Below are 72,089 nucleotides of genomic sequence, written 5' to 3'. Positions count from 1 at the left end.
ATGACACCAGGTCCAGCCAACTTTCATCCACAAGGGTCTAGATTTGCCCACAGCTATGTCTCCCAACCGTCCCTGGTTTCTGTTCTCAGTTCTGTTCTCTGTGTCCTCAGCTGCAACTTGTTCCTGGAACTGTTCCCAGTTTTAGGAACTAGCCAGGAGAAGCTGACCCACAAGACAGAGACTTCCCCAACTTTCTCCAGCTGTCTCTGGACCCATGGGGCTGTTGTGGTAGGCGGCAGGGGCATGTCAATCCCCAGCAATGTTCTTTCACTCTCATATGGGTGTTGGCCTCTTCATTCTTTACAATTACCCCATGAAGTAGGTAATCTTTTTATAGGAAAGGAAACTGAGGTTTCCAGAGGTTAAATCACATGTCCGCAGTGGCACAGCTAGTGAGAGTCAGAGCCAGGATTTGTACTCATATATGCCTGACTCCAGCAATCATGCTGCTAATCACTATAGGCCACTGCATCCTAGCCACCCTAACATTGAAACAGTAGACATGACATGCAGGATTCCCAGCTAAGACAAGTGAAATGCAATCAAAATGACTATCCCATTATATTTTATTTATTTGAAATTTAAAGCCTCTTGAGTTTAACATATAAAAGTACAGTTGAGTAGTTATATACCAGGTACTGGTTCAAGTACTTCACACGTATTTTCTCATTTAAGTCTCACAATCACCGTATAAAAAAGGTAGGCACTGGTATTCTTTGCATTGAAAAAACTTGAAAACAGAGGTACAGCATTGGGTTTACATAATTCACCCCAATTTAGAGATCTGGGAAGAGCTGAGAGTTGAACTAGGTATCTCTTATCCACTGTACTTTACTGGCTTTGATAGAATTTCACTGCTTCCCTTATAAGTGCTTTCTATGAATAGACATTGCACAAAGTGTTATTTATGCATTACGTGTAAGTCTTTGCATGTTCCCTGAGAGGTAGTACTATTATCCACTTCTTACAGCTGAAGAAATCAAGCATAAGAAACTTTCAGTAATACCTGGGTAGAAAGGAGTAGAACTAGGATTTGAACCTAGATTTGACTGATTTCAAAGTTAATGTTTATAGAAAAATTCAAAAAAAATAAACAATGGCCCCCAAATAAATTTGAAAATGACTAGAGAGGGGATATTTTTAACAAAAAATTCCTCCATTTCTCTGGCAAGCTTATTCATCCTACGTTTTGCTTGAGGTCTCTACATTACTTCTGTTCATGAGCAGCATTCTTTGGAAGATACAGTATTTGAATCATAAAAAAATATTTATTGGACTGGATTCTGCCAATTGGTCATAGTTAAATAGTTGTGGCATTAGCATTTTATTTTTACCTTCTATTTGAAGGATTAAATTATCCACTTCAATGCTTTGACTCTTAATTGCACATAGGTTGACTGTCACAGGCAGACCATTAAAATGTCTGTCACCCACCACCTACTCCATCTTCCTGGAGTCCAGAAAGCTTTCTATTGTGACTAGCTTCCAATCACCTGAGGCTATCTAATAGCTCTGGCTAATGCAATTCTCCTGGCTTTTCTGGAAGTGCCACCAGCTCATTTTCTGGTGTTATTAGAGTGGTCTCACATGGTCATTGACCTGATATGCCCCTCGGTCATCTTGTTACAACCTTCTCAGTTTCAAACTGTGCCTTGAAGAATATTTGTAAATATGTAAAGTTTGAATCTCCACACTTGGAAGTGGCAGATCCTGTTTGGGAATGAACAGTACTCTGATTTTTGTTACTTGCTTTTTTTTTTTTCTTCTCCCTTCAGGCCAGATTTTGGACAATTTCTCTGTTTCATATTATAATTCCCAGTTGTATCGGCATTCGTGTTTCCAAGTTGAATCTCATTTCATGATTTTCTGCCATATTTCTAGCTTCTCTTTTCCACGGTGCATTACATCCTCTATCATTACAATTTTTAAACAGCTGCCAATTTAGCACATTTATCATACTAGCAAGGGATACTATTTACCCCCTACCCTCTAACAGGCCACGAATAAAGATATTAAATTAACCTGGTTTTATTCCAATACCATAGAGAACTTACTGGACAACTTCCCCTGTCTGGGGATGACCATTTATCACTGCTTTTGGACGTGGTACTCTGGCGTGTTTTCAGCTCATGTGACAGCACTTCCATAAGAATAAATCTTATGGAACGTTCAAGGGAGATTTTTGTTTTGCAATATATTAGCTGTGCTATTCAAGGTTGGTTCTATTAGATCTACTGAATTTTTTCCTCCACACTAATTTTGGTAATTCCTTCAAAAGAGGGATTAAGTGTGCCTGGCATTATGCACACTGTATTTTGTTTAGAGTTGAATTATCCCAGATGTTCAGAATCAACAGCTGTGGGCATATTGAAGGAGAAAAATAAGATATTCCCAGGCACCCCATTATGTGCATAAATGCTGGAAGTTGATGACTATGAATATATATATACACACACATACATATAAATCTGCCTATATACATTCATAGATGTGCTTTGTTGGAATGAGCATATGGTGGTGTGTGAAGCTGAACTACTCAAGAGAGAAAGCACTAACCAGATTGTCTAGAGAGATGGCTTCTACTCCAGGCTCCGAGTCTATATAGCTGCTTGACCCACTTTAATAAAATTCATCTTGTGAAACCTTATATGTGAAATTTCAAGGTGGGCCAAAAGTATCTCTAGTGTGTAATGCAGCATCTAAATGTATGACTGCATATCTTTTCTCTTTTAATTTTCAATTTTTTTGTATCAGAATAAGCAATTTTTTTTTTAGATTGACCGGGTAAAGTCATGTGTTACATCCAACTCTGTGTCTTTTTTGCAGCACCAGATTAGGGCATTCAGGCTTCTTTTATACACACTCAGAAAATATTTGATTTTGGAACCAAACTATAGAGTAGGAAGAAGGAAGGAGTTGCCAATACAGAACAGAGGACCTGCATCACATACCCTGGGCTGGGAAATTCACCCTTAATTTTGCTTCTGGAGTTTCTGAATAAAAAAGAAACAGCAACATTCTTGCCTCTGCAGAACTCCTGCATTAGAGACTCACAGAGTCATGGACATTGAAGGATATCCAAAGGTCGTCTAGCTCAGTCTCTCATTTTAGGAAGCTTCAGTTTCTTTAACTTCCAATGCAGGACTCTTTCCTCTGCATAGAATGGTGGAAGGGTCAAGAGTTCATAGCATAAGTGTGGCCCTATCTTCAAATTCCACTCAGAACAGAGGCCAGGAACCTGCCTCACATAGCTGGGTAAGTAAAAGGAACAAAGAGAGGTCTCAGAGACCCTCCACAGCTTGGAGGAGCGGGGAAAAATGACAAGGCCAACCAACTTTTCTCTCTCTACACTCTCTCCAAAACCACAGCCAGGGATTTTGCCCTCTGCCCTTGTCCTTTGTCCTTCTGTTTTTACCAGTTATTAATTCACAATTTAAAGGCAGACAAAGGGCCATGACCACCCCTCCTGGTACTGCTTGCAGAGCTTAGAGTTCAGTGCAAACAAAGGTGAGGCAACATGAGAAACTGAGAGGACGTGTTCCCCCAAAGCACAAGAGAGTTGCAAAGTTGTTTATTCACAGAAGCACTAAAACCAAAGAAAAGTATGTGTTTTATTTAATCAAAGGCATGTCATTTGAAAGCCAAGTTTCCCAGGGTAAATTATGTCCATTCCTATTACCAATGAAATGTATCCACCCTTTAATTAAATCATCTGCAACACATGAAGTAATGAGACACTGAATCTTTCAAAAACTCTATAAATGTTTTTTGATCACTGGATCCTAAAAACAGCTTCATCAGCGATCAAATGCACTAAAAAAAGAGAAATAATCTTCCATTTTCATAAAAATTTATAACTGCATAGAAAGGTGACTGGGAGAAGAATATTTACCAAAATATAAAGGGTTTACCTCAGGGTTGTAAAATTTTGGCTGAGTTTTACTTTCTTTTTAAACTTCCTGGGTATGGCTTACATAGTCTAAGTAAAAGTTATCATTGTAATTAAAAAAAAAAAGCTAGTTTCATTCAGACATATTAATACAGAGCTACCTTTGAAGTATGCATAGAATCCTTGAGCTGGTGGTTCATGGCAAGTGCCTCCATCTCCCTGTCTATTTCAATCTTTTCTTAAACCTCCATTATCTGGTTTCTCTTCAATCCCACTCTGATGGGACTTTCTTGTGGATACTACCAATGTTTTTCCTTTTTAAATACCTGATGTTATTTTATGTGCCTTAACTTCTGAATTCCTATAGTTCAGAAACCAGCTGGCCATGTATTCCTTGAATATTTCTTCCCATGATTTTCAATCACACTGACATTTCTCTTTCTCCATCCTATGTGAACATTCCTTCTCTGTGCTATCACTGCATGGTAGCTGTATTTTTTTCCTTTCTCTTCACTCTCTTCTTTGGCGAGCCCATCAGCTTCCCTGTTTCTAACCACTCAAAATTCCACCACATGGAAATTGAGAGTCCTCTAGGTGCCAGGCCTTGTGTTCAGATGTGGATTCATCAGAGATAAGATACAGTATCCTCAGGGAACTCATAAAAAGAAAAGAATATTAAATTATGCAACTGGCTAAGTTTAAAGGCAGAGTCAAACAGAGAAATGCAATGAAAGAGTATCATTCAGCCTAGAAAGCAGGAAAAGACTTCCTCAAAGAATGGTCAGTGGTTTCAGACACAGTACAGTGTGAGCCTAGGCACAAAGACATGAGACAGCACATGGTGCATGGGGACCTGTGAGCAGCCTGGTGTTAATGGACAAGCCTGCAAGGAAGGAATGCTGTGATGGGTAATATTGAATATCAACTTGATTGGATTGAAAGATGCAAAGTATTGATCCTGTGTGTGTCTATGAGGGTGTTGCCCAAGGAGATTAACATTTGAGTCAGTGGACTGGGAGAGGCAGACCCACCCTCAGCTTGGGTGGGCACCATCTAATTAGCTGCCAGCATAAAAGCAGGCATTGAAAGAGCAAACTGGCTGAGTCTTCTGGCTTCCATCTTTCTCCCATGCTGATGCTTCCTGCCTTTGAACATCAGACTCCAAGTTCTTCGGCTTTTGAACTTTTGGACTTACATTTGGTTTGCCAGGGTCTCTCGAGCCTTCAGCCACAGACCAAAGGCTGCACAGCTGGTTTCCCTGTTTTTGAGGTTTTGGGACTTGAACTGGCTTCCTGGCTCCTCAGCTTCCAGACAGCCTATTGTGAGACTTCATCTGGTGATTGTGTGAGTCAATTCTCCTAACAAACTCCCCTTCACATATTCATCTATTCTATTAGTTCTGTCCCTTTAGAGAACCCTAATACAAATGCCCATAAAGGGCAAACAATGGAGGGCCTTGTAGAATGTGCCAGTGCTATGGACTGAATTGTGTCCCTCTGAGATTCATATGTTGAATCCCTAAGCCCCTAAGTGACTGTGTTTGGAGATGGGACCTTAATGGAAGCAATTAAGGTTAAATAAATGAGGTTGTAAGGGTAGGGCCCTGATCTGATGGGATTTGTATCCTTAGAAGAAGAGATAGTAGAGAGCTTGCTTTCTCTCTCTCTCTCTCTCTCTCTGCCATGTGAGCACACAAGGAGGAGGTGGCCATCTACAGGTCAGGAAGACAGTCCTCATCAGAACGTGACCATATTGGCATCTGATCTTATATTTCCAGCCTCCAGAACTGTGAGAAAATAAATTTCTGTTGCTTAAGGCACCCAGTCTGTGGTAATTTTTTCTGACAGCCTGAACTGACTAATCAAGCCAGGCAGTCTGGACTTGATCTTGCAGACCAGGGATTCTCCACAGGGAAGTACTGCTGCCATGAGCATTTTGGAAATTTGAGAGACGATTGTTGTTGTAGTTGTTTTGGCTGTCACAAAGATGTCCAGGTGCTATTGCCATTTACTGGGTAGAGGTCAATGGTGCTAGATGCCTTCCCCTTCATGGGGAATCCTCATGCAAAGAAGAAATGTTTCACCTTGGCCAGACATTTGTATAGGTGAAAAACCTGTTTATCATTAACTGGGTCCACAACAAAACTTTATTTTACCTAAAAAATGCCAAGTGTTTTTATATCATTTACTATACACTGAAGTTTTCAGGTATATCACTATTCTGTAAATTGAAGGAAAAGGTTTTTTTGATCTTGCTCTGTCGCCCAGGCTGGAGTGCCGTGGTGCAATCTCAGCTCACTGCAACCTTCTGCCTCCTGGGTTCAAGCAATTCTCCTGCCTCAGCCCCTTGCGCAGCTGGGATTACAGGCGCGTGCCACCACGCCCAGCTAATTTTTGTATTTTTAGTAGAGATAGAGTTTCACTGTGTTGGTCAGGCTGGTCTCAAACTCCTGACCTCATGATCTGCCCACCTCGGCCTCCTAAAGTGCTGGGATTACAGGCATGAGCCACTATGCCCAGCTGGAATGACTATTATTTAAAGGAAAAATGTGTGGAATGTTTTCTGTAAGATTAGCATACAGTTCTTAATATATCTATTTTTTCAGTTTTTTCCATTATGGTCAAATACCCATAACATAAACATTACCAACTTAATTTTCAAGTATACATTAGTAACATTCAATACAGTACATTCACAATGTGGAGCAACCATCATTAACATCTGTCACCACAACTGTTTTCATCTTGCGAAAATGAAACTCCATACCCACTAAATAGTAACTCCTCATTCTCCCTTTCTTTCAGCCTTTAGCAACCACCATTCCACTTTGTTTCTATGATTTTGAGTACTCTAAGTATCTCACATAGGTTAAATCATACAAATTTGTCTTTTTGTAATTGGCATATTTATTTTAGTATAATGTCCTCCATGTTCACCTACATTGTAGCATATGTCAGAAATTTCTTTCTTAAGGCTGAATAATATTCCGTTGTATGTGTATATCACATTTTGCTTATCCATTCATCCATCAATGGACCATGGCTTGGTTCACATTTTAGCTATTGTGAATAATGCTGCTATGAACATGGGCATACACATATTCCTTTAAGACTCTGCTTTCAGTGCTTTTGGTATATACCCAGAAGTGAAATTGCTAGATCATATAGTAATTCTATTTTTAATTTTTTGAGGAATCACTATGCTGTTTTCCATAGAGGCTCAACTATTTCACATTTTCACCAACAGTGCACAAAGATTCCTATTTCTCCATATCCTTGCCAACATGTGTTATTTTCCTTTTTCTTTCTTCTTCTTCTTTTTTTTTTTTTTGGAGACAGAGTCTCTCTCTGTTTCCCAGGCTAGAGTGCAGTGGCATGATCTCTGCTCACTGCAACCTCTGCCTTCCAGGTTTAAGTAATTCTGAGTAGCTCCTGAGTAGCTGGGATTACAGGCGTGCACCACCACACCCAGCTAAATTTTGTATTTTTAGTAGAGACGAGGTTTCACCATGTTGGCTAGGCTGGTCTCGAACTCCTGTCCTCAGTGATCTGACTGCCTCGGCCTCCCAGGGTGTGGGATTACAGGCGGGAGCCTCTTTTTTTTTTTTTTTTTTTCATAGTGGTCTTCCTAATGAGTATGAGGTGGTATCCCATTGTAATTTTGATTTGCATTTCCCCAGTGATTGGTAGGATGTTAAGCAAATTTTCATATGCTTATTGGTCAATTGTATATCTTCCTTGAAGAAATGTCCATTAAAAACCTTTGCCCATTTTTGAATTGAGTGTTTTATTGTACTTCTTGAGTTTTAGGAGTTTATTATATATTCTGGATATTAGTCTTTTATAAAATATATCATTTGCAAATATTCTCTCCCATTCTATGGTTGCCTTTTTACTCTGTTGATACTGTCTTTTGATTCACAAAGGGTTTTACTTTTCATGAAATTCAATTGGTCTATTTTTTCTATTGTTGCCTTTGCCTTTGGCAGTCTTCTCCAAGACATCATTGTCAAATCTATGTCATGAAGATTTTGCCCTATGTTTCCTTCAATGAGTTTTATAGTTTGGGGTATTATATTTAGATATTTGATTTGTTTTGATTTAATTTTTGTACATGATGTTAAGTAACTTTACTCTTTTGTGTGTGGATTGCCAGTTTTCCTAGCACCATATGTTGAAAAGACTGTTTTTTCCCCATTAAATGGTCTTGTTATTTTTGCTCAAAATAATTTGATCACATATGCAAGAGTTTATTTCTGGGCTTATTATTTTATTCCATTGGTCTATATATCTGTCTTTATACTAGTACCACCCTGATTTGATTAATGTAGCTTTGTAGTAAGTTTTTGAAACCAGGAAGTGTGAGTCCTCCAGCTTTGTTGTTCTTTTTCAAGATTGTTTTGGCTATTCAGGGTCCAGTGAGATTCTGTGTGAATTTTAGGATGGGTTTTTCTATTTCTGCAAATAAAGTCCTTGGGAGTTTGATAGGCATTGCATTGAATCTGTACATTGCTTTGGGTAGTATTGGCATCTTAACAATGTCTTCCAATGAGATATGTTTCCATTTATTTATTTACTTTGTTTTCTCTCTCTCTCCTCTTTCTTTGTTTTTGAGACAGGGTTTTGTTTTGTCACCCAGGCTGGAGTGCAGTGGTGCAATCATGGCTCACCACAGCCTCAACTTTCCAGGCTCAAGCAATCCTGCTTCAGCCTCTCAAGTAGCTGGGACTGCAGCTGTGGGCCACCACCACACGTCTGGCTAATTTTTAATATATATATTTTTTTTTTGTAGAGATGTGATCTTCCTAAGTTTCCCAGCTGGTTTCAAACTCCTAGGCTCAAGTGATCCTCCCACCTTGGCCTTCCAAAGTACAGGGATAACAAAGGCCACCACACCTGGCCTGTTTCCATTTATTTATGTCTTTAATTTATTTCAGCAATATTTTGTAGTTTGCATTTTACACATCCTTCACTCCTTGATCAAATTAATTCCTAAGTATTTATGCTATTGTAAATGGAATTTTCATAATTCTCTTTTCTTATCATTCATTATTAGTGTATAGAAATCCAACCAATGTTTACATCTTGACTTTGCGTCCTGCTGCTTTGCTAAATTCATTTATCAACTCCAACAAGACTATATTTGTGTATGAAATCTTTAGGATCATCTGTGATCAAAAATATTTTTTTAGTGTCCAAACATTATTTACAATTTCAGAAAATCATGTTGCCACAATTAAACCACTCTTGGTTTTTGTTCTTCCAATATGTATGCCTCTATCAGTCAGCATATGTAACTGTCACATACATAGTGACTCAACCTACGGGTGTAAGAATCTGTTTGCTTATTATGTCTTCTATTGCTTTTGTGTCTAGGCATTTACTAATGAAAAATATATAATTTTACTATGGTACTTTTATTTTTCTTTCATAATCCAGCTAGAAAAAATTCTAGTTTTTCATTTTGTTTTGTTTTATTTTAAATATATGTAGGCAGATTACACTTATGAATTTTATCTCAGGATAATAAAAAGAGCACTATTAATAAATATTTTCTATAAAGATGGGAGTATTGAGAACTACTGCTGTAGAATATGGAATCTAGTGAAGCATTTTAAGCCCAAGATTTGTCTAAATAAGTTCAGAGTGTCCTTAACATTTTCCTTCCTTTCAAAGAGCTCAGAGTGGGCAAGAAACAAGAGTCCCCCTTTTCACCTTCCTCCCACCCCTGGGTACTGTCACCACAGGAAATCTTTCCAAGATTCCTTTCCATTCTTAATCCAGTGAAAACCACTGGATTAAGGCTTTAGGCTTGATGGCTAATGGCATATTCTAAACTTAGGGAGAAATCTCCACCCATGTCAATACTACTTTAGACAATCACATCAAAACTCTGCTCCCTGCTGCTGCCAATCTCAGGGGGAGATCTTGGTAACCTGAGGAACCTCTGTTGCTTCTCTTGAGGGTGTATTTACTTCAGGATAAACAAAGCTCTGGGATCATAGGAGCCAGGAGCATGTGTAGCCATCTTGGTTTTGTGTTTGGCAAGGATAACAAAGTGATCAGAGTATCTTTCAGCCACACTAAGTAATTTCCCTAATTCCCAACCTCTTGGGTTAATTCGTGGGGTGCCATTCAGAGATTTTTTTTTATTTCATCTAATTTTTTAAAGGTGATAAATGGTTTTGCAGACATGCGTTGTTTAGTATGAGTACACTCCAACACCGTGTGTGGTGGAAGCTGTGATGCATCGCCCAGATTCCCCTTCAGGAATGAAGGATTTATTAAGCATGGCTGCTGGGTATACTACTAAAAACAGCCTTCAGCTGTCAGCCTCCTTCAGGGTTTTTTCAACTGAAGACAGCAGCCTAGTCCAGTGCCATACCTCCTTTCTGGGGTTGCCACCATTCACTGCAGGGGAGCTGTAAAGGCCTACCTAGCTTCTTCTCCCCAACTTAGGATGTTTCTAAAGGATTATTCCCTATTCAGAATAACCAAGAGGATCACCTGAGGCTTCTGTTGAAATGTATTGCAAATCGACTTCTTCCTCTGACTGATCTTGCTCCTTCCCTTTCCTTCCTGCTCTTGATCTCAAGAGCACTACCTAATAACATCCTATATGCTAATCTTGGTATCAGAGTCTGCTCTACAGAGAAAACAAACCTTAGTAGTTGATGCCAGGAGTACTCTGAGAAAGCAGATGCTGGGATGTAATTTTGGAGCTGGGTGACCCACTATTGTTCTGTTGACAATGGGATACCTCCCAAAAGAGCTACAGGATTTAGCCACTGCATGGTGGCATGAACCAGGACAGTACGCATTGGTTTGAATTTTTAGGGTATTGATCAAGGGAAGAGTAGAATAAGGTTGGAAAAGGGAGAGGTTATCAATTTGGGATTACATTCTTAGGATACAATGTTTAACACCCTGGGAATTGTACACACTAGTTACTAGAATGACCCCTAAAAGCATGAGAAAAGTGGTGGCTCACTCTAAGTGAGAAAATTACCATTGCTGATACTGAAAGAAGATGTTGAAAGGCTCAGAGAAGTGGGCATGTTGGAGTAAATATACTATAAGGCAGAAAGCCCACCAGAAGACTATGTTCCACAGGAAGGGGTGGGAATGCACTACTAATTTAAGCAAAAGATGTAAATGGAACAAGCACTCAGAAGCTCAGTTGGTGATGCCTCTCTGTAGGTCAGAAGGATCATAGGAGATACCATCAGAACCAGGCTCAACATAAAGTGAATGACAAGACCCTGGGACAATGTAGAGCAGGTGGCACCATTTGCCAAGAGAATACAAGCAGATGCAATGATTGTAATGAGTAGCAAGAAGAGAAGAGGAGAGGTACTATCCAGCAGACAGTTATAGCTACGGTTTAAAAAGCATGGTGTTCCCAATGGCAAAAGAAATCAAGGATGGGTAATCAAGAGATTGGACAGTTACTTGATTTTCAGATCTGAAGCTGTTCTTAGACCCAGAATACACAGACTGAAGACAAGGTCAAATTTCTAGAAGGAAGGATTTGCAACAGCATAACAAATGTAGGCAACAATAATTCTATAGTCCTTCCCCCCAAACTCAGCCATTTACTAAGGTAAAGGTACTCTGGGAAAGGAAAATTCAAAGATATTTTGAGAAGTTTTGGATACAGGGTCTGAGCTGACATTGATATCTGGTGACCTGAAGTGCCTTTATGGACCCTGGCTAGAGTAGGGGCAGGTAGGCCACAGGTAATAAAGGGAGATCTGGCTCCCAGTGGGCTTACTGAATCCATGGACTATCCTTTGGTCATTTCCCTGGTCTCAAATGCATAACTAAAATAAACAAATTGGGCCAGGTGTGGTGGATCAGGCCTATAATACCAGCACTTTGGGAGGCCAAGGCAGGCAGATCACCGGAGTTTAGGAGTTCAGGACCAGCCTGGCTAACATGGTGAAAACCCGTTTCTACTAAAAGAACAAAAATTAGCCAGGCATGGTGGCGTGTGCCTGTAATCCCAGCTACTTGGGAGGCTGAGGTGGAAGAATCGCTTGAAACTGGGAGGTGGCAGTTGCAGTGAGCTGAGATCGTGCCACTGTACTCCAGGCTGGGTGACAGAGCAAGACTCCATCTCAAAATAAATAAATAAATAAAAATTTCAAAATGAACAAATTGGTAGTTGGCACAAGCCATATTGGTTCCCTGGCCCATGGAGTAAGAGTGATCATAGTGAGAAAGGCTAAGTAGAAGCCTCTGAAAGTATCGCCCCTCAAACCAAAAGAGTAAATCAAAAGCAATATCAAATATGGGGGTTATCACAGAAATCAGTTTTCTTAGTCTGCTCTCTGTTGCTATAGCAGAATCTCATGCTGGGTAATCTATAAGGAAAAGTTTATTTAGCTCATGGTTCTGGAGGCTATGAAGTCCCAGATCAGGGCACCAGCATCTGGTGAGGGGCTTCTAGCTATGTCATAACATGGCAGAGGGTATCATATGGTAACAGATCAAGAGTGTGCATGTCAGCTCAGATCTCTCTTCTCCTTATAAAGACACCAGTCTCATCATGAGGGCCCACCCAGATGACCTTATCTAATTCTAATTACCTTCCAAAGACCAACCTTCATTCAACACATGCTTTTGGGGATTAAGTTTCCAACACATAAAATCTGGGAAACACACTCAAACCATAGTACCAATGCTACCCCTAAAAGCTTAAAAGACGCAATGGTTATGGTTCCTGTCATAAGCCTGTTTAATTCAAGAGTCTGATCCTCCAAAAATAAGACAGATCCTGGAGGATAAGAGTAGACTACTATGAAACCTGCAAAACAGTAGTCCCCATTGAAATTATTGTGCCAAGTTATAGTATTTTTACCAGAGCAGATTAACACAAACCAAGGAACAGGTTAATTTGCCATTGATTTGGTGAATGCATTATTTTTCATCCCTATCAGAAAAGAAGTTCAGAATAAGTTTGAATTCATTTGGAAAAAGCCACAATTTATATCTTTTGTCTTGTCTCAGGACTAGATCAACTCTTCTGCATGGTCCAGAGACCTGGGTTTACTGGATGTCCTGCAGAACATCACATCAGTGATGTCATGCTAATTGTACCAAATGAGCACAAAGTGGGAGTATATCAGAGATGTTCATAAGATACATGCACTCTGGAGGGAGGGTGAAAAAGCATATAAAAATTCAGAAACACACCACTATTTTAGATATCTAATAGTCTGGGGCATGCTGGAACATCCTCTTCAAAAACACAAAATTAATAGACACATAATTGCTTATTTCACCCTCCTCCCCCAAAAAGGAATGTCTAGTACACATCTTTGCATTTTAAAGGTAGAACACCACTCTTATTAACACAGCTTCAACTAACACATTGAATGAAAACACAGACTGCTAGATTTAAGAGGGGGTCTAGAACAGGAAAAGGCTCTTCATCAGTTCCCAGTTGCAAAATAAGCAGATCTACTGCTCTGATCATAAGATCTGTAAGACATTATGTTATTAGAAATACAGCTGGTGGGAAAATACACTGTCTGGATTTTATGGCAATCTTGAATGGAGTAATCATCATGTAGATCTGTTGGGTTCTGGAGCAAAGCCATGCCATATGCAGTGTGAAATTATATACCTTTCACAGACAGCTTCAGGTGTGCAATGGGGCCCTGGTAGAGATAAAGCACCAGACCATGTCACCAGAACTACTCTCATGAGTATTGTCAAACCCATCAAACCCTCAAGTCAAGTAGGCCCAAAACCAATCTTAATATTGTGGTGTCTCCACAATATTAGTATGAGTGGTGCCTCCCAGATAAAGGACAAGTAGGACCAATAAGAGAAATGCAAGCATCGTGAGCAAGTAGCCCAGATCCCCATGTCATCTACTGCTGTTGCACCTGTGCCTACCTCCATTTATACCTATAGGGGAATCGCTTGTGACCAGGAAATGAAGGAAAATAAAAAGCTTAAACTTAGTCAGATTAGGAATGTGAGTATAAGTCAAACACAGGTGGTGACTATACTACAGCCTCAAAAGAGAAATTTTTATAATGGACAAAGCTTCTAGCAGTAGACCTGGTTATCAAATTTGAGTGGAAAGATAAGTAGCCTGAGATGAGAATATATGCCATACACATGGAGATACTTACAGTGCGAGATGGTTTGGTTCAGTCCTCAGGAGCCTGGAAATAAGGAAGTTTTAAGCTGGAGACAAGTGGACATATAGAAGTGGATATAAAGTATCTCATGTTAGTGTCTAGCAGGAAGCATCTCTCACTGAAGAGGCACTAAATTATCAGGTAATCAAAATGACTTGGCAGTAGGTATCAGCCAGATTCTGTCATGAGCCACCCCAATGCAGTCATAATGGACAAGTGAATAGAGTAGCCATGTTGGTAATGATGAGAGCTATGTAAAAGCCCAATGGCATGAGCTCTCAAGGCTGAACTAACTACTCCTGTTAGCAAGAGAGACCATCCTGGATCTCCAATGGATTGTGAGATGTATGGGTCTGGAGCCTAGAGAAGGAGGGTAGATTTGTTGTACAGACTTGGTACTTACTGATGCAGGGTTAGTATGCTTTTGGCATATGAGCAAGGGAAGAAAAGACGACCATGCCTAGGGAATAACAATAGCTAAAGGGAAGGCAAAGGAGGAGTAGTTCTAAAGGGAGGCTAAGAAGATGCAGTTAGATAGAAAAAAAAAATAATTGATACCTTAAAACTTAAAGTATAATAATAATAATAATAAAAGAAAAAACATAACTGAAGAGTTGGGGTAGGACAGCTACAGGAAGAATACAAAAATGCAGTAAGATGGGGATTTGAAAATATTCATTCATTTTAGCAGCAAAGAGCACATTAAAAATTTTATCTAGAGCAATTTCAAAGAGTACTAAAGCACGGGGGAGTTGAAATATGATTGAGAATTAAAGAAGGCAATATAAAGAGCATAAATTGAGTTTTAAAGCATCATACTTGTCTGGGAAAAGAACAGATAGGGTGGTGCATAAAGAAGAAAATAATGAAGGTTTGAAATACCTGCTTTGGAAAAATGAGAAAGAGAGCCAACCACGTGCACAAAGATCATCAAGAAGTGCTGAATGCCGAAGCCAAGTCAAGGTTGAAGTCCCCAAATTTGCATTGGCACTACTAGTCAATATGATTTATGTGCATTTTCTTTGGCGGTGATTGACTTTCAGGGGGACAGGGTTGATAGTACACACCATTGGGCTGGCCTAAAAACTGATAAAAAAGTAAAGGTTTTCAGAGTACGTGTAGAGGAAAAAATGGGGCAAGAATGTTCAGGGTCCTGGCAAGTCAGATTATAGTGTGATTCATTACAGTGGAAAGGAAGGAAGGAAAACAATGAGGAGGTGACTGTCTGGGAAGAAAAATGAGGTTCCAGATACCTAAGACCAAGTGCTTTGGGACCTAGAGAGTAAGAGAGATGGAGGGATGAGAAGTTATAGACAGATATTGATATGCCAGAGTTTACACTTTCATAGGTCATTCGGTTCCAGCTGAGGGCAATGCCTACCTTGATGCAATAGTATATAGTGGAGTAGAGCCTTTTATGGATCACCAGTCTGAGTACTCAGTGCTGAAGTGCAGCAAATTTGAAAACTGTTACAACTAAGGAAGGCAAGAGATGTTGAACAAGTCTCAGCATAGATGCTGATGACACCAAGAGTGATGATAGTAATTGAGCTTTTTAAGCATCCTGGCAGCTAAGGTATAATAAGAAATCCATCTGGTATTTAGCCCTACCTTATTAAAGAAAGAATCATACACATGTGAAGAGAAGTTGAATTCTAGAAGGAATATATTTGCTGAATAACTTTAAGCCTGACTCAGATGAAGGGGTTGGCATTGCTCCAGAGCAGCACATGAGCTCTGTAACAGACCAAAACAGTACCACTGCTTCCTGCTACTCCAAGCCACCAGGAATGTGCTGATCTCCTTTTCTAACTAGTCGAAGTGCAAAATTGCCATTTTTCCTTAAGTCTCCCAAAGACAGCAGTAGCAGTGTGCCAATGGTAGGTCAATCAGTGTGACTCAGATGTCAGTGGAAGGCCCCGTGCTGCTTGAGCCTTCCACATTCCATAGTCTGTGGAATTCAAAGCCTTTTTAAGTGTGTCTAATTCCCAAGTGGTTTTGGTTTCCTCAGCCTTCCTTACCTCTGAGATTTCCTACTCATCACCATTCTCCTACACCATTTTGACCCCAGAGCGAAATTCAGTCCTTCTTGCAGTTTTTACTATTAAGATGACCACAAAAAAATTCCTCAAACCATTCTTTCTAAAGACTCAAAACTTATATCTTACATCATGTTATGGATGGAAAATCAAGACATAGCAAGTAGAATGTCTTTCCAAGAGAACCAAGCAAGAGCCTTAATAAAGCTTTACTTCATCAACCTTAGAGCCTCATGCTTCTAAACTCTAAAATTGTATCATGGTCATAATGATATCCAAACTTGTCAATATTTCCTTAATCACTTGGTAATTGTATTAGTCTGTTTTCACACTGCTGATAAAGACATACCTGTGGGTAATTTACAAAGAAAAAGAGGTTTAATGGACTCACAGTTCCACACGGCCGGGAAGGCTTCACAATCATGGTGAAAGGAAAAGGCACGTCTTAACATGGTGGCAACAAGAGAGAATGAGAGTCAAGCAAAAAGGCAACCCCTTATAAAACCATCAGATCTCATGAGACTTATTCACTACCATGAGAACAGTGTGGTGGAAACTGCCACCACGATTCAATTATCTCCCACCAGGTCCCTCCCATGTGGCAATTATGGGAGCTGCAATTCAAGATGAGATTTGGGTGGGGACACAGCCAAACCATATCAGTAATGCAAGCAAGAACTTCCTTCTCTGTATGCAGGAATTTTGTAAAATTGAAGTAATTTTGTTGAAAAACCAATAGATACAAAATTTCTACTTACATACATATAGAATTTTGTTACTAAGAGGACAATTTGCAGGCCAGACACTTTCAGTCTTCTCTTGTCTGACCTGAGCAAATGGGAGAAAGGTGGACCGATGGTGCTAGATGTTGGCATGATAAAAATTACTACGGGGCCAAAAGGACTTCCCTACATAAAATAATTATAAGTATTATCCTAAGAGAATTAAGCAGGGGGGCAAATGAAAAGCTGTCACAACCTGCTTCTTCCAGTTCTACAGCAGGAATTTTAGGACTTTGTGTTGCAGCAATGCTCCAATAGAGTTTGCCTGGTGGCACACTGAGCTTCAAGAACAGTGGGTGTCTCCTACTATCAAGCAGAATGGATATGGATATAAAGGATGCTATGATGAAGAGTAAATCTATTAGCGAAGTGCACATTATTTTCAACTCCTGTCCTAATCAGATTCCCCCCAAACTAATCTGTGGTGCTTTTATTAATTTACGTAGTGGGTACTATTTGGCATATTATGAAATAGTTTGTTGTACTTTTTAAACAGTCAATAACACTACATCTGATTCTTTTTAACAAAAAGTTTCTTCCCTTGAATATTTTCATTACTTTTGCCTGTGGATTATAACCAGTTGTTATTTCCATTGAAAAACCCAGTCTTTCTAGTTTCTGGTTCCACATAGCTGGAGCCCAGTAGACTTAATTACATTTAAAGATGACTGAAGTTAAGTAGCTGAACTTTGCCTTAGCTTAAAGCTGCAAGTTTAACTCTTCCTTGATATGCATTAGCTACTAGTCAATCACTCAGTTGGCTACATATCATACTGTAGGAGAGTTTTGGTGTTCACATAAAAAAATAATAATTGGACTAGGCCCAGAAGAATACCCAATGGATTCTCAAATTATTAATTTTTGGATTAGGCTTTTACTTTGGCAACGTATATACAAATAAGCAGAATGACTGAAGTTAATTTATTGCATTCAAGAGACATCTGTAATTCTGAAGTTACTTGGTGAGAAAGAATTAAACAATTTCATCTTTGACCATTTCCCTTTTCATTCCAGCTAAACAAACCTCGCCTTGCTAAATTACTCAGATCCTCTCTTCCAGCTGATAGGAAAACAAAGGGCCTCATGAGTGAGGCTTTATATTTATAAATTTTAATTCATATAAAAACACAAGGATCACATTAAAGTGTCATGAAAGGGCAAATTAAAGATAAAAGTTTAAAGACAAATTAAAGACTAATGCTTCCCACTTCAAGCAGATCATGGGGGTCTGTGCCAAAGTATTGCAGCACATGCCATGTGAGAGATCAGGAATTGAGCTCATCTCCCTACAGTTCTGAAATATGAAGGCTGGACTACAAGCCACCTCTGAACAACTCATGAATCCTGGGGAGCTAAATTCAATAGGACTTTATTCTGGATTTTTTTTTTCTCTTTTATTTTCATTTCTTTTCTTTTTTTTTTTTTTAAAGGAAAACTGTGACTACAGAAATGAGAAAGATGCAACCCATGTAATTGACCTAGTACCCTCTGTCTCATTAGAACACTTTCAGCAAAGCTGCAGGGTTGGCTGGTGGATGGATGCATCAGCTTCCTCAAAGTAACCAAAGGCCAGAGGGACTCAGAAAAAAATAAGGATAAATGACAGTCCTGCTCCAACGATTGACCAGCTGAATGTTCAGGGGTATTTACCATAGACTCAGAAAGCAGAGTCTTGAGATTTCTGCTAAGGCCAATAAATGTTTTATTCCCAAGTGAGTAACTGAGAAAATGTTCCCAGGTCCCAGTTATGTGCTACTGGAAAGCCTAAAGGAAGATAGGAAAGGAGGAGAAAGGAAAAAGATAAACCCAGTTGGTAGGACAGTGGAGGAGGAGGGGAAGGGAGCCATTTCATAATGATGGTGATATTGACAGAAATAGCACATAGCTTCAGAAGTCTCAGAGAATGCAGAGACTATGGGCCTGGGTGGGAGTTTTCATCCTCAGGTTTTACTGTCATTCATTTACTCTGGTTGGGGTTGGTGGTGTGAAGATGGAAAGACATTTAAAATTCATTCTTTTCTTTCTACAAAAGAAACTTTTTTCTACCTGGTATTGCCTTTAGAGTTTTGTGGAAGTAAATTCAATGGAATAGGTTCTATTTATTTAATACCTTCTATTTACTTGTCCTTGCAACCCCCACAAAGGGTCTTACTATCTGGATAAGGAAACTAAATCTCCAAGAAGTTAATAAGTTAAGAGATTTGCTCAAGTCAGACATGTAATAGAAGAACTGGACTTCAACTTGGGTCTGGCTTAAAGTCTGACTACCTTACACTGCACCCTCTGATGTAAAAACTTAGTCTAACCACAAAATTAAAATCCCTGAATATTTAACTGCTCAAAGAAATTATGCTTCATTAAGTAAAATTCAACATTTAATTATATGAAAATGCCATTTTCTTCCTGATGTGCTTTAAAACCAAGTGGTTTCTATTCCCTAGAATGTTGTTTTCTAGATACATTTAGGACTTGGCTGACAACAAAATGATGTAAAAGACAGACACAGGGACAGAAAACAAATACTGTGATGTCTATTGGACATTGTTTTGGATAATATCATAATTATTTGTACTTTTATTTTACCTTCTATTTAGCTTACATAGTTAAAAATATGAAGTTACATTGACTTATGGAGGAAAAAAAATTACAGCCCATTTAGTTCTAGAAAGGATTCCAGGTGACTTGAATCATAGTTAGCTAAGCATTTCTATACTCCTTCATCTCTCCTAACTACACTATCTAATCCTCAGGGCTGGAGGCTATCCCAACCATCTTTATTTCTCCAGCAGCACCCAGCAGTTCTTGATGTGGTAGGCAACCAACATTTGTTGAATACATTTCTACTGAGATGACTTGACAGATGGAGTATCCAAAAAGTGGGGCTTCTACAGAAAAGAACTGTATAGATTATCTCTCAAAATAAATAGAATATTTCAGAATCAAGGCTAGATGGAATGATTCTTTAATGCTTCTGTGGATTCATGGATAACCCTTTTAAATCTTTAAATATCAATAAGACATGTTGATCTAAACATTCTATATTTTAAATTCCAAATTTTATACATGTTTTCTTGGGCCAGAAATGGTCATTGTTGCATTCTTACACCATAGCAGATATTATTATTTCTGCCCTCTGCCTGCAAAACAGGCAGGTGCACTGAGAAGCAGGAGCATGGGCTGTTTTAATCTCTGAGTTCTTATTTAACCTATCAGTAATTTAGTGGGTGTTATTTGTTGCCTTTAGTTTCTGTTATTTTTACTCCTTTGTTGGCAGCTCTTTTTTTTTTTTTTCGATTTTCTAAAAATAAAATTCTATTTTCATTTATTTTTATTGTGGCAGCTCTTGTTTATACTTTGAGAAAATAAAAAGGTTACTTCACATACTGGGGTTTTACCTTATTCTTGTATTATTTTTCACTTGCACAGCATGAGTGCAATCAATAAGATGGAATTTAAAATGCAGTACTAAATTACATATACTTAAAGCTATGTTCTCTGTGACAGTGTAAGGCACATAGATAATCAATAAATAATGAGGAATTAAGAGACTGTCTTTAGAACTATTATTTGAAGCTGTAGTTCTGCAACTCACTTACTGCGTGACTTTAGACATCTTATATCACCGCTCCAGGTTTCACTTTTAGCATCCGAAAAATGAAGAGATTAAAGTAAATGATATATAAGGACCATTGAAACTTTTGCATTCTGTGATCAACTGGATGGTATAGATTAGTTCACTACCTCTGTTTTTCCCCTATGAGAATCAAGTTAGTTGCATTTCTATGGAGTAGATGAATTTAAAATACAGCTTTACCTTTTCTGTTTTTCTTAACTGGAGCCCAAGTGCAGGGTAAATTATGTTAAGATGTTTCGTGTAGCATCATGAATGCTCTTCCTTCTTCAACCACTTAGGATAGGTCTGGGGAGGGTTCAAGCGATTCTCCTGCCTCAGCCTCCTGAGTAGCTGGAATTACAGGCACCTGCCACCATGCCCGGCTAATTTTTGTATTTTTACTAGAGATGGGGTTTCACCATATTGGTTGGCCAGGCTGGTCTAGAACTCCTGACCTCAGGCGATCTGCTTGCCTTGGCCTTCCAAGGTTTTTGGGATTACAGGCGTGAGCCACCATGCCCGGCCCATATTATTTTCTTAATGGGGTAAAGTGTTTCAGAAAAGTCACTACTCCCAGCCACTATAAAATTTTTTATTTTGCTTTCCTAAAACTGTCCAAAAAGGAGACGAAATACCCAGCATCAATCCAACTTTAGGTGAAAGTTAGGTTAGTTGCATGTACCAATCCAAACACAAGTTAACTTAGAAGAAATTCACAGTGAATGTCTAGACAGGGTCTGCTAAAGAGGTTTCTGCTTTTCAGAAGGTTGTTGGGTGGAGAAGCTACCTAGCTACAAATTATTCAATAAGAGGTTGTGAGCCTGCAAATTATTTATCAAAGACTATTGGTGATATTCTTTCATTATACAGAACAAATTTCCAGCAAGAGAATTATCAGGGTTGAAGTCTGGCATCAAGCAAATTAAGATCTAAGAAAAAGAAGAGAAAACTTATAAGTGCCAAAAATAAAATGCTCATCATTTCCCCCTTCTTTATAAGATGAATAATTTAGACATGATTTCTTTTACTTTTTTCTTTCCTGAGCTTTATTTTTCTGACTCTAGTACTAGGTAATCAACAATGTAAGATGGAATTGAATTGCAAAAGCCACACAGAACTTTATCTTAATAGCTCAGACAACTCAGAGGATCAGAAAAGTATACCTTGAGTTTATAGAGATTCTGGGATAAACTTGGCTTATGCTGTTGGAAATGAATAGCTAACACTTTACATACACTACTAATATACACTAACAATTTCATTGACTTACAAAAATTTTTCTCGGTAGCCACTTGAATACCTGCTTGCACTAGAATGCTTATTGTTGCTTCCCTCAGTTAGCAATAAAATAGTTGCTAATCATTAGTAGATGATGCTAATCAATCCTGTGAAATATGTTTTAAATTTATTTGAGTAAATCAATATTGAAAATAAATTTCAATGTGTCTTGCCTGCATTTATACTCACCTTCTCACCTTGAGTCAAAGTGTTAAGTACTTAAGTTTAGAATTAGTGTTTGAGTATATGTTTTGTATTAATATTTAGATTTTTAAATAAAAATCTGCAGATAGTTTAAATACCAATGTCTAATAAGTGCATAAAGGAATGGCTGTTATATCTTGTTAAAAAATAGTTCTGCCATAGTCTTATAATCTGCCCCAGTATTACGTACTGCTGGAGAAAAGGGGACTGCAAATATTCTAAGATGTTGCCTTTCCTGGACACCCTGACTTTGCAGATTTTTATTCTCACATGTTAGGTACAATTCTGGCAGTTTATCCTGTGAAAAGATTAGGGCTTTTGCAGTCTCCCAAAAGCATACAAAGTAAAGACCACTTTTTTTCTTTCTTTCTTTTTTTTTTTTGGTAGAGTCTCTCTCACTCTGCTGCCTAGGCTGGAGTGCAGTGGTGTGATCTCGGCTCACTGCAACCTCCGCCTCCCAGGTTCAAGCTGTTCTCCTGCCTCAGCCTCCTTAATAGCTGGGACTACAGGTGTGTGCCATGCCCAGCTAATTTTTGTATTTTTAGTATTTTGTAATTTTGTATTTTTAGTAGAGACGGGGTTTCACCACGTTGGCCAGGCTGATCTCAAACTCCTGACCTCAAGTGATCCGCCCGCCTTGGCCTACCAAAGTGTTGGGATAAGACGCGTGAGCCACTGCGCCTGGCCAAGACCACTTTCTAAACTGTGGTCATAGAGAGATTTATAGCCGCTCGAATCTGAAGAGCAGTTTGAATTGATGTGCCATTGATGAGCAGACTCTTCTTACTCTGAAGCACTCCATTCTGACTTTGACTCAAAGAGCAGAGGGACGACTTGCGTTTATATTAGAATTTGGATGCCGATGGATAATTACAGTGTGCAAAACACTGGAGCATGGTAAATAGAGAAAGATGGGTAGATATTTAAGTAGGGAGATTCCTAAATAGACAGTTTCCAGAGATTATTTTTGTGACATTGGTTAAATTAACTACAATGAGAAGTAATTATTTTTAAAAACACCTTCTCCAGGCAATCTGTAGTTTTAGATTTTAGTAGAAATAATAGGTGCCTGGGATTCTCCCAGGCCCTCATCGGTGTCAGATATTAAGAGAATTTTATACCTGAGTAAATTTGGCAGGAGGTCTGCTCCAGAGATTCTGCATGTCGTGCAGAAAATGGCCCAGGTTTGGCTGATGCTTGTAATACTGTCATTAAATTGAATTTGACTTGTAAGTGCTGGTTTGATCTAAGGAATGGCTTTTCCTATTTGTAGTGGTCTTATTGGGGGTATATACAAGAAAATCACGATTGAAGTTATGTTGCATGCATATGCTTTGTATTAATGCTTTATTTCACTTAGAAAAAGTTCAAGTGTTCCAGAGACCACAGTTTTTGACTATTATAGACAGATAAATGATGCATTGGAATTTCAACAGATAATAAGGAAGTGTTTAGTTTTTCAGGAATCATTGAAAAATGTCCTTCTTATTGACATAAGATGTGGTTATCTTAGAGGGCACACTTTGTTTGCTTTCTCCTCACTTTGAGCCAACATACACATCATTCTGATTTCCTGGAGTTTTTCCTCTCCTTCTTCTGCCAAATTATATCCCACCCTCCTTTCAAAACTATGTGTAGAACACACATCCTTCAGGGGCCTTTCTGCACTGACCCCACCAGCCTCCAGCCACTCTCATAATATTCCTGTTGGGTTTTACTTTTAGTTTTTAAGGTTCAATCATTACTTCATTGATTCATTTGACATACCTGCTAACCATATGCTAGGCATAGTTCTAGACACTTGAGATATATTAAGGAACAAAATAAATATTTTTTTTTCTCAAAGAGCTTATATTTTGGTAAAGAGAATGTGATGGCTAATTTTATGTGTCACTTTGGGTAGGCCATGGTACACAGATATTTGGTCAAATGCCAGTCTAGATGTTGCCGTGAAGGTATTTTTTGGTGGGATGAACATTTAAATCAGTAGACTTAGAGTAAAGCAGATGACCTGTCATAATGAGAGTGGGCCCATCCAATCAGTTGAAGGCCTTCAGAGAAAAAGACTGAGGCCCCCTACAGAAGAGGGAATTTTTTTCTCCAAACTGCCTTCAGACTTAAGCTGAACATCAATTCTTCCTGTATCTCTGGACTGCCAGTCTGCCTTGCAGAATGTAAACTTGCCAGTCCCCATAATAATGTGAGGTAATTCCGTAAAATAAGTAAATGTGTATATATATATATATAAAAAATATATAAATATATATACACATATATAAATAAATATATACAAATACCTACATATAAAAAATAAATATACATATAAATAAATATAAATATGTATACATATATAAGTAAATATACATATATATGCACACACACGTATTTATTTTATATAAGTGTGTGTATGTGTGTGTGTATATATACACACAAAAACACATATTTATTTAAAATAAATATATATTTGTGTGTGTGTGTGTGTGTGTGTGTGTGTGTGCATGTGTGTGTATATATAGTCAGGGTTCTCCAGAGAAATGAAACCAATAGCAACAGGATGTGTGTGTGTGTGTGTGTATACATATATATATGTGTGTAGATATACACACATATATGCACACATATATATGCACACATATATATACACACATATACGTATACACACATATATACATATACACACACACACACACATATCCTATTGCTGTTGGTTTTATTTCTCTGGAGAACCCTGACTCATGCAGAGAAATATACAATAAATAATAAACATAAGAATTAGGTAAATTATATGATACATTAGAAGACGATAGGTGTGAAAAAAAATGAAAAAGTAGAACAGGATAAAGTGAGCTGGAAAGGCTTGAAATGAGGATCAGACTGGTCTTTTGAAATGGGGAGGCCTCATTGGGAAGGTGAGATTTGAGAAAAGACTGAAAGATATCGGGAGACTTAGCCAAGGGGCTATCTAAAGAAAGAGCGTTTAAGGCAGAGCAACCACCAGGAACACTTGGGGCAAAGGTCCTCAGGCAGGAGTGTTCCTGGTGTGTTCAAAATAGCAAGGAGGCACTGTGGCTGGAATGGAGAGCACAAAAGGTTGATTAACAGGAGATGTGGGCAGAGCAGTAACAAGAAGCCAAATGAATTAGAGCCTTGTGGGCCACTGTAAGGTGAGCTGTTTTAAGTTTTGAGCAAAAGAGTGACGTAATTCTGATGGTGTTTTTTTTTAAGTCCTTCCTGCCTGCTATGCTGAGAATAGACTTTAGTGGGCAAAGGTAGTAGCGGGGAGATGAGTTAGGAAGATGTGTCCACTAGCTATTGCTGAGTAACACCCCACCCCAGATTTTAGCTGCTCAAAGCAAAAGTCATTATTTAGCTCAAACTTTGGGGGGATGGACAAATTAAGATCGGCTCAGGCAGGTCATTCTCTGGTCTTCTCCACAGCCAGCTACAGATCAGCTAGGAGGCTCTGCTTCAGGAAGCTGGGTACCATTGGCTTGGAAAATAAGAGTGACCAGGCCATGTGCTTATTCACTCAGTGGCAGCAGAATTTCAAGAGAATGCACAAAGGTGTGCAAGGTCTCTTGAGGCCTAGGCTCAAAGCTAGCATGGCATCACTTGAGGGGTGTTTTTTTTTTTTTTTTTTGAGATGGAATTTCGCTCTTGTTGCCCAGGCTGGAGCACAATGGCGCGATCTCAGCTCACCACAACCTCCACCTCCCGGGTTCAAGCGATTCTCCTGTCTCAGCCTCCCGAGTAGCTGGGATTACAGGCATGTGCCACCATGACTGGCTAATTTTGTATTTTTAGTAGAGATGGGGTTTCTCCATGTTGGTCAGGCTGGTCTCGAACTCCCAACCTCAGGTGATCCACCTGCCTCAGCCTCCCAAAGTGCTGGGATTACTTGAGGTGTATTCTATTAGTCGAAGCAAGACATGGGATTTATGCAGGGTGAAGGGTTAGAGGAATAGATTCCATGTCCTGATAGGAGAAGCTATAAAAATCACATTACAAAGGAGTGTAATATAGCAAGGAGAATAACTGAGGTAATTTATTGGTAAACTACCTCATCAAGGCCATTTTTGATGTCCTGGTGGGAGATAGTGGTTGCAGACTGGGGTGGGAGGTGGAGGGGGTGTGACTCGGTCAGAGCTTTTACCCATTTTCAAGGTTGATGCAACAGGATTTCTTGATAGATAGGTATGGCACGAAAAGGAGGAAAGGAGAGGAGGCAGGGATGGGTCTGAGGTTTTTGGCCTGAGCCCCTAGAATGATGGCGTTGCCGTACCCAGATTAAGGGGAGATTGTATGTGGAACAGATTTTTGAGAGAAGATCAGGAATTGAATTTTGATCATGTTACTTGACACGTCTGCTAGATATATGTGTAGAAATGTGATATAGGCAGTTTGATATCGAGGGTAAAATTTGAGAGACAGTTTCAGGCTGGAGTCATCAGATTATAGCTGATATTTAAAATGATAGGACCAAACAATATTACTTCAGGCATGACTAAAGATAAAGGAAAGGACCATGAATTGAGACCTGGAAAGAATACACTCATACTAAAGTTCATGCTAATGCTCCAGTGTACTGGGAGTTCAAGAAGAAGAAGAAGAACCAGGAATGGAGACTGAGAAGGGGCAGCCAGTGATACAGGGAAAAAGCAGACCGAAAGAGTGCAGTGTCTTTAGAGGTCTACAGAAGAAAGTGAATTGAAGCACAGGAAATGATTCACTTTGCCACATACTGCTGACAGGTCACATGAGATCATTGCCAGCCAGATCATTTGAGATCTTTGTAAAAACAAACTTTGAGACTTTTTTGTCATTTTGTCTATTAAGAAAACATTTCCATCTTGGTTGTCACAAGAGTAACAGTAGTAGTAGTACAGTAGTATACTAGTAACAGTATATTAGTAACTAATAATAGTAGTAACAATAGTAGTGTTGTAATAGTAGTAGCAATGTAATGGTAGTAGCAATGTAATAACAGCAATAGTAGCAGCAGCAACAATAGCAGAAGCATGCTTAGGCGCCGCTCTATGTACTTTGTATGGATTATCTCATTGAACCCTCCCAGTAATCCTCTTTTAAATTAATGAGGAAACCGAGGTACAGAAATGTTAACTAATTTTCCCAGAGCCAGTAAGCAATGGATCCATAATTAAGATACAGACATTCTGATTCCGGGGCCTTCTCCCTCATTACTCTACTATACTAAGGATGTAGGAACAATGGCCTCCTTTGTGCCATGGTTGCAACAGATTACATTTTAGGCATCAGATTCTATCATAACTTACTATGAAAGCCAGGTTTCTGATCCTGTAATCATTCTAACATATCTTTTTCTTATTTACTAGCTTAATTATCTCCATCTCGATCTAAAACCAATTGGAAGCAGCCTTTACCAATTACATAGCATAAACAGATCAAGAAGAGTAAGTGATGGGATAGAATAGACTCTTTGATTCCATCCGTCATTCTAACACCTGGCATACTCGTGGGACAGAAATGATAACTTTTATTTCTTTAAAATTTGCAAACCAGACTCAAAATGTGATATGGAAATTTTAACAAACTCTTTCATAATTATCCATGTTTTTAATAGAATTAATGGCAAGTTTCCTATGTCACTTAAGCATAAACACGTTCTCAATTTTTGCACTGCATATAATAAAATGTTATCTTTGAATGAAAACATATTGTAATTGCGGATAGTACAAAGAATGATTAAAATTTGTTCCCATTCAAATTTGGCCTAAGAGTTACTCGTGTTTATTTTGTTTCTCTAAAATAGATACAAATGCAATTCCTAGTCATTCTAATAATGGAAATGCTTCAACAGAGTACAAAAATATGCCTTAAGCCATATATTATTTTAGTCATAGTGGCCATTTAAATCCATTTTTGAAGTGATAAATGGGAAATTATAGTGGAATATCCAGGTGGAAATGTCTGCAGCCAGAGAGGTAAGCATCTATAACATTGGTTCTGTGTTGCCCACCTACAGCAAAGTGTGGTGGGCATAGTGTGATTTCAACCTACTCAAAGACAGAAGACAAAAGTTAACACAAACTCATATTCCTACCTCCAAATTCTTCAAATACTATGAATACTTTCAAATTCTGTCCCACCTGGGATATATTTTCAATGGGGATATATATATACATATAGATCCCCCATATATATAGACATGTATATATACACATATGTATATATACACATATATACATGCATGTGTATATATAGTTCAACAATGGACATATTTTCAATAAAATTTCAAATGTAACATGTCTAAAAGAAAGCACGTTCTTAATGTTTCTTTTTGCCTCTAGCCTCTCGGCTCTCCAATTCATTCTTCAACAACACCATTGAATCAATCATATTATAGCTTTACTCTGTGTTGTTTCTCTTCTGAAGATTAATGACTGCCTATTGTCTACAAGTTCCATACAGTTCCCTCTAGCTTGGGCAGGTTGGCTAGTTAGGGCAACAGCCTTTCCCAACACTTCTTCACTGACATTCTCACCAGAAAGGCTGGAAAGCAGATAGATTTTTTTCTCTACCTATCTTTCAACTACAAGTGGCACTGACTCATTTTTGGACAATGAGATAGAACTACTGAGGGATTTTGAGAAAGCCTTTGGTTTTCTGATAAGAAAAACGTGGTTGTTGCTATGTTTTTTCTACTTCCTGTCTTGAATATAAATGTAATGCTTGAAGCTTCCGCATCTATCTTATGACCATGAGGAAATGAATATGGGTTAACATTCCCTAAGGATAGCAGAGCATAAGTGGAAAGATTCTGGTCCATCAGAAATCTGGGGAGCTGTTGACACACCTTGAGACTGCCATTCTGGACTTCTTCTTAGAAAAACAACAAATATATTTATCATTTCAATCAGACTTTGCTTCTTTTTTTTCTTTCTGAGACTGAGTCTTGCTGTATCACACAGACTGAAGTGCAGTGGCACCATCTTGGCTCGCAGCAACCTCTGCCTCCCGTGTTCAAGCGATTCTCATGCCTCAGCCTCCCAAGTAGCTAGGGCTACAAGAGTGCGCCACCACACCTGGCTAATTTTTGCATTTTTAGAAAGAGATGGCGTTTCACCATGTTGGCCAGCCTGGTCTCGAACTCCTGACCTCAAGTGATCTGCCCACCTTGGCCTCCCATAGTGCTGTGATTACAGGCATGAGCCACCATGCTTTGCCAGATTTTGCTTCTTATGGATGCCATTATTTCTAGCTAATTCATTTTGGCATTCAAATGCCCACACTATCCAATTTGAAGCTATCATTTCATACACCTCTACCTTTACTTGGCTACTGAATCCCCACAAAAATCTTCACTAGTTTCCATTATCTAGAACACTTCCTGGAATTTCCTGCTTTAGCAGCTTAGCTAACGTTCTCTCCTCCCCTCAAAATTCCTTTTTTTTTTTTTGGTATTCTTCCACCAACAGTGACCTCCCCTCTCTGTCTCTAGTCTTGCTGTATAGTCTTCAAAGCCCAGCTTACATTTCATCTCCCCGATGAAAACTTTTCATGATCTGTCTGGAGGTTACACAGGTGAATTCCTATGGAACTTGGCTCTGTACAGCTAAAGATCACACCAAACCCCAGAATATAATTACTGATGAACATGTCATCTCATCTTTAAATTGTAGTCGACTGAAATTGGATTGGTACATTATTTTTTCCCCTTAGGGAGGGGTTGGACTTTGGTATTCAATCAATTTTTTTTCCTAAATGAGTGGATAAATGAACAAAGGAAACAGATAACAAGTGTCCAAAGTATAAAGTAGGTTAGGAGTACCAGAACTGAGAAGTGGTGAAATAGACAGGACTCCATAGATAGAGTCAAAGGACAGAGTATTTTATTACTGTAAAGAGGTCATGAAAAGTTTCATCTAGGTACAGAACAACAAAATGAGGTTTTGGTCAATGCAAGACATGGAATAACTCTTTGGTCTCAAGTCACATTTTGACTGTAGTGTGTGGTGAGATTTTGTGCATTAGTTGTTTTTTTACATTTAATGGGAACTGGGCACATAATTCTATATACCCTAAAAGGAGAACTGGGCCCATAAAATATTCTAATTAAAAACTGTATTCTTTGTGGTTTTATTCACATGTTTTCTTTGTATTATAATCTAATATGCTTGCTTAGAAAAACACATTTTATTGTTTTTGAGTCATATCCCCATCTTGAGTTTATTAAACTTGAATTAAAATAAATTACTCTAAAAACAAGGCAATATTTTCAACATTGGTACTTGAAAAACCTTTGAAACTAAATGATATGCTTTTGTGGTGTCCCCACCCAAATCTCATCTTGAATTGTAGTTCCTGCAATCCCCACGTGTCATGGGAGGGACCTGGTGGGAGGTAATTGAATGATGGGGTCAGTTACCCCCATGCTATTCTTGTGATAGTGAATGAGTTCTCACAAGAGCTGTTGGTTTTATAAAGGGCTTCCCCCCACCCTTCACTCTGCACTTCTCCTTGCTACTGCCATGTGAAGAAGGATGTGTTTGCTTCCCCTTCCACCATGATTGTAAGTTTTCTGAGGCCTCCCCGATGATGCAGACATGTGAGTCAATTAAACTTCTTTCCTTCATAAATTACCCAGTCTTGGGTATTTCTTCATAGCAGTGTGAGAACAAACTAATACACTAAATAAAGTTAAAATTAAAAACATTAAGCAAATCTAAGTCTTAAAAATGGTAAAGCCTCACCCATCTCAAATATAGACATTTGTTACAGCAGCATGGTTTTCATTTTTGTCTTTTGGTCTTTTCCAGTTGGAGAGGTTTGATTAATGTTATGTTAAATGCCTAATATTATGTAATAAATTAAGTTACCCATGCTGTGCCTAGCCCCTTCACACCTACTTCCAGCAGCAAAAGGTAGCTGAGGATAAACAACTCCATGAGGGGAAATTCACTATACATATGTTCAAACAGATATATCCATGGTATCAAAGAGGGAGAGAGGGGGAAAAAAAGCTTTCGACGAAAATATTTCAAATATTTGTCTTTCTCTTCCTATTATATTTTATACGTATGTATTACAGAAGAAAAAAAAGTTCAGCAAATTAAGAAAGCCCACTAGTAATCCCTAAGGACACTGTCACTACTAGGTCTTGATGACAGGCAACATTCTGAAGAAATATATCTAAATCATGGACTTTTTTTTTTTTAAGTTAAGAAATCCAGAAAAGTCATAGGTCCTGATTACAGATTCTGGCACAATTTCAATGACAGTTTTTAAACATAATGTCCTCTTAGTTGTAAACCCACATATGGGTCCTTTATTGGCGAAGTTCAGAGCCAATTTCTTCATGCAAGCCTGGAACCCTATCTACTCCTTTCTGATCTTTCAACAGTTTTCAAGGAGTCGGTCTCTTTCTTTCCAGAGAGCAATCACCCATTCTTTCAACTTCATGTCACTAACATTACTCATCACAGTGGAGGAACAGATGAGGGTAATCATAATTTTTTTTAATTTTGGAAACAGCCCAAGTTCTAAATGTCTTTCAAATTTGATTGTGTAGTTCCCTACTCTATGACTGTTAATTTTCTCAGATGTCATTGAAAGTTTCCTTTGTTTGTTTATTTATTCATTCGCTCTTTCATTCAACAAGTGTTTATCAAGTACCTACTATGTGCCAGGCACTGTTTTGGACTCTGAGGACATATCAGTGGACAAAATCTTAAGAAAGTGTGCATTCTAGAGGGGAGAAATGATTATAAACAGACAAACCAAAAACAAAATCCAATCTACCAAGTAATGATAAGTGATATGAGAAAAATAAGCTGAGTTCGTGGAAAAGAGAAAGTTGGGTGGGAGGGCTGCTGCTTTGTATTGGGTGGTCAGTGAATACTGCTCTGACACTAGTCGTTGAGCAGGACCTGAAGGAAGTGAGGGGTGCATTATGCAGATATCTGAGAAAAGATTCGTTTAGGCAGAGGGAACAGGAATTTAAAAGGTCCTGAGTGTGCTTGATGTGTTCAGGGAACGGCTGGACCTCTGTGGCTGGAGCAGAATGTGCAATGTGTTCGAGGATGGAGGAAATGACATCAAGTAAAACAGAGCTGGGGCCAGACCCGGGCCTTGGTGTCCACTTTAAGGGCTTTGATATTTATTCCAAGTGAGATGGGAAGCTATGGAAGAACTTTTAGCAGTGAAGTGACATGATCAGATTTAAGTTTTAAAAGGATCATTTTGACTTTTACATTGAGCCACAGACTGTAGGGTTAAGTTCATAAACAGGGAGAAGAATTTTAAATCCATTGTAATAGTGAAAATGCTAGATGAGTTCTTGTCTCAGAAATGTACACATTCAGGCTGGGTGCGGTGGCTCACACCTGTAATCGCAGCACTTTGGGAGGCCAAGGCAGGCAGATCACTTGAGGTCAGGGGTTCAAGACCAGCCTGGCCAACATGGTGAAACCCTGTCTCTACCAAAAATATAAAAAATTAGCCGGGTGTGGTGGCACACACCTGTAATCCCAGTTACTCGAAAGGCTGAGGCAAGAGAATTGCTTGAACCCAGCAGGCGGAAGTTGTAGTGAGCCGAGATAGTGCCATTGCACTCCAGCCTGGGCAATGGAGTGAGACTGTTTCAAAAAGACAAAAAAAGAAAAGAAAGAAATACATACATTCAGTCCAGTCTGGGTTAGATATTTAACCATGATGCTTACCTCATAGCCAGCTTTTGGGTTTAGCATTTTCTCAGAATCATTCGTAACCTTCCCTGATCTCATTTCTGTGCATGGACCAATCTCTTCCTAATCCAACTATACCCAAGATAGTCCCTATGAAACCATCCTAGGGGAGAAACATTCAACCTTTTGGCTTTCAAAAATTTTTCTTCTGGGCTTCAAATGTTTTTTGCAGGAAACTTGCATTTGTAACTTTTTCTTTCTTTATCCTTTTTTTTTCCTGGCCTAATCTTACTTTTTTTTAATTTTATTATTATTACACTTTAAGTATTAGGGTACGTGTGCACAATGTGCAGGTTAGTTACATATGTATACATGTGCCATGCTGGTGCACTGCACCCATTAACTCGTCATCTAGCATTAGGTATATCTCCCAATGCTATCCCTCCCCCCTCCCCCCACCCCACAACAGTCCCCAGAGTGTGATGTTCCCCTTCCTGTGTCCATGTGTTCTCATTGTTCAATTCCCACCTATGAGTGAGAACATGCAGTGTTTGGTTTTCTGTCCTTGCGATAGTTTACTGAGAATGATGATTTCCAATTTCATCCGTGTCCCTACAAAGGACATGAACTCATCATTTCTTATGGCTGCATAGTATTCCATGGTGTATATGCACCACATTTTCTTAATCCAGTCTATCATTGTTGGATATTTGGCTTGGTTCCAAGTCTTTGCTATTGTGAATAGTACCATAATAAACATATGTGTGCATGTGTCTTTATAGCAGCATGATTTATAGTCCTTTGGGTATATACTCAGTAATGGGATGGCTGGGTCAAATGGTATTTCTAGTTCTAGATCCCTGAGGAATCGCCACACTGACTTCCACAATGGTTGAACTAGTTTACAGTCCCACCAACAGTGTAAAAGTGTTCCTATTTCTCCACATCCTCTCCAGCACCTGTTGTTTCCTGACATTTTAATGATTGCCATTCTAACTGGGGCAAACTGAATCCAGCAGCACATCAAAAAGCTTATCCACCATGATCAAGTGGGCTTCATCCCTGGGATGCAAGGCTGGTTCAATATACGCAAATCAATAAATGTAATCCAGCATATAAACAGAACCAAAGACAAAAACCACATGATTACCTCAATAGATGCAGAAAAGGCCTTTGACAAAATTCAACAACACTTCATGCTAAAAACTCTCAATAAATTAGGTATTGATGGGACGTATCTCAAAATAATAAGAGCTATTTATGACAAACCCACAGCCAATATCATACTGAATGGCCAAAAACTGGAAGCATTCCCTTTGAAAACCACAATGAGATACCATCTCACACCAGTTAGAATGGCAATCATTAAAAAGTCAGGAAACAACAGGTGCTGGAGAGGATGTGGAGAAATAGGAACACTTTTACACTGTTGGTGGGACTGTAAACTAGTTCAACCCTTGTGGAAGTCAGTGTGGTGATTCCTCAGGGATCTAGAACTAGAAATTCCATTCAACCCAGCCATCCCATTACTGGGTATATACCCAAAGGACTATAAATCATGCTGCTATAAAGACACATGCACACGTATGTTTATTGCCGCATTATTCACAATAGCAAAGACTTGGAACCAACCCAAATGTCCAACAATGATAGACTGGATTAAGAAAATGTGGCACATATACACCATGGAATACTATGCAGCCATAAAAAATGATGAGTTCATGTCCTTTGTAGGGACATGGATGAAATTGGAAATCATCATTCTCAGTAAACTATCGCAAGAACAAAAAACCAAACACCGCATATTCTCACTCATAGGTGGGAATTGAACAGTGAGAACACATGGACACAGGAAGGGGAACATCACACTTCGGGGACTGTTGTGGGTTGGGGGGAGGGGGGAGGGATAGCATTGGGAGATATACCTAATGCTAGATGACGAGTTGGTGGGTGCAGCGCACCAGCATGGCACATGTATACATATGTAACTTACCTGCACATTGGGCACATGTACCATAAAACCTAAAGTATAATAATAATAATAATAATAATAATAATAAAAGAAAAAAAAAAGATTTGGAAGAAGTTAAAAAAAAGAATAAAATAAAACACCAAAAGCAATGGCAACAAAAGCCAAAACTGACAAATGGGATCTAATTAAACTAAAGAGCTTCTTCACAGCAAAAGAAATTACCATCAGAGTGAACAGGCAACCCACAAAATGGGAGAAAATTTTTGCAACCTACTCATCTGACAAAGGGCTAATATCCAGATGCTACAATGAACTCAAACAAATTTACAAGAAAAAAACAAACAACCCCATCAAAACGTGGGCGAAGGACATGAACAGAAACTTCTCAAAAGAAGACATTTATGTAGCCAAAAACACGTGAAAAAATGCTCACCATCACTGGTCATCAGAGAAATGCAAATCAAAACCTTTCTTCATCCTTTTAAAAATTCTTTTGGTTTTACCTGTAGCACATTCAATCATATGTTACCAAAGTCAGTTCTGGCTTTAGTTTGAACTCAGTCTCTTTACCTTTTGCCTGAAATGAGTCTTTCTGCACCTGGTGTGTGTCCTGTGGTGGGTGACATCCTCCTAGGGGCACTAGTGCCTCATTCTTTAGCATTCTCTGAATTTTCTTGCTACCTCCACCCCTTATATCTCCTTAAAAGCTCGTATTTCCAGTCTGAGAGATGTCGCTTGTCCAGAACTCCTTTTACAAAGAATAATGATTGACAGGCCTTGAGCCTTAGTTCCATTTTCATTTCTGACCACCTTCTCCCATTACCTATGCCAGAGGTTTCTGGCTACATACAAACCATATTAGCTCACAGTGTGTTCTGTTTAGCCATACGGTGCTTTTAAAATTGTTTGAATAGTTGCTGACACTTAAAAATGATGAGGTTTATATAAAAACTGATTTTTTTTCACTTCTCTTGAAAAGTGGGAAGACTTGGCCAAACCAGGTGTGTATGATTCTATGGCAACAGTCATCCAGAGCTGAGTATGAGTAGTCATTTGACAAGGTGCTCTGCAGTTCCCCACAGCCTCAGCCAGCCTGGTGCATGCTCCATTAAATTCCCTGCCTGCTGGTCCCTCTAGACATTTAAGTGTGACACTTATGGTTTCCACTCCCATTCTCCCACATCCCACTATCCTTTCCAGATTATTCTAGGGCCCTCCAATGCCCCTGAAGAATTATTCAGGACAATGAAAGAAATCTTTTAGAATTATATTTTAAAATAAAAATAACACCTCCCAACATATGGAAAACAATAAGAGACATAACTTTCACATAGAAAAGAGGGACCAACTTCTCATATATTTTCAAAATAATAATCTAAATAGATTCTTGTTAGTTGTCCAATTTAGTGCAACCTGGGAAACCACTGGACATAAACTCTGACTTTCCCCTTAGCCTAGCCCTCCCTGACCCCGGGCTCCTCTAGCAAAGCCTTCTGAAATAGGATTTATGAGATGACCAACAATGCAACGAAACTGTGGACAAAGATACTGACATTAGATTTGCCATGGCCACTCATGACAAAATTTCTATTGGCTTTTGGCCCATTTTCAGATGTCTGTATGATGAGAGATAAATTCTCCAATATCCCATTAGAGTTACTAAGCAGCCCCAATTCAGTGGAGTATACATATATAAAGGTTCTATTTCTTCCAGTCACTGCCTTTAGCCATACCTAATTCCTTCTCCGTTTCTTGTCACTTTATACTATCTGGGATAGATTCCATAAATTTTCAGTCATGCTGAGCCATTAAAACTCTGTTATTTTAAAGCATCAACCTCAAATTTGATTTAAGTCTCTTCCCTCCTTTGGATCTTTCTTGTGTGGTTTTTCAGAGGGCTCTGCAGACCCTTTTGCTCCACAGTTTCTTAACCAGGAGATCCAGCTTGAACTCCACCTCTTCTTCCTACCATCATCAGCACATGCCCTCACCACATAGCTTCTTGTTACTGCCCTCCCCCAATCCCTGCACTTACTCAGGCAATCACCTTGTGGGCAGGGCAAGATGTCTACAACCTGGATATTTTCTGACCCAAAGTCAACTCACTCATCTTTGCCACAAACAGTGGTAGGGCAGATCAGAACCCTCTCCTTCCTAGTGTTTCTCTTTAGGTGCTTCTTCCCCCAACCCAGATTTACGTAGAGACAAATTAGCCAGTTCATGACCTAAGCAGATGTTTAACCAGGACGTCCATCCATTCCACTGAGGTTGCCAATCTTGCAGGCCCCCAGCCTCCGAGCTCTTCTGTCTTGCCTTGGTGAGGAGAAGGGAGGTGAATCATCTCTTCTCTCTGTGGGGAGAAGAGGTGAATCATCTCTCATTCCAAATCCAACAGATTCTCCAGTTTCTCCATTGAGGCTCACACTTTCCTCTCTCCATTCCTTTTTCATAAAGACAAAATTGGGGAACAGTCACATGTGGTAGGCTCAGCTTTGCAGACTCTATGGAAGCCTTGAGGAAGGTCTCATGATTGGCTGCTCTCTTCAGAAAAAAAGGGGCTTTACAATTTCACACATGTTGTTCTGTGTTCTGAGCCTTGGTGCCAAGTCTGGAGAAACCCTGTTCAACATCTTGTTACACTCTTCTCTTTGGGCTGGCTGCATCAGCTGGGGTCTACCAGGGAGTGGCAGAAAACTTGACCCAAAATGGCCCCAGCAATGAGGAAGTATGTTGTATCACTTAACTAAAAAGTCCAAATGGGAAGATCTGGCTTCAGGCCATATTGATTCCTGGCTCAAAGGACATCTCCTGGTCCCTAGCTCCACTTCATTTCCTCTGGATAAAGAAATAGTAGATGGAGGAGTTGTGGGGTCCTTGCAGAGGCCCCCAAGGTTCACATCATTACAAGCCAGCTTTCCCAGTTGTACAAACAAAAGTCCTGGAAAATGACTTGGGTTGTGTGCCTGTCCCTGATTGTCTCACAGTGCTCAGTGATACCTGATGCCACTCTGAGGGTCAGTTGAAGTTTGTAAATAACTTCACTCCATTCCTTCTAACCTCGTTTGGTATCCATCAAAGAAGGCCATGGATTTTCCAGATCAAAATGTGTCCAAACATAAATTGAGGGCATTAGATACATGCTAGGACCTAAGTTGAAGGTATGGGCTTGGTAACATAATGTAGCTATTCTGGGTTTCAGACAGGCATAAAGATTAGTAAGATTAGTTAAAAATGTAGGGCCTTAGAGTAAGACAGGCCTGGATCCAAATGATTGCTTCACCAGAGCAAGAAACCTTGGATAAGTACTTAACTTCTCTTGAGACTCAGTTTCCCCAACTAGAAAATGGGAGTATTGAGAATACCCAAATCATTGGGTTGTTAAAAGGATGAAATAAAATACCTGGCACAATTATTATATTTCTTAATATATAAACATATGTTATATAATAAATATAATATATTAATATATGTATTAGTCTGTTCTCATGCTGCTGTGAAGAAATACCTGAGATTGGGTAATTTATAAGGAAAAGAGGTTTAATTGACTCACAGTTCCACGTGGCTAGGGAGGCCTCAGGAAACTTACAGTCATGGCAGAAGGGGAAGCAAACACATTCTTCTTCACAAGGCAGCAGGAGGAAGAAGTGCCGAGCAAACAGGGAAAAGCATCTTATGAAGCCATCAGATCTCATGAGAACTCACTCAATATCACAACAGCAGGGTGGGGGTAACCTCCCTCATGATTCACCCACCAGGTCCCACCCATGACACACTGAGATTATGAGAACTACAATTCAAGATGAGATTTGGATGGGGGCACAGCCAAACCATATCAATATATGATTTATATAATAATATAACATATATTATTATATAATGTCTAGCACAAGGCTCAATAAGTACTATTTTTGTTGCTAAGTACTTTCTCCTCCGGGCACACAGAGCAATACTGTGGAAAACCATGCTAAATTATGAAGGATTTTCCTTGTAGTTTCTAGAAGCGGCCAATTTGATAGTTATCCCAGGCAGTAAGCAAATTTTCCTGCCATTTCTCCTATTATTATTTGTAAATAGCAAATGGAGAACCTAGCATGAGAGATGGAGGGTGAAGGAGACTTAAGTATATGAATTGTCTTAAGCACTGATGTGTTTGTGTATATGCATATATATATATATATATCTGCATATGTGTATATGCAGATATATATATATCTGCATATGTGTGTATGGATATATATGTATAGATGTGTGTATGTGTATATATGTACATGCATACATATGTATAGATGTGTGTGTGTGTGAGACTAAGATGTTTATGCTAGGATTATGCTAGCAGAGATTCATTGATCATTTCCCAAAAGTAACACAGGATACTTTACAGGCTATGCCAAATTTGAGACACATATGAATTTAGCAACACTGCAAGACATTTCTGAGGCCTTCTACTCTTCGATATGTTTCCACAAAAAGAGGAAAATCAGGCATTTTTGTGGTGTCATTTAAAGCGAAGCAATCTTGCTCAAATTTCATATTTAAGTAAATTGTAAAAATAACTGACGACATAAATTCACTTTTCTAAAATGCATTTTTAACATTTATTTATTTACGATATTTATTATTATTTTGCATTTTTTTGAGATGGAGTCTTGCTCTGTCACCCAGGCTGGAGTGCAATGGCACGATCTCGGCCCACTGCAACCTCCACCTCCTGGTTTCAAGCGATTCTCCTGCCTCAGCCTCCCAAGTAGTTGCGATTACAGGCATGCGCCACCATGCCCTGCTAATTTTTATATATTTGGTACAGGAGGGATTTCGCCATGTTGGCCAGGCTGGTCTCAAACGCCTGACCTCAGATGATCCACCTGCCGCGGCCTCCCACAGTGCTGGGATTACAGGTGTGAGCCACCGTGCCCAGCCAAAATTTATTTTTTTAAATAAATAATACTAGAATTACACTTGAGAGATTTCTTTTTTATATCAACTAAAAGCTGTGACTTTCTGTGATCTAAAATTTTGTTTCTTTGGGAGACAGTAACAATGAAGGTAATCTTCCCAAGTATACTACATGAATTATGTTGAAATATTTGGTGTAACTACATAAATATAAATATAACAAGAGCCTTTTATTTCCAAAATGAGCTTCAATTTATTTTAAGAATAAGATATCAACTAGCACCCTCTTGTGGAAATGATTATTTTAGATATTGGAAAAGAAAATCTTACACAAGCAGCATGGTGGCACACTTATCATAGATGTATTTTTTTCTACACATTCTTGATGACTTCAAATTAATTGTATACTTTTATTTATACATAGAGTCTAGCAGAAGATGTTAACATGCAGCACAGTGATGACTGCAGATTTATACTCTTAAGACATTTTTTTCTTAAGTGGATCTTCATCTGTCATCTGATTCAATTAGTCTAAGAATTTTAATTTATATTTCACTTCAAAAGGTTGAACTGGATAAGTACACAGAAATACAAATAAAAGTACTTTTTACAAGCTTTAAAACTGTGGTGTCCCCTATCTGTATTTTTTTCCTGTAGCATCTGCCTTGCCAAAAGTTCTCTTGATGCCTCCTCCCGGGGGGATAGGTTCTGACCCAGACCTGAACCAGTTCTGACCAAATGTGAAATCCTCCAGGAATGTCAGCCACCCTGCCTACCTCCAATTTTTATTGATTGATTGTTTTGAGACAGGGTCTTGCTCTGTCATCCAGGCTAGAGTGCTGTGGCATGACCATAGCCTACTGCAGCCTTGCACTCCTGGGCTCAAGCAATCCTCCTGCCTCAGCCTCCCAAGCAGCTAGGACTACAGGCGTGCTCCATCATGCCCATGCTTTTTTTTTGTAGAGATGAGGATTTCATTATGTTGCCCAGGTTTGTCTCAAACTCCTGGTCTCAAGTGATCTTCCTGCCTCAGCTTCCCAAAATGCTGAGATTACAGGTATCAGCCATCACACCCAGCTCACCTCCACCTTCTTAGTGGCCGGTCACCTTTGCTATATGACAGTATATAAAAAAGAACAGTCACACTTGTCTAAGAGTGAAAGTAATTCTTGGGCTTAGAATTTTCTGGTACTCAAACTATTCAAAGATAGGATGGTTAACTGCTTAGTAGGCAATTGACAGAATGTGTTCAAGCTCAGTTAGTTATTTGGGCTCAATAATCTTCATGGTCCCTTCCAATCTGACATTCTAAAGCCTTTCTATTTAGTCTAATGGCCAGCCCCACTGAATGAACTAATCACTGCCATTGCTTCTCTTTTATTCCTGAGATGGTCATGAAGATTTTAACATAGTCCTTGCAGCATTGGTCTGTACCTTCCCCCGAAATTATTCTTTCAAGTAAACCATCAGGACCTTCAAAGGGCCATTCAAAGTGCACATTAGGCCAGACAAGGTGATGCATGCCTGTATTCCCAACATCTTAGGAGGCTGAGGCAGGAGGATTGCTTGAGCTCAGGAGTTTGGGACCAGCCTGGGCAACATAGGGAGACCTTATCTCTACAAAAGTAAAAATAAAAAACATTAGCCAGGTGTGGTGGTGTGCATCTGTGGTCCCAGCTACTTGGGAGGCTGAGGCAGGAGGATCGCTTGAGCCCAGGAGGTTGAAGCTGCAGTGACCCATAATCACACCACTACATTTCAGCCTGGGTGACAGAGCAAGGCTTTGTCTCCAAAAAACAAACAAACAAACAGAAAACAAACCAGTGCATATTTATCAGGGAACTGGGCCATAATAGTGACATAAGGCCCTTTAATCATTAGTTTTAAACAATTATAAATAATCAAGGAATATATAGATTATCTCCAGCAGAGAATTGTCAGGTATAATTAAGGGTGAGATGCTGATTCAGATACAGAAATATGTAACGTAGAAGGCATAGGGGCACATATTCAAGGGAGACATGAAGCATCCTGAGAGAAGGACAAGTGTGGGATTTGGGGTACAAACAATCCAATTCAAACCCTGGTTCTGTTTGTTGTTAGATGAATGGCCCTAGGTAAGTATCTGAGACTCCCATATCTGTCAAATAAGAATGATTATATTTACCTCACAGGGTTGTTGTAAGAATTAAATGGCATAAAAAACAATGAGAAGCACAGAGCCTAATACTTAATCCAAGAAGGCTCTCAAAAACTGCTAGCTTTACTTTTTTGTTTGTTTGTCTTTTTCTTCCTTCAACCTTTATTTTTGTGTGTGTGACAGAGTCTCATTCTGTTGCCCAGGCTGGAGTGCAGTGTTAATGCTCACTGTAGCCTCAAACTTCTAGACTCGAGCCATCCTCCTGCCTCAGCCTCTCGACTAGCTAGGACTGTAGGTGTGCACTACCAAGCCTGACTACTTTTTAAAATTTTTGGTAGAGATGGAGGTCTCACTGTGTTGCCCAGGTTGGGCTAGCTTTTCTTATGGCCAGAAAGGGTCCTTGATGTTTAAGGATTTAATAGCCAGGGGCTGGGGGTGGGGGGACAAACTAAACAAATATTTCTTGTATGAAATTAAATTGTGTTCACTGATTATCCCTGATAACCTTACCTGATGAATCAGGGGACGAGATCTCCATCTTCCCTAATATTTTACAATATTTTTCTAATAATCTTTGATTACTGATAGGGGCACATTTTTATCTCTCAGCATTTAGATTCACACAGTGTGAGTGCTCTTAGCTAACTTGGACTCATATATTTGTGTGAGCAGATCTTTGTAAGTTTGACCTCCCTAGCCTTTGCATTAAGGACATCTCTGAAAGCTGAAAGCAAACACTTTTAGGAAACAACAGCTTCTCATCTCTAGTGAGGAATCCCTGGAAACCTTGGTAGTTGAGCCCTGACTATTCAATAATTCAGTTAACTACGGAATCGGTTAGGTCTATAAACTTGGTGATCACAGTTTATGCTAGGAATTCACTTCTGAAGACTTAGTAGCATTCAAAGGATGCATAATTTAAGACATACTGTTGAAGGATAGTATTTGTAATTTATTGGCTAAAGTAGTGTCACCATGTGGCAAGAACAAAAATAGCATGTATTCAGACAGCACGTTTTAAAAGTAGCAATTTCTTATTAATTTTTAATTGATTTTGATAATTTGGTTGATTTTAATGAATTTATTTTCATTTTAGTTACCATTGTTCAAAATATTAGACAAAACTAAACTTTTACTGTTTTTTATTTGGATGATTTATAGTACATGCAATTCAAATGTACATAAAAGGCAATAACCCTGTAATTTAATTTTTATGATAAGAACTTAATGTTAAAATGGATTCCTGAAGCTAAGTGAAATGTGGTGAAGGCTGGACTTGGATAATGTTAAATAAGTATTAGGTTGCTTTGCTTTGTTTAGCACTCTACTTAACAATTTGATTGATTCCCTGAGTGAAAATAAATAGATAAGGTGCTAGGAGAATTGACTAGCATTAAAAATGTAAAGGTGGGGTTTTATGGGCCATATAGCAGACTGACCACATGCTTATTTAAATAAAATTGAAGAAACTTCAACAGGACATATCCACAATGAGAGAGAAGATATATATACATATACATGTATATATATATGGAGAGAGAGAGAGAGAGAGCAAGAGAGAGAGAGAGAATGAGATTTCAGTGGATACCTGGAAGAGGGAAAGCAGCTGGAGGAATGGGATGGAGGGAGCTGGAACACAGTCTAGAGTGTTTAAACAAAGGGCTACAACTGAGAAGGCTCTGGTTATGCCTCTGAAACCCGGAGTGTGAGATAAAGCACAAAGGGGTGTGGGTGTGAGAATGAAGAGCAAAATATAGGAGTCAACTGAAGATATATACCTAGAAAAATTGACCCTAAATTCTCAGCCACTAACCTGTCAGTATGCATACAAATCCAGGTATCCAGACCCTTAGATCCTAAGAAACAAACTGGAATGATCTCTTTGGCTTTTATTTCATATAATGCTGTAGAAAAAGCCCATCTGGCCACAATGGAGTAACATGGACCAGATTTACCCTTCTGGTTTAAACAACTAAGAGACTGGACAAAATATATGAAACAGCAGTTTGCAGGACACCGACCATCAGGGATTGAAGAACAGTGACTCCTGAGAGATGGAAAACCAATGAGGTAGACAATACAATTGGCACAGCTCACTGCTTGGTGAGAATATCCAGATTGCAAATAAGAGAGAAACCAGGCAGAAACCAGTGGTTTCCTTGAGTTGAGAAGGAGATGAGAATCTGGGGAAGCCAAGTAAGCTAGACCACCAGAGAGGAGGGATGTGAACAGAAGGGGAGCTCTGGAGACACGCTGAGGGCTCCTTTAAGCATTCAGCTGAGTTCTGATCAGTACATGTGTGAGGAAACTACCCAAGGCCAGAGAAAGAATCAAGGTAGAGAATCAGGAAAAAAATCCATAGAACTCACAGGTCCAGGATTAGTGCCTGTCCCCGGCAGCCGACTGGAAAAACCTCATAATTCACAAGATGTTGGGTAGAGTACTCAGAAGAATTCTGCCACAGTAGTGGGTAAAATTAACCCTAGACTAACACTGGCTTGATCCTGCTTAACAAAATATACAAGTAAATCCCAAAAGAGTTAATTTAGGATTGTTATGTCTTTTGCTTGAATTAGGCCTTTTATTATTATGTATTAATAATATCATGCTTTCTCTCTAATACTACATCTTGCCTTAAAATCTATTTTGTTCCATGTGAACATAATCATATTGGCTTTTTTTGGTTAGTGTTTACACCATGTATCTCCGTTAATTTGTTTTCAATCTACCTGCTGTTTTCCCTAGCTTGATTTCCCTGTGCAAGGGTTTAGAAAATGTCCTCAAAGAAAAAAGCTAAAATGAATATGAGATTTGCCATGTGTGTTTTCCTTCTTTCAGGAACTTTAACCCTTGCTATCAGGTGCCTGCCAATGATAGTGGCAGAAGGCAGATAATGCCTAGGCAGATGGGGCGGGTCCCCAGTGAAACCTGACCTTCAAGCTGGAAACTGTCCTGGGGATATCCTCCAACTGGATCGAGAACCCACCTTCCCATTTGGCGCACTTTCCTGATTGTTCCCCATTCTACACCTATTTTACACATATCCACCCTTTCCTAATTAGTTTTCTACACTGTCATGCCCATATTTGAGTGGTGTCTTCACTTTGACTTTTTTTGGATACTCACAAACCAATCAGCACACACTCCCTATTCTGAGCCCATAAAAAGCCCCAAGCTCAGCCATATTGGGGAAATTTCCTGTCTTCAGGTAGGAGAACCAACCCCTACATCCCCTGTTTTTGCTGAGAGCTTTCCTTTTGCTTCATAAATTCAACTCCACTCACTCTTTGATGTCTGTGTGCCTAATTCTTCCTGATCATGAGACAAGAACCTGGACCTAGCTGAGCAAAGGAGCCAAAATCCTGCATCAAAGACAGTTGTTTAATACATCTTTTCACTTCTTACAGTTTTTGTGAAAAGGTAAGCATGAATCCAGCTACTCCATCATGACCAGAACTGGCATTGTCCCATCTACTATCTAGCTTCCAACATTTTTCTATTGTTTTCTCTCCTGGCCTTCTCATCCTTGTGGGTTTATGCCTTTTAACATCGTTTTTCAGAGGGAGAAGAGGTAAACAGGTGCTCAACCTGCCGTGTTTAATCAGAAATCCTCATCTCTGCTCTGCTGGAGTTTTGCCTGAAATTGCACCTTTGTATACTTGTTTGCTTTCTCCCCTTTCCCTACTTACCTTTCCCACTTCCTTGCCAGTATTTCTGGGGAGCATTTCCTTAATAAATGACTTTATTTTCTCATTTCAGGTGGTACTTCTGGGGAACCAGACCTAAGGTAATTCAGCATACTGTAATATTCACCTCTTAAGTTAAAATGCATTTATATTCTATAACCATAATTTCCATGTTTATTTAAACTTGGTTGTATATTTAAATAGTTCAGTTTGCCATTGGTCTTTTTTACAATGGCTTTCCTTTAGTTCCTGTTTGATTAGATTTTATTATATGGAAGGTTTCATAAGATAGTCCTATGTGTACTGTATTTCCCAAGTTATTTCATATTTGCCTGCTGTCTTTATAGCTCAATGATAATATGTCTGATGTAAGACATTTTAGGCTCAGTTTCTTTCCTTCAGCATTTTGCAGACAATGTTCTGTGCCTTTTGATAACAAATGTGACTGTGAAGAAATCACAAAGTAGCTCAATTTTCATTCAGGTGTAACTTTACATTCTTCCCAGATACCTGAAGACATTTTATTCTTAAAATTCAATAAAGACCAGGAAATATTTCATTAGGTTTCTAAATTTTATGGGAATACACTGTCCTTTGAATCTGTAATGTAAATTCCTCCTTTATTTAAGAAAGTTGTCTTCTATTATAATCTAAAATGTATGTCATATTCCATTTGCTTATTCCTACTCAGGGACACAGATTATATTCTGTGGGTTTTGTATCTATTCTTCCTTTATCATGTCATCTGTATTTGTTTAACCTATTTTCTTTTTTTCTGTGTTCATTGAAATTGACTCCAGTGTTTCCTCCAGAACTGCAGTTGAATCAATAGCTGCTAGCCAAGTGTGGCTATTTGAATTTAAATTCATTAAATAAATTATAAAGTTTAAAATTCAATTCCTTGACTCCACTAACCACACTTTAAGCGTTCAGTAGGCACTTGTGGATACTGTATTGAACAGCACAGTTACAGAACATCACGATCACTGCAGAAAGTTCTTCGGGGCAGTGCTGTTCTCAAGCAATAATGAGTCTCTACCACTTGTGGCATTTTTTTCCTCTTATTTATTTATTGCTTGCTTCTGTAATTGTTATCATATTAGTCCTTAACACTTTCTTATAACCTTTTATTTCTATGTTATGATTTTATCTTATCCTCAAAGTCTTCTTATACAAATTAGTGTCCTTGTAAACTCTTGGGGTGTGAAGTACACTAGGGAATTTTCCCTTCGGGAGGAGGTTTGCTTTCTACTAGAACATATCATTTTGTCTATTATTTGCACACTACCTTTTTCATATTAGCTTTATTTATTTTGGGCTGAAATATATATTTTCCCTCCTTAAACTGGTTTATGTTTTTCCTGTTTGTTTCTCATTTTACTGAAACTTATTTGTCCAAACCTAGTTATCCTGCTGGTAATGTGGCTGAATTATCCCTTACTTCTTTTCTCTTTTCCTTACTTTATGAACTACACTGCAAGGGTCAGCAAATATGGCCTGTGGGACAAACTGGCCCATCTCCTCTTTTTGCAAATAATTTCACTGAAGCAGAGCTACACTCACTCTTTTGCTCTTTGCCTCTGGCTGCTTTCATGCGCAATAGCAGAGCTCAGTATTTGTGACAGAGATCACAGGGCTTGGGAAATCTAAATATTTACAGTCTGGCCTTTTACAAAAAGTTGTGCTGACCCCTGAAGTGCAGTGAAGAATTATCTGTAGCCCAAGGGCATGCGGTAGGGTGAGAATAGACTTGGAAGACATCCTCCATTAGCCAAACTGGGCTGTTTCTCATTTGCAGTTTTGTTAAAGGTCTTCGGTCTGGGTTTACTTAGTGTCTTAGTTCGGGCTGCCATTACAAAGTACTATAGATTGGTTGGCTTATAAACAACAGAGATTTATTTCTCACAGTTCTAGAGACTGGAAGTCTGAGATGAGGGTGCCAGTATGGTTGGGTTCTAGTGAGGGTTCTTCCGAGTTGCCAATGGACAACTTCTTGCAGTATTCTCACATAGAAGAGAGTGTGAGCAGGCTCTCTGGGGTCACGTTTATAAGGGCATTAATCCCATTCATAAGGGCTCCACCCTCATGACCTAATTACCTCAAAATGCCCACCTTCAAATACCATCAGCTTGGGGGTTAGGATTTTAACCTATGCATTTGGGGGGGGACACAGACATGCAGTTCATAACACATCACATCACCTGGTATATTCTCTTTCAGTCCAGGAATAAACTTGAGATTCAGATAATCCTCAATCCTTAGTTCAACTTGGATCTGTGAATTCTGCTACTTTTAAGGAGATGTAGCTCAGTTTATACTCTTGCCCTATACTCAGGCATCAATCATTTCTACGGCCAGAGCTGAAAAGCTAATAATGAAAGGTAGATCTGGCTTCTTTACTGAGCACTGTTAAGACTAGAAGAACTTTACCTGGGCCATCCACCAAGGACTCTGGGCTCAGGCCCTTTCTTACCTTCACTGCCTCAGTTCTTATTTCTATTTGGATGAAGACTTCTGCTTCACCAACTTCCCTTTGGTGAGATATTGCAGACTTTTTTCCTCAGCTCTCCTTCTTAACACATCTGAAAAGGCAGTTTTAGGAGCTTTCTAGAGCCCACAATATGCTCCTTAAAAGTGGGGGCTAACGCCTGTAATTCCAGCACTTTGGGAGGCCGAGGTGGGCGGATCACCTGAGGTCAGGAGTTCGAGACCAGCCTGGCTAATATGGTGAAACCCCGTCTCTACTAAAAATACAAAAACATTAGCCGGGCGTGGTGGCACATGCCTGTAATCGCAGCTACTCGGGAGGCTGAGGTTGGAGAATCACTTGAGCCCGGGAGGCAGCCGTGTCAGTGAGCTGAGATCACACCACTGCACTCCAGCCTGGGTGACAGAGTGAGACTCCATCTCAAAAAAAAAAAAAAAAAAAAAGAGCTTTGGTTTTCATTGTTCAACAACATCTGTGTGGTATATTTTTCTGTTTCTAAAATCCATTTGTTGTGCATATCTTAGATTTTTGCAGAAATGAAATTACAAGCTCTCGCTTTCCTCTGGCATCTGAAACTGGGGGATTTGATATATACATTTTAGAAAATGATCAGTGAAGAACATATTTGCAAAAAGCTCCTGTAGCCATGTTCTTTCATTTTAAGGTGAATGATTTGCAGTTGGAATAACTGACCACAAGGAGGTGTGCTTCTTTTGACCTAAATTTCCTTGAATAACAAGTACAATATATATGGTTTATTCTGGCTTTTGTTTTTATTTAAAATGACCAATGAATAAAATTACGCAACATGGATGTAGCATTTTAAAATAACCTCCTTCAATTATAAAATTGACAATATTTTGTACAAGGTGCAAGGCACACTGCTGGGCTGTTTGTTAACAGCATACTATACTCTACGTCTTCACAAGTCATTTGCATAGAAAGGTGCTTGAAATTCTGTGTGATTTGTTAAAATCAGTAATTCCAGATGGGTTTACTTCAAACTAGTGATACAATGACAGAGGAAGGAGGCAGAGAAATTTTAGGCAGAAAAGGGAGGGTCCCTGACAAAACCCCACCCTCAAGCCAAAAAGCCTGAAACCGCAGCCCAAAGTAGAGAACTTCTCTCCCTTTTGTCCGCTCAAATGTTGCTTTTTCCTAAATTACCCATGGCCCACCCTGCCCGCCATCCTGTGCTATAAAGACCACAGACTCAGCCAGCAGAGAGGAGAAGCAACTGGACGTGAAGGACTACGGCTGGATGTCAGAGAAAAGTGGCTTGATTTCAGAGGGACATTTTGATGGTGTAACTTTGGAGAAAAATCCAGCCAGAGATGGCAGGACTTCAGGGGAAGGTTACCTACCCAGCCCATACCCTTTTCTGCTCTCCTTCCTGCTGAGAGCCACTTTCACTGGGAATAAAATACCCCGCATTTACCATCTGTCAATTCTTTTGTGTAACCTCATTTTCCCTGAATGCAGGACAAGAGCTCAGGAGTCATGAGTGCAGATACAGAAGGCTGTGACACTGGCCCTTTACTTTTGCTTAGGCAAAAAGGCAAAAGGCCCACTGAGCTGTTTACACTTAAGCCACCTACGGATGGTAGAGCTAAAAGAGAACTGTAACATGTCCTCTGGGGCTTTGGGAGTCACAGGCAGCCCCTCAGTCACTGTTGCAGGGCCCTGCACAGAGTTTGCTCCTGCTGGAGCCCAAAAGTGCTCACCCTGACTCCTGCATCCTCTCACCTGCATGCTCCCTCCCACGAGGGGTGGAACACAGTGTGTCCAAGTGAGTGGAGTTTGATCCCACTAGCGCTGAAGTGGCCAGGTTGTTCCAGTGCTGGTGCACTCCAGTCCTCACCCTCGTTCACTTGTGCGCTCCCTCCCATGAGAAGTTGTGGGCAGCAGGCTGAGTAAACACCTCTGATGTGGGTCCCATGAAGGAATCAGGGAAATATCCTGCTTCAGTAATCCTTCAAAAAGTAACTACTGCATTATCTATTTTTTAATAAGAAATTTAAATATTAAAATATGTTAATGACATTAGTCCAATGTCTACAGATCTCATACCACATAGTCCAAACTTCCTCAGACAGAAATATTTTCACTGTTCAAAAATTCTGCCATACTGGGAAATAAAGGAGTAGACATAGGCTGAGATTTGAAAATCTATTACCTGTATTTTTTTTGGTAATAGAATGTGATTATAAACCTCAACTTTATTACTGACTTAAACAAGGTCACTAAAGCATTTCATGAAGAGTTCCTGATAATGGGCTACCAGATATTTAGGACTAGATACTATTTAGTAGCTGAAAATGATGGCAGAAAATATATGGGCAGCAATAGAAAAAGAATGTAACTAAACATTGTTAGCAATTTGATATAAAATATTTAGATTTAAAAAAATCTGTGTAAATGGATGAATAGGTTGGATTTTAAGGAAAAAAACAGGCTCAGTTCAATTAGAGACTGAACTGTAACATGATAAATCAGAATCAATGATGACAAGTTTTATATACTATTTTAATAGCACAGAAAACAAAACCAAAAACACCCATTACCTATTGGTGAAACAACTGATGGAACATCTAATAACTTTTAAATCAAGTTTAGCCTAAAGTTGCCTCCTTACAAATTTTAAGTTTGGCCTAAAGGTTTCTCAACACACAGTGAACTGTAACCTAACTGCATGTGTAAACAGGCTGTAACCTACTCTTATACCAATCACTGTGTTGCAGCCCATCAAAGGCAGCCAACTGTTCAAACCTTGTTCAAGTAAGGTAAACACCAAGCTGTAACCAATCCAGCTGCTTCTGTACCTCATTTTCTTTTCCTGTAATTTATTTGCTTTTTTTATCCATAATTCTTTGATCACGTGGCAGCACTGGAGTCTCTTTGAACCTGTTCTGGTTGGGAGAGGGGCACAATTCACAAATTGTTCTTTACTCATTTTAATTTGTCTAAAGTTTTTCTTTTGACACAATGAACTCTGATTCTGCCAGGTGTTTCTGGGAAAATTGTTTTTCAGAAAAGGCAATGAACATTTTTGATAATTTGCTACTACACATGTGTCTGGAATTGGTTCCTTCCGGTGGGTTCTTGGACTCGCTGACTTCAAGAATGAAGCCTCAGACCTTCGAGGTGAGTGTTACAGCTCTTCAAGGTGGCATGGACCCAAAAAGTGAGCAGCACCAAGATTTATTGTGAAAAGCGAAATAACAAAGCTTCCCCAGTGTGGAAGGGGATCCGAGTGGGTTGCCACTGCTGGCTGGGGGGGCCAGCTGTTATTCCCTTATTTGTCCCTGCCCACGTCCTGCTGATTGATCCATTTTACAGGGTACCGATTGGCCCATTTTACAGAGTGCTGATTGGTGCATTTAAATCCTTTAGCTAGACACAGAGCGCTGATTGGTGCATTTAGAATCCTTTAGCTAGATACAGAGTGCTTATTGGTGCGTTTTTACAGAGTGCTGATTGGTGCATTTACAATTCTCTAGCTAGACACAGAGTGCTGATTGGTGCATTTACAATTCTCTAGCTAGACACAGAGTGCTGATTGGTGTGTTTTTACAGAGTGCTGATTGGTGCATTTATAATCCTTTAGCTAGACAGAAAAGTTCTCCAAGTCCCCACTCGACCCAGGAAGTCCAGCTGGCTTCACCTCTCACAAGCAACGTTATGTTTCTCATCTTCTAACAGAACGTTCTGTGAGGGTCTGAGATGCTCCTACATTTCTAGTCTCATGGAATCTCATCTTTTTTCAATCTGAAAACAAAATGGAAATGTTTTTGCCTCAACTTGCTTTTTTTTTTTTACCAAATAGGATTCCTTATGGTAAAAATAACTGGGAAAATGGTGGCTCCAGCTATGTTTTCACAAAAAATTGTAGCTTAAGTGAAATGCAAATGTTCATAAAGTCATTTTGTTATTACTAAAATAATTTATATACCATTGTGATGATTCACTGATTTAATTAATGAATTCATAAGAAAAGTAAAATCAAAGCCTATGAAATAAGTCTGGAATTGTTTGGTATCAGTTTTCCTTGCATATCCACAAATTATAGATGGGGCTGTATTTTGTAAAAAAAAAAAGAACTGTGTCATATCTACAGCATAATGAATAAACGATGTGAACAGAAACTTCACAGAGAAGTATAAGTGCTCAATGAAAACACGCAACGATTCACCTCATTAGGAATTAGAAAATAAAAAAATGAAAGCAAGGCAATATTATTGACATATATTTACTTGAATTTATCAACAAAATAACTGGTGAAACTGATAGGATTATAAATCATCAGATTATTGTTTATTTGTAAGAGATAGTTGCTCCTAAAATATTTTCTAAAATAAAGATTATGAAAAATATTAAGAAACCTGAACTGATATTTTGTAACTATATGTTCCCATTTTGGACAGTTTCCATTTTTTTTAAATATTCTGATGTCATTTACATTTTATTTTATAATCATAATCCCATAATTGATATCTTAGTTTTATGTTTGAATGGATTAAAATCTCAATGCCAGTTTTTTTAGTTTTTCGTTTTTCCCATATTAATACCTTTATTGCTGAGTTATTTACTTTGATTACTCTTGATTGAGTGGACTTTTTGCCCAAGAAGGATTTTTAAGAAGGGTTCTTGGGTATTGTGTTTTTTGAGTTTTTGCTGATTTAGGAGAATCATGCCCCACCAGTTTGGCTGTAATATTATGGGGTCATGCTTTTGTTCTCAGCCTTTTTTACACACTGCACATTGCCACCTGCTGGCATCAGATGCCACTGAGGAGTCTAAGGCCACTATCGTCATTCCCTTGTTTTTATGCCTGGGTGTGAATATAATTCTTTATCCTTTATGTTTAGCAACTTTACCAGGATATACATTGGTATTCATTGCTCCTCGTCAATTTTTCCTACCAAGGACTCTCCAGCCTCACTTCTCATCACCTCCTTCTTTGCTGGAGGCACACCCGCCTTGCCAACTACTTGCCCTTCTGTGAACTTATTATGCTTCTTCATATCCCTGTGGCTTGTCAGAGGCAAGTGAAATTTCTTCATGCTCTACTCCCACTCTTGTCATTTACTGCCACTATTCTAGCAGATTTACCTTCTCAGCATCTTCTCACTCCCCAGGTGACACAACCACTTTCCCCTTCCACCCTTGAAATGTAACACATATCCTTAGTATTACAGGGAATTATCATTCATATTTAAAACTCTCCTACCCAGGACTGTGAGCTCCAAGGAAAGGGACATGTAACTTACATCCACTTAACGATGCAAGCAATTTAAAGCCAAGAGTTCTTGTTGGCAAGAATTGGGAAAGTTGGATGGACAGTATACAATTACCGAGCAGCCAATAAACAGGAAAAGTGATACAGTTCGAATGTTCTGACCAGGCGGATATTCTAAGTCTTTAAGAAACAATAATCATATACCTGTGAAAGAAAAATATCTTGGGCCCCTTCAAACTGGGAATTGCTCAGGGCAAATCTGCCTCCTATTCTATTCAAGTCACCTCTTTTGCTGACAGAGATAGATGCATATTCTAATTGCTTCCTTTAGAAAGACTTATCAGAAACTCAAAAGAATGCTACTATCTGTCTATTACCTACCTGGAAGCCCCCAGTTGGGGGGGGGGCGGGACTTGCTTTTCACGGTCTCCGCCTTTCTGGAAGGAACTAATGTACTTTTTACATATTGATTGATGTCTCCTGTCTCCCTAAAATGTATAAAACCAAGCTGTGCCCCGACCACCTTGGGCACATGTCCTCAGGACTTCCTGAGGCTGTGTCACGGGCATGTTCTCAACGTTGGCAAAATAAACTTTCTAAGTTAACTGAGACCTGTCTCAAATTTTCGAGGTTCACATACCGTAAGTAAAAGTGTCAGAAGCCTAAAGGTGAGACAGTGGAAAAGCCTGAAGGCCCCTGCAGGGTTATTAGCTAAGCCTCCACAACGAAAGCAGCAAGTGTCTAGGGGAGTCTGGCGTCTGCTCGCCTGCACCACGACCTCCCTCCTGGGGAGATGGACATGCATGGTAAGCCGTTTCTCCATTTCCATACTGATTGCTCGCTCTCACCACCACGGCCCATCTGCGAAGCAAAACTAATCCTCGCATGGAACAGGCCGCCTGAGAGAAACAGCCAGAGCCCCGCGCGGGGCTGAGCTGGTTGTGCGCATGCTCTGTGCACAGGCTGGGGGGGGGGGGGGGCGGGGCTGAGCGCCGTCGGGTTGCGCCTGCGCGCCGGGTGGGCCCGCGCCTGCGCCTTTGCGGCCGTGATTGGGTCTTGCTATCCCAGTCGGGATGGTGCTCCTGTGCCAGGTAAGAGTGGTGGGTGTGCGTGCGGGCCTGGGTGCGGAGCCCTCCTCGACGTGTCTCTCCCGCCCTTTCCCTCCACATACCCAGCCTTGGTCAGTCGGACCGCCCCACTAGCCCCCAACCTGGCCGGCGTCTTGGGTTCGGGGGCGCCCCGTCCCCGCCCTAGGGCCCTTCGTGGCTCCGGGCTTTGCTGCCGCTGCCCTAGCAGAAGTCGGGTCCTCTCCGAGAACTCCTGTCAGCTCAGGGCAGCAAGGACGAGCTCGTTCTGCAGGCGCCTCCACCTTTTATGGCCACCTCTTTCCCAGCTTATTCGTTTTGATGAAGCTAAAATTTTAATCTAAAAAGAAATGCACCCCATGGAGAATTCTTGTGAAGAACTGTGCTTCATCTGTGGATTTTCACACCCTTGATCATTTGCAAACCTGTAATTATTTCGTAAAGAGTTGTTTGCACGGAGTGACAGGTGCCTATTTTACTTCGTCGGATCCCTTACATACCAGGCTGCTGGCACAAGTTTGTTCTAGCAAATTCCAGTCTGTCCTGTGTTTCAAACCTGCTTGCTTCTGTAAATGTCAGATTTACTATGTTGCATAACTTAATCCTTAGCGCCTGGGGACAATGTTATGCAGACCGGAATCCAAGGTCATTTGACAACCGTGAGAAACAGGTTTTTCGCTTATTTATTCATTTATTTTATTTGTGTAACTCATCTCTTGACTCAAACATTTGTTCTTTGCTTACATATTTATAAAAGGTGCTATACTTTTATGTCAATTAAGGCAGGCTTAACATGTTTTCCTAGAAGATAAATACTTAGGATTTTAATGATGGCACACTTAAGTTTGTAAAACTAAAAGGCATCCAGAAATTAGTCTGAACTGTATTTAAAACAACAAGTTTTCAGAATTTGAACTTGTAGGTATACTGAAATTTTTTATGGGTTATTTAATTTTCCTTATAAAATTTGTCTTTTATTAAAGCAATACATTTGGAAAATGAGAAAACTGCTCAACATTGGCAGTCAGAAAACGAGTATGAGTTGTTATTAAAAGCATTTTCTTTACTTTCAGGTTGAAGTATTGTATTTTGCAAAAAGTGCTGAAATAACAGGAGTTCGTTCAGAGACCATTTCTGTGCCGCAAGAAATAAAAGCGTTGCAGCTGTGGAAGGAGATAGAAACTCGACATCCTGGGTAGTTAAAAATTTGTAGAATGCATATGAGTAACACTTAAATATTTTCAAAATACATAAATGATAAAAGTTAAAATAAGGTTAATTTCGATTTCCGTGCTTAATGTCAAAAAGAATCGTTAGTTGTATTTTTTTGGAACACCTGAAAAACTCTAAATGTGCACCGTATTTTAAAGAAAGGTTAAAGATATTTTACCCCAAAACACAGTGAACCCCAGAGGGGCATGATTATATTCTCTTTGATAATTTACAAAACACTGCACACGTCACTTCTGCAATTTTATAACATTAAATGAAATTGTTACAAATTCTGTTAAAAATGTGTGCTTTAAACATTTTGTTCTGCCCCTCTCTTTAGAGAGCTCAACATAGAAATTTCTAAGATTAAAAGAAAAATGAGTTACAACAAATCCTAGATGCTGCTGAATTTGAGTTTTTGTAATATTTAATTTTTTTTCTGGTTCTTGAAAAACCTATAATTTTAGTTATGTCATTCCCACTTCAAGTTCTTTTTGGAACAAAATTTAAAAGTGACTTATTTGAGGGTGATTCAGGAATATTAATGGTGTCACTTAAGCTTGTATAGATGTTTAACCTGGAAGTCCTAGTTCTGTGTAAAAGATACTCCACAATAAGTGTTTAAAAGCAAACCACTTCATGATTTCATATCTTTTAAGTTGCTCTTATAGTGGCCTGATAATCAATGAAACACAGTGGGGTCTCCCATTCTGCTTTACCTGGAGGAAGATAGCTGGTCTTGTATACATTTTCACTGTGCCTGAAAAGAAAGCTTACCATTGTTCAGGTATAAAGGAACAGCTAATAAAGCTGTATTGCAGGTGGCTTTATGACCTATGCTATCTTTTCATCTTTCTAAGCAACTTAATCCATATTTGAGTAGGATAATGTGTACAGGCATAGTTTGTGGGCAGCTCTACTTGTGCTTGAACACATGGAGAGAAGGACCCTGGAAAGGCCATGTACTGATTGGAAACTTTTCTTTTGACCTGGTTTGAGTGTTGCCTCCAGTCTGGTGGGTTTTTTGTGCATTTTTTTGTTGTTTAATTCCCCAAGGCATACAACATCCAATAAAGAGTTGACAGCAGTTCAACATATCTTTGTGGTGTATAAGTATGTTCTTCAGTGGATATGTCCTTTCTCCATATACTATGTGTAAATTTAATTGGTAATTTTGCAAGTGATGCTTTATATAATTATATCTATGTGATATCTCTAATTGCAGCTGAAGCGATTTGAGGTCTATCATAGCGTTGATACTTTGAGTCATATTTTTTCCCCTTTAGATTGGCTGACGTTAGAAATCAGATAATATTAGCTGTTCGTCAAGAATATGTCGAGCTTGGAGATCAGCTCCTCCTGCTTCAACCTGGAGACGAAATTGCCATTATCCCCCCCATTAGTGGAGGATAGTGCTTTTGAGCCATCTAGGTATGTGAGATTTGTTTTTCTTAATCAGTCGTGTGGGGAAGGATCATACAGATGATAAAGTGTATGTGGTTTGCTGTTAATGTATATTCTTTGTAAGTCTCTCTGTACCAAATCTTTATTGATGCAGCAACTCTTCGTTGGTGCCAACAGATTTATGAATATCTAGCACCACTTCTGCGTCAAGTCTATTGTAAGCAGTTTAATTACAATAAACATATCAGTTTGATGTGTTTCGTTTAACATGGTTTATTGAGATCTTATGTGTCAGGCACAGTGACATATTAATATCTATATTTTGCAGGTAGAAAAACAAATTCAGAGGACTTAAAAAACTTGCCTATGATCACATAGCTAATCACATAGCTAATAAGTAAAAGAGCCAACTTAAAAAGAATTTATTTAACTTTTAAGTTCAGGGGAACTTGTATCATGGCGGTTTCTTGTACAGATAATTTTGTCACCCAGGTATTAAGTCTAGTGCCCATCAGTTATTTTTTCGATCCTCTCCCTCCTCCCACCCTCCACCCTCAAGTAGGCTCCAGTGTCTATGGTTTCCTTCTTTGTGTCCATGTGTACTCAATATTTATCTCCCACTTGTAAGTGAGAACATTTGGTATTTGGTTTTATGTTCCCGCATTAGTTGGCTAAGGATAATGGCCTCCAGCTCCATCCATGTCCCTGCAAAGGACTTGATCTTGTTCTTTCTTATGGCTGCATAGTATTCCATGGTGTATATGTACCACATTTTCTTTATCCAGTCTACAACTGATGGGCATTTAGGTTGATTCCATGTCTTTGCTATTATGAATAGTGCTGCAGTGAACAGACGTGTGCATGTGTCTTTATGACAGAACGATTATATTTTTCTGGGTATATATTCAGTAATGGGATTGCTGGGTTGAATGGTATTTCAGTCTCTAGACCACCCTGTCTTCCACAATGATTGAACTAATTTACACTCCCTGCAGCAGTGTATAAGCATTCCTTTTTCTTCACGTCCTCGCCAGCATCTGTTATTTTAATAATAGCTCTTCTGACTGGTGTGAGATGGTATCTCATTGTGGTTTTGATTTGCATTTCTCTAATGATCAGTGATGTTAAGCTTTCTTTTCATATGATTGTTGACCACATGTATGTCTTCTTTTGAAAAGTTCCTGTTGATGTCCTTTGCCTACTTTTAATGGGGTTGTTTTTTCTCATAAATTTTAAAAAATTCCTTAGAGATGCTGATGTTAGACCTTTGTCAGATGCATAGTTTGCAAACTTTTTCTCCCATTCTGTAGGTTGTCTATTCACTCTGTTGATAGCTTCCTTTGCTGTGCAAAAACTTTTTAGTTGAATTAGATCCCATTTGTCAATTTTTGCTTTTGCTGCAATTGCTTTTTGAGTCTTCTTTGTCATTAAATCTTTGCTTGTTCTTATGTCTAGAATGGTGTTGCCTAGATTGTTTTCCAGGGTTTTTCTAGTTTTTGGTTTTACATTTAAGTCTTTAATCAATTTTGAGTTAATATTTGTATATGGTATAAGGAAAGGGTCCAGTTTCAGTCTTCTGCACATGGCTAGCCAGTTATCCCAGCACCATTTATTGAATAGGGCATACTTTCCCCATTGCTTGTTTTTATAGGTTTGTTGAAGATCAGATAGTTGTAGATGTGAAGCTTTATTTCTGGGTTCTGGGTTCTGTTTCATTTGTCTATGTGTCCTGTTTTGTACCAATCCCATGCTGTTTTGGTTACTGTAGTCCTGTGGTATAGTTTGAAGTTGGGTAGCGTAATGCCTCCAGCTTTGTTCTTTTTTGCTGAGGATTCAAGAGGTTTTTAAAAGACAACATTTGAACTCATATTATTGGACTATCTGTGTACTTTTTTCCAACCACACTTGCTAATACTAGATAATAGCTCTCCTGGCCATGGAAAATGTAGAAAAATTGCACAGCTAATAATGCCTGAAAAGAAAGCTAACCGTTGCCCAGGACTAAAGGAATAGCTTTATTGTTATGGCTGTGTTGCAGGTGGCTCTTTGACCCATGCTACCTTGTCATCTTTCTAAACAACTTAGTCCATATTCAAGTACGATAATGTACAAGAACATTGTTCAGTATAGTGTGGAGAGATCAGGCTTCTTTTAAGTACAGACAGAATGAGGTTTAATTTATTGTCAGCTGAAGAACAAACAGTAGAAATTAACAGTCATCCCTGAATAAAAACTCTTGGTGAGTTAGGAATGAAACAAGACTTTCTTAATTTGATAGGATTTTTATTCAAAATCAGGAGTAAATATCATACTTAATGGCAAAAACTTGGTTCCATTAAAGAAAGGAACAAGCCAAGGATGCCTTTTTATCTTTTTTCACCCATTTTTTTCCCCACCCTCCTGGAGGGCAATGCCACAAGAAATGAAGAATCAATCTGTAAAACAGATTGCCTCTCATGTCAACACTAGGCTTCTTTCTCAGTCCTACTATCTGGAAATAATAGGAGAATCTATTGTCAGATATGTATCTCAATGCTATTTAGAAACTGTGGTCACCATATCACCACCATGATTTCAGGAGGTCCTAAAAATGCAGTTTTTTGGAATTTGGAATTTATTCAGAAAACTATAGACTGCCATTAAAGGGGTATTTGTGGTAATTACAGCTGTTCTTTGAAAAGGTTACGAAGATTACTCAATAGCATTGTGTGTTACTTGAATGTGTTTCGCAGGACTGGTATTATGCATTTTTAAAACCTGCCAGCTAGGTTTTAGTAGTCTTGTAAAATCAGAAGTTGTGGGAACTCAGTATGGTTTGAAGCTCATAGGCCATATTTATATTACCTATATTTTATTGCAAGAAAAAGATGTGGAAGACACTTAGGTGGCTTGCGTAGCAGATGAAAAATCCTGCAATCCAGTGGTATATGAAGAATTGTGCTGTTTCTGTGGTGGAAAGGAGATAGGAAAAAGAACGTTGGCTTACCTAGTACTCCTTGGTTGGAATTTCAGCACCTTGACTGAGTTCCTTAACTTCTCTGAGCCTTCTTTCTCTCGTCTTTCAATTCAGATGAAACCTTACAGGATTAATAATTATATTCCTCATTGCCTGCAAGATTCTACCTACCTGTCCAGCCTCAGCCTGCCCAGTTCTCTCCGTTCGTTCTAGGTTCTGGAGCACATCACACCCTTTCTTGTCCCAGTGCCTTGGCATTGGCCACTCCCTCTCTCTGCCTGGGGGCCTGTGCCCTGGTTTCTTTACAAGACTTCCTCCTTATCTTTCAGGTCGCAACTTTTTGTAAAGCCTCTTGAGAGAAATCTGCCCCAGACCCCAGGTTCTGTCTCTGAAGCCTGTTTACTTCCATAAGTTATCCCTATTTGTAATTCTGAGTTTCTCCTGTAATGCTTTGTTTCTCCTATTTGAATGTAAGCACCCTGAGGAAAGGAGCTTGAGCTTCTTTCTCCCCTGGTTGATATCTAGTGCCTGGCCCTAGTCTCTGGCCCTTAGTGAGTATGTAGTAATGTTTGAGGAATTAAATGAGAAATGCATGGCAAAGGGCTTTGCACAATACCTAGTAAATAAGTGTGCAGTTCATTCCCTTATTTCCTCAGTTACTTACCTGGGGTTTTGCCAGTTTGTGAAGGGAACCCAGTTCCAGTAGAATCACTGTCACTTCTGTACTCCCTTTTTTGTTGGATAAAGAAAAAGGCAGCTTTAGGTGTGGTGCTTGGTACCATAGTGGTGAGGGGGGATGGGCATGTAGGTGAAAGTGGCAATACCTCCACTGTATCTTGATGGGAGATATGAATAGCAGTTACAGAATTTGGAATATATTGGCATTGAGATAGATTATATTTTAGTGATCATGTTAATAATGGATTACTTTTTATGTCATGCCTGATTCATTATGAATATTTATACACATAATTGAGTTTTGTTAATTTTTACACTTGCTTATCTTTATCATTTAGATCAGATCATGCGTCCTAACACATTTAATGGTGGGGAAAAAAAGAAAAGAAACTTTTTATCTGAGGAATGTGAGCCCGTCAGATAAAACATTAAGAGGCACAGAAAGGCACTGGAATGAAATGGCAGTCATGTCACTCCCCCTTAAGCTGCATCATTACCTTTTTTTTTCTTTTTTCTTTTGAGATGGGGTATCACTCTGTTGCCCAGACTGGAGTGCAGTGGCACGATCAATGTCAGCTCACTGCAACCTCCACCTCCCAAGCTCAAGCGATTCTCCTGCCTCAGCCTACCAAGTAGTTGGGATTATAGATGTGTGCCACTACCACCTGGCTAATTTTTGTATTTTTAGTAGAGATGGGGTTTCACCATGTTGGCCAGGCTGGTCTCAAACTCCTGACCCCAAATGATCCACCCGCCTCGGCTTCCCAAAGTGGTGGGATTACAGGTGTGAGCCACTGGTCCCTTGAAGCCACTTACTATGAGGGCTCCAGACTAGCTGAAGCTAAGAAACCATAACATCCATATGCTGGACACTCTTAACTTGTACCCACCCTATAGTTCAACAGTGTACAGCCAATCAGTGATCAACATTATCTCTGTATGCCAGTGAGAATTCTTGGTGAAACTTTGTATCATTGTATCAGCCCACTTTTTGTTCCGTTTGCCTTTACAAACCTGCTTGCAACAAAGGCCGAGGGAGTGCTCCCCAAGGGAACTCCCCGAGGTATCTTGGAAGTATCCTGGGCCACTGTCCTTCATTTGGCTCATGTAAACTCTTTATATTTTGTGCCACAGCCTCTTCCTTTTACATCGACATAATGTAGAAAAAAATATAAATTGAAAGAGCCTATAAGTTGTTGAGTGTTTTACCCCTAGGACTTTTGTTAAGGTTTGTTAACGTATTATTTCCAGGAAAGATATGGATGAAGTTGAAGAGAAATCTAAAGATGTTATAAACTTTACTGCCGAGAAACTTTCAGTAGATGAAGTCTCACAGTTGGTGATTTCTCCGCTCTGTGGTGCAATATCCCTATTTGTAGGTGAGTTGTAATTTTCATTGCATCTATCACTGTATAAGACAATAGAAATTAGCATGTGCTTTCTATGTTCAGTGTTAACGGAGGAGTTTGAAATACTGAACTTTAAGCCAAGATTACCGATGTTGGTGGGTAGACTTTTTTTTAGTTCTTGTTTTGTTTTAGTAACCTTCAAATTAACTTATATTAAATTACAAGGCATTTTGAAAAGTAGAATAAAAGTCATTGTTAGGAGAGAGAATTCTAGATTTTCCAAAATTGAAGGTAAAAATGTACTTGATAGTCCTGGGAACATAAATATTTTCCTTTTAAGTATCTGTTAGTCAGAAGAGGAATATTGCCCAGTTTGCCAGGTGAGTGTTTTTAATAAGCTTGCTTAATCAGTGCTGTTTTATTTCCTTATCATCTTTGTGATGATCTGTTTTATTTTCCTAATCAAATTTTGTTTTTAGAAGATTTCAAAGTAGTTTTAGAAGAATTGGTATGCTGCTTGTTTACTATTAAAAATATTCCTTTTTTATTAACGTGCTATTTCTTTTGTAGGGAAAAACCTTATTTTAATTGTTTTCTTTTTCTTTCTTTCTTTTTTTTTTTTAATTTTTAAAGGGACTACAAGAAATAACTTTGAAGGGAAAAAAGTCATTAGCTTAGAATATGAAGCATATCTACCCATGGCGGAAAATGAAGTCAGAAAGATTTGTAGTGACATTAGGCAGAAATGGCCAGTCAAACACATAGCAGTGTTCCATAGACTTGGGTATGATTTCTTTATCACTTTAAAAGTTAAGTATAATTGTTTTCCATCTTTGTACTAACTCTGATTCTTGAATCTTTCTTAGGAATTCTATGTTACCATGAGAAGAATATTCATGTATTATTTTTGGAGGACAATAGGGATGGCTGTTAGTACCTTTAGTGACTGCCTAGTGGGTTTTGATATTGGGAGAGCTCTTGTTGCCTCTGTTGCTGTAACAAGGTGCACCTGTGCCAAGACTTACAGGCCCTATGACAATCTGTGACAGATTCTTTTTGATATAAATGCCTCTGAAAGTCATTAAAGTGGTTTGCCTTTTTGTACCCCTAAAAAGAGAAGAGTTCTTGGGTTTAAAAAGAAGCCAGTAATTGAGACTGTATCTATCATACTCTGTTAGTTACTAGTTTGTTATTAATAACCAGTAGTTTTATTAATGGTTAATATTATCACTCCTATTACTTGATATGTATTATTTTAAATTTTGTATTATACTCATTAGGACATAACTTCGTATTTCTAGGCATTACTTGGCACTGTGCCTTGTTGAGTCAGATGTTTGCTGTGTCAATGAAAGGATTTTCCTTGGTGCCCATCAGGAGGGTTTAGTGGATAGATTCTAACAAATTAGCTGTAGCATCAGCCTCATCTGCTGCCTCTGCTGAATGCTACTGCAATTAATTACTTTTTTCTAACTATGTTTACGTAAAATAGAACTACAGTATAATTCCAAGACTGCATACCTGGATTTTTTTTCATCTGTCTAGCAGATTCTTTAACACGTAGATTCAGAGATGATGGTGATTTTTTTTCCCTTCATCTTGTTAAAGCTTGGTTCCAGTGTCAGAAGCAAGCATAATCATTGCTGTGTCCTCAGCCCACAGAGCTGCATCTCTTGAAGCTGTGAGCTATGCCATTGATACTTTAAAAGCCAAGGTGCCCATATGGAAAAAGGTAAGTTAAGAAAATAACACATTTTAGCATGTGGACCTGATTTTTCTCAGGAATTTTTAGATAAACCCCCCCAAATTTATGGACTTTTTACTGTAGTATCTTCTTTTCTTTATCTGTGAAATATCTTCTTTCCAAGATTTGTTAAGCATGAAAAATATGTGCCCCAAAGAATGCATGGCACACAGCAAGACTCAATGAGTGGTAACAGTGAGAATTCCTAGTCTGGACTGTTGGAGGGGTTCATATATGAAGTTATTTCCCTTGGATTGTAATTCCCTTGAATTAGAGGGTCTTTCTGTTGAAGAATGAGAGTAATGCATTAGCTATTTAGGTAGTGGCTAAAATAGAAATTCTTTAAAGTGAAAGAGGCTTTTCCTAGAGGTCCTTTTTAGGGAAGAAAAAAAAAGGTGAGATATTGCTCCCTCTGAGAAAATGCAGTGAGTGGATTTAAAAACAGAAATAGGAACTTCTGGCATGTTTTCTGGCAATAAGGGCAAGTAATTCTCTGGTTAAATAGAGCATTCTGATGGGATGAAAAGGCCCAACTCCCTAGTTTCTCCCCTAGTGTAGTAACATTAACAGTGGGATTGTTCTGTGGTTGCACATTCAATATCTAGAATTGTCTAGAATTGCCTACAGCGTTGTGGTTGACAGAAAGCTGAGGAGTTAATGAACAGCTCAGTAGATCAAAAGACCAGAGCAGAGAGCCAAGGCTTTTAAAGGGCACTTCTCCCCTCTTTCCCAGGGGACCTGCCTCAGTCAGTGGTAGAAATAAGCAAGTTGGACTCATAACCAGGGCCTGGGAAATTTGGTGACCATGTTTTCAGAATAAAATTGAAGCCCACTGTTATAAGAGAATACTAGGGATTAGAGGATAGAATATGTGAAAGGAAACTTAGTGAAGCTCAGATATATTGTTCCCTTCCTATGAACCAGGCTGACACAATTTTGATAGAACGGGAGGCAGGCCCCCAGAGAGGGAGAGGTAGGAAGAGCATTCTAAGATCAGCTGCAAGCCTGGGAGGCAGGAGTAGCTTTCTTTACCAGGGAGGAAAGGGTGCACAGTCAGTGGACAGAAAGTAGATGGGAGCAACCCCAGAAATACAGGTAATGAGCAGGAGTTGGGGCATATTCTTGTTTTCATGCTTTGAGGACTAGCTGGTCTTCGTATTTTGCTTTTGTTTGTCCATAGAGAGTCCGAGGAAGTGCAGGAGTTCAGAGGACAGTTGAATTTGAATTCTTTTCCCTACAGAAATGGAATGTGACTAGAGAGTGAGAAGAGAAAGTGATATGTTCTCCTTACCCCTCCTTTCCACCAACTATGTAACTTCTAGTCTGGTTCTAGTCTCGGCCTGTGCTTTGAGATCATCTGTGATATAGGGAAGGGTGGCAGGTAGGTAGAGTGCATATGTCAAAGAACAGCTCATACCAGAGGGCAGCTCAGACTTGTTTAAGAACTTCTGAGAGGTGATCACTTAATTCAACAGCTAATGAAGATATTTGCCTTTGGAAAAGCATATTTAGAAATATTGAAGTAGTAGGTATGTTTGGAAAGAAAAAAAATGTTTAAAACTAAAGACTTTCTATCTTCCCCTATGTAACCTTGCCCATGATGTCTCTCGTCATGATTGTTAAAAGAGGAGCCATTGAAATAGATGTGATATTCATTTGTCTGATTTATTCAAATATATTTTATATTCATATATTAGAATGGTCTATTTTTAATACCTGTTATGATTTTGTTTTTTAGGAAATATATGAAGAGTCATCATCTTGGAAAGGAAACAAAGAGTGCTTTTGGGCATCCAACAATTAATCACTTATGTTTTTAGAGCATGCAATCTTAACTTTGTTAAACTATTGTTATTGATCACATTTTGATTTTTTTCTCTCCACATCAGGATAGTTTACTAAAGCATAATCTCTTATGTTATACTAGTGGGACAAAAGGGAGAAAAAGGAAGCAAGATAAATGGGTATGTAGGATGAAGGGTTATTTAAAGTGGAACTAAAGATAGAAGGAGGACTGTAGGAAGAAATGGAATAATTTAAATGTGAGGAAAGATATCTGTGGTAGACATGTCCTTCCATGACTAATTTCTAATTGTAACTCAACACACATTGAGGTGGGGGCCCTCCTCAGTGACTTTAACTAGCTCAGAAACATACTCCCCCACCAACCCCACCTCACCCCCCGGTCCCGGTTCAGGGAGAGCATTGTTATTAAGGATGCATGACAGGAATGTTGGCAGAATTGGAAAGTATTAAAAAATCATTATCAGACAGTCTTGATATTATATATTTTCAGAAATATATTAAAAATAAACTAAAACCCATGATTTCAAAAGTTTAAAAAGAGTATTTTCTTTTTTTTTAAATTGCCTAAAATAGTTCTCATTATGGAGATTTCTGGGATTTCAGAATCTATAATCTTACCAGAAAACTTTTTGTTGTTTTTTATTAGTTGTTAATTTTGTGTCAATACACAAATCAGCACAAAATTGTCATAAAGCTAACTAGCAACAAGGTGGTTTGTGTTGAAATGTTTAGGTAAACGATGCCCCAATTTTTAATTGGTTAAGCTTTATAGTATTTTGATAGACTTGTATATATAAGTCCCATATAGTTCTTAAAATTTTTTTTTCCAGCTTTATTTAGGTATACTTGACAAAAATTGTATATATTTAAAGTATACAATGTGATTTTTGATACACATATACATTGTGAGGTGATTACCATAATCCAACTAATTAACATATTCCTCAGCTCACATAGTCCCCTTTTGTGTAGTGAGAATATTTAAGGTCTATTCTCAGCAAATTTCAAGTAAACACGTAGCTCATAAAATAATAAAATACCGGCAAAATTTGGGCAGTTGGCATCATCACAAAATTTGCATTATGCATATTAAGAACAAAAGCTATACTTTCAGACACTTAGATTGAAGAATTTTTTTCTTATGTCTGGGACAAATAAGAAACCTAGTAATCCTATTTGTTATATGTAGTGAAAACATCTTTTACCTAAGGAACCCATTTATTCAACAGATATTTATTGAATGCCTGTTTTGTGCCAGGCACCCACCCAGTGATCTTCTTCTGCCAACCTAAAATACCTAGGGGAACACTCTGCATCTTATCTGTGGCTGGGACCCACAGGACAGCCACACTGACTTTAGGAATCACCTGGTTACATCAGTTGATGCTTGTTCATTAGTCCGTCTGGAGAGATTGGGCCAGAAGGATACTGGAAGGGCAGACAAACCCTCCGCCTACTTCCTCTGCCGGGTTCGGGTTGCCTGTTTGGTCTCAGCCTTACCCTCACAGTTCAGTGTCACTCTGGCTTGCCATCAAGCTTCAGCCTGTCCCCATTGGAGAGAAGGGGTGGGTGTTGGCTGTTGCATTATATCTGAAAGCACATTATCATGGGGTTACTGGGTCACTAGACATTTGTAGGATTTTGGACATAGGTTGTTAAATGGATGTTATGTCATATGCAATGTTGATAGGTATATGTGGATTTCAAGACTTTCCTAGATATTTCTTTAGAAGTTCCTTATTGAGGGTAATGATGTTTTTAAAGAACATAGAACATTCTTTATGTTTTAAAAGAATCATGCCTTCATTAAGTAGGCTTTATTCTAAGTTTGGAACTGAGACTATTATGCTTTTAAAGTCTCCAATAGAGAGGTTAAGGAGTTAACCTGGGGCATGCCAGAACTGGGATGGAATGGCCTTGAAAGATTTTAGTGCATTGCCCTTGACTTAGATAGGATCTTTACTGACCCTTGCTTACTTAGGAGTGGCAGAGTTAATTGGTGGTTCAGATATTAAGGGGCTACTATCACTCTGATATGTAGCTTTTCTATCTCTGTAACTTAGCTTCAAGTAACTAGAAGAGTAATCTAAAAAAAAAAATTAGCTTTTAATCAGATTGCCTGCAGTGTTTCATGGTCACTTTAAAGCCGTGAATTTACATGATTGCTAGGTAAGTTCACTTAAGAAATAGGAAATTCAAATTATTTATGTTTCAAGTATTTTTGAACAGGTGGTAAAATGAAATTGATTTTTATCATCTTTGAATGAAAGTAACAGCAGATATTCAATGAGTGACTTATTTTGTGGACATTTTTGTCCTTTGGATATGATGTATAGAGTCACAATATATTTTCAGCCTTTTTTGAGAAATAAGTGATTTAGACATCTTACACAGTTACTGAGCACCTGGTACAGTAAAGATCTCTCTTAGGAATGATTTGTGTGATGTAGTTAGGTGGATCATCCAGCAGAGGGCGGTAGAGCCAGAGCCATAGTAAAAGTTATAGTAAAGTTGCTCTTGGCAACTTGAGTCTTAGATTTAATTTTGCATAGAACCAAAAGTTCAGTTTAGTACACCCATTTTCTTTAAAGTCAGGCTGTAGTGGTTCCTAAATGAAAATTAGGCCCTGATTTTGTGTAAGATGATGTCCAATCTTTAATTGACACCTTAAAAATATTAAAAGATTATGATAGGATCAGGAAGGAGTTTTTGAAAATGCAATTTGTAGTTTTTAACAAGTGATGTAGAATAAATAAAAAGAAGTACTTTTTAAAAAGTAAGTATAAAAGTATTTTCCAGTTAACTCTATGGGACATAAATGATTGCTTTAATACAGGTCTTTAACAGCATTTCCTAACCTGCTCTGTGAAAAACAAAGAAATAAAACTTAGTGCTCTTTTTCTCTAACATTTTATTTTTATTTTTTAAGAGCTGGGAGGGGGGTCTCATGTTGCTGGCCTTGAACTCCTGGGTTCAAAGGATCCTCCCTGCCTCAGCCTCCCAAGTAGCTGCAATTCCCACATTCAGTTCTCCAAGATTGTATTTTAATGTGAGATATATAGCAGACACACTTATTGATGGTTGTGCTGCAGTGAGCTGCCCTCCTGAGACGGCTCAGCACAACTGCGATGGGCAGGGAGGCATGTGAGAGAGCGCCGCAGACATGAATGGAGTTGCTGGTGCATCGCTATTTATGGCAGCACACACACACTTTCCACCCTATCTTTGCATTACTCTGCCATCTGTACAGCGATGGCAGTCTGTGAGCCCAACGTGTACTTACTTTATAACTGCAGCATATTTATTTCAGCATATTTACTCTTTAAAAATATTTAAACCTTCCTATTACGATTTTTTTTTAAAACTATGCAGATGACTCTGCTTTTGCATGTTGCAGCGGTTTGGCTGATTTTTTTTCCCTCTCTATTCCAAGCACACATTTTATTTCAAGAGGTAAGCTTTAGAGCAGTGCTTCTCAACTTCAATGCAATATGAATCACCTGAGGATGCTGTAGAACTTACAATTTGACTTGAATAGTTTTGAGTGGCCCCTGAGATCTGTCTTTTTAACAGGCTCCAGGTGATGCAGCACCATCTGTCCCTGGGCCACACATTGAGGAGCAATGCTTTACACTGTCTCAAAACTTCAAAGGCAGTTTGAGTCTTACAAAAGATCCTTGTGGTCACTGCTAGAAACATAGACTGGACACTTATGGCAAATTATAGCCTCAGTCTTCTTAAATTGAGTCTTGGATGTGAGCAAAGTGAATGTATAAGATAAAAATAGTAAAATATATAATTTGTAAAAACCCAAAGAAAATAGCTTTATTTTCAAAACAATTGTAACAAAATTCAATAATGTGGTATGAAAAAAGTGGCTTACAATTAATGAAACTTTTCTGTTTGTTATACTTGCATATGAGAAAAACTATTAACTAGTTTATGTTGACTACAATTTAATTTTTGTTTCTCATAAATCAAATGAATTCTGCAACTTTTTGTACAAACATGCATTTATTTTTACAGTTTTTGTGGAAAGAGGCAAAACACATTTAATCAAAAACATCAAACACCACATTTGAAAAAAGACTTATCTATTATGTATAAAGGAAAATATCCAAGACAATTTCTTTAAAATATATACAATTCTAACATAGTTATGCAATATATACATTCATATTTTGACTTAATCTGCCAAAATAAACAGGTACATATGAAACTTTATTTACATAATGGCTACAGTTTCAGTCTTTAGAGTTCAAAGAAATAGTTAATATTTTCACCTATTTCACACTTTTCCCCCATGTTTCTCATTCACCTCTAGAGGTTTAAATTAACCTTTCAAATTGATTAAAATGGGTATGCCTGAATGTACACAAAAGGGCATAGTCCTACAAAGTTGTTTATATAATTGTTTTATGCGTGCAAATTGAAATATTAAAGATGGATCAGGGATCTCAGTTTAAGGAATCCTGCCTTCTATATGATGATGTCTTAATTTTTGAGATTTTCATATATTGGGTTATAGCTATATATCAGGACAGGTAAATACATTATAAAATTATAACCTTTATAATAATTTTTAGTATAATCACTTGTGTGACTATAATAAATTGGCTTTAGTTTTCTTTACTCTTCACAGTTTTAATAGATAGATAGCTATTTTCCAAAAATAACATTGCTAGGTAGAAAAATTTCTGTTCAGTTAGGAGTTCTTATTTTGCTGCTGAAATGAGTCATGCACAATTTTAAATCTCTGTAGTTTCTTCATAAGCTATTTTACTATCTCACTATTTTATAAGCCTTGTGTGGCAGTCAAGTTTTTACCACATTCTATAGACCTTGTCTGCACACCATTTATGAAATGGAAATTTGAATATGACATCTTTTATGCCCTCTACTTACTTTTAAAGCAAAAATATTGTTGAATAGGAACACATAGCTTTTATTTAAACAATGTTTTTTCCCCCTAAATTTCTTGTACGAATACTCACCTTTGCTTAAAAGTGCTTGAGAAATACTGCCCCCCAGGAGGCATTTGACAATGTCTGGAGACATTTTTTGATTGTCATGACTGCAGGGGGAGGATGCTCTGGCATCGGGTAGCTAGGGGCCAGGGATGCTGCTAAACATATGCTAAACATCATACCTTCTAGGACAGGGCTGCTGTCCTACAAGGTACAGGACAGCCCCTGCAAGGAAGAATCACCTGGCCCCAAATGACAGTAGCGCCCAGGTTGAGTGACCCTGCCCTGGTGTGATAAATGGTGCAGAGACAAGTGGCTAATGGTTTATAGTAATTCAGCTGTTCCCTGGAAACAGTGTAAACTAGGCTGATTACCTAAGGCAAGGCTAACCGAAGCTTTCAAGTTCTGTATATGTATGTTTAGCACTTATTTAAGGAAGTACTCACCTAAAGAAGGTGAGACAGAGTAAAAGGAAGGATGTGTTATAATTCTTTGTATAGCACGTTGAAAAGCTAGTATTTACATATACAGTACTAACCTTTTTTTTTTTTTTTTTTTTTTTGAGACATAGTCTTGCCCTGTCACCCAGGCTGGAGTGCAGTGGCGCGATCTCTGCTCACTGAAACCTCCGCCTCCTGGATTCAAGTGATTGTCCTGCCTCAGCTTCCCGAGTAACTGGGATTACAGGCACCTGCTACTACGCCCAGCTAATTTTTGTATTAGTAGAGATGGGGTTTCACCATGTTGGCCAGGCTAGTCTCAAACTCCTGACCTTGTGATCCACCGGCCTCAGCCTCCCAAAGTGTTGGGATTACAGGTGTGAGCCACTATGCCTGGCCACATTGTTTTTTTAAATAGTCATTTTTTTGAGACAGGGTCTTGCTATGTTGCTTAGGCTGGACTTGAACTCCTGGGCTCAAGCGATCTTCCTGTCTCAGTCTCTCAAGTAGCTGGAGCTTCAGGTACACACCAGCACCACTAGCTGTTAAATATTCTTTATCAAGCTAATGACTAGTTTCTCCAGTCTTTTTTTTTTTTTTTCAAATAAAATTTTGTTGGAATGAAACAGCAAATTCTCACAGCTGTTAAAAGAATTGGACTCTGGCATACCTAACTGGAGAATACCACACTGTTTTTTCTATAAACCGCTGGCATTTTATGCCTTTTTTGTTTTGTGTTGTCAACTACAAAGTAATTCTGTAAACAGTACAGATAGCCCTGGACTGCCAACACAGGGGCCGGGCCAGGGTAGTCAAGATTGTCCATATGCACATGGGCAGATAACCTGTTTTCCTCTGACATTTTTTTCCAAGTCAAATTCTTGGAGGATTGTGTATTTGTATTATAGGAAGTCCAGATCATAGACTTTTAAAACTAAAAGCATCACTGCTGAACTCCAGCTCAGTCTTCCCATTTTATAATGAGGACTCTGAAGTTTATAGAGGTCAAGGACTTGTCCAAAGCTTTAGATATGTAGTGTCTGTGCCCTTTTCCTCTAAGTTTCTCCTAGAGAACGTGGGGGCTCAGGAACAGAGAAAATAAGGTGCAAAAAGTAGAAATGGTTGGTGTTTCTCAAAGTGTGGTCCATCTGCATCCTAGTGACTGGGGTGCCTGTTAAAATGCAGATTGCTGGGCCTTACCCCAATCTGACCAAATCATCTCAGGATCTACCTTTTGAACAAACTTGCCTAGGTCAAATTCACTCTTATGGAAGTTTAGGTACTTCAGAAACAAGACAGCCACAGAAGGTGCACCTGCTAATTTAGTGGCTTCCAATGCCTCATCTGTAACTTCTCGTGAAATCCTGAGATGTTTTACTTTACATTGTTTACATCCCCTAACATT

General features: G+C 38.8%; 1 protein-coding gene and 1 long non-coding RNA gene across 3 annotated transcripts; one reads left to right on the top strand and one right to left on the bottom strand.

Annotated features, from left to right (window-relative positions):
* Window positions 1-48,555: 48,555 nt before the first annotated feature.
* On the bottom strand, window positions 48,556-53,992 carry LOC112133441 (uncharacterized). The gene is made up of 2 exons (XR_002915110.2): window positions 53,684-53,992; window positions 48,556-49,802 (listed from the first exon to the last, which is right to left on the bottom strand). It is a non-coding gene; the product is annotated as an uncharacterized LOC112133441 (long non-coding RNA).
* A 1,209-nt stretch (window positions 53,993-55,201) lies between these two features.
* Window positions 55,202-68,181, top strand: MOCS2 (molybdenum cofactor synthesis 2). Of its 2 annotated transcripts, XM_024246670.3 has the most exons (6): window positions 55,202-55,323; window positions 56,627-56,771; window positions 61,630-61,757; window positions 62,361-62,511; window positions 63,336-63,459; window positions 65,210-65,815. In XM_024246670.3, exons 2-6 carry the CDS (start codon window positions 56,674-56,676, stop codon window positions 65,273-65,275), a joined length of 567 nt encoding a protein of 188 aa, XP_024102438.1. In that variant the 5' UTR covers window positions 55,202-55,323; window positions 56,627-56,673; the 3' UTR covers window positions 65,276-65,815.
* The last annotated feature ends 3,908 nt before the right edge of the window (window positions 68,182-72,089 follow it).

The sequence above is a fragment of the Pongo abelii genome, chromosome 4 (assembly GCF_028885655.2).
Source record: "Pongo abelii isolate AG06213 chromosome 4, NHGRI_mPonAbe1-v2.0_pri, whole genome shotgun sequence".
Classification (NCBI taxonomy): domain Eukaryota; kingdom Metazoa; phylum Chordata; class Mammalia; order Primates; family Hominidae; genus Pongo; species Pongo abelii.
Note: the sequence above shows the minus strand (reverse complement) of the source record. Positions and strands in the feature narration are given on the sequence as shown.

Bases quoted from the DNA above. Each gene is read 5' to 3' on its own strand.
- MOCS2 (XM_024246670.3), top strand. From the start codon at position 56,674: ATGTCGAGCTTGGAGATCAGCTCCTCCTGCTTCAACCTGGAGACGAAA. The intron at 62,512-63,335 runs GTATGATTTCTT...ATCTTGTTAAAG, and splicing joins GCAGTGTTCCATAGACTTGG to CTTGGTTCCAGTGTCAGAAG. The intron at 63,460-65,209 runs GTAAGTTAAGAA...TTTGTTTTTTAG, and splicing joins AGGTGCCCATATGGAAAAAG to GAAATATATGAAGAGTCATC.